At 45.3% G+C, this 51,929-nt stretch overlaps 1 protein-coding gene across 1 annotated transcript; it reads left to right on the top strand.

Annotated features, from left to right (window-relative positions):
* Nucleotides 1-455: 455 nt before the first annotated feature.
* On the top strand, nt 456-50,608 carry PIGA (phosphatidylinositol glycan anchor biosynthesis class A). The gene is made up of 6 exons (XM_069761047.1): nt 456-528; nt 21,017-21,764; nt 23,904-24,036; nt 37,185-37,317; nt 41,001-41,207; nt 45,379-50,608. Exons 2-6 carry the CDS (start codon nt 21,053-21,055, stop codon nt 45,634-45,636), a joined length of 1,443 nt encoding a protein of 480 aa, XP_069617148.1. The 5' UTR covers nt 456-528; nt 21,017-21,052; the 3' UTR covers nt 45,637-50,608.
* Nucleotides 50,609-51,929: the final 1,321 nt, after the last annotated feature.

Here is a 51,929-nt window from a genome sequence, read left to right as displayed (position 1 = left end):
GGACTTTTGGCAAGTACTGGCTGAATTCCTGGGAGGCCTGGGCACCCGATAATAGAGCTGGGCTGCTCCAGTTCTTCTCTATAGATAATAGACGATAGATAGAGATTGGGTAGATAGATACATGTAGCCTATAGATAAATGAGTAATACACAGATCTATAGATAGTAGCTATAGCAGACTGATGGATTGTGCAGTGCAGCAGCTTCCACACATCTCTCGCCTATGTATGACTGACTGACAGTCTGACACTAGCAAGCAGTGTAAAGCCTGTATATATAATGTGCAGACACAGAGCCTCGCCCCTTTTATATGCTCAGCCAATAGCATCTGACAAAGAAAGGAAACTACAGCCAATCATAGTCGAGACGGTGTACAGCCAATGAAATGCCTTGACACTTGGAAAGCCGTGTGTATTGTAGACTGTGATTGGCTCAGGTTTAGTGTGGGGCGGGTAACGAGGAAGCGCACGGTGCAGTTGTGGTTCGGTGCGGCTGAGGAGGAGGAGGACGCCGCTGTGCTGAGGAGCCGGTAAGGAAGCGCCGCTGTCGTTATAGGACGGAGACTGTGCGGTGAGAGGTGCAGTGCGGTGCACACTCTGACGTGCTGGAGGGGAGGCTGCCCCGTCTTCCATCTCTGCCTGTGGGTTATGCTGCCGGCGCTGATTCCTACTGATCTCTGACAGGAATATTCAGCTAGTGATAATGTGAGGGGAGATATCTAATTGGAGCAGTTTCCCATAGCAACCAATGGGATTGTAGTTGTTGGAAAATGAAAGCAGTCAGCTGATTGGTTGCTATGGGAAACTACCTATTTACCAGTAAATGTGCTCCCGCCTCCCGAGGTTCCGCCTGCGCGACGTCCTCGCCTCCCGAGGTTCCGCCTGCGCGACGTCCTCGCCTCCCGAGGTTCCGCCTGCGCGACGTCCTCGCCTCCCGAGGTTCCGCCTGCGCGACGTCCTCGCCTCCCGAGGTTCCGCCTGCGCGACGTCCTCGCCTCCCGAGGTTCCGCCTGCGCGACGTCCTCGCCTCCCGAGGTTCCGCCTGCGCGACGTCCTCGCCTCCCGAGGTTCCGCCTGCGCGACGTCCTCGCCTCCCGAGGTTCCGCCTGCGCGACGTCCTCGCCTCCCGAGGTTCCGCCTGCGCGACGTCCTCGCCTCCCGAGGTTCCGCCTGCGCGACGTCCTCGCCTCCCGAGGTTCCGCCTGCGCGACGTCCTCGCCTCCCGAGGTTCCGCCTGCGCGACGTCCTCGCCTCCCGAGGTTCCGCCTGCGCGACGTCCTCGCCTCCCGAGGTTCCGCCTGCGCGACGTCCTCGCCTCCCGAGGTTCCGCCTGCGCGACGTCCTCGCCTCCCGAGGTTCCGCCTGCGCGACGTCCTCGCCTCCCGAGGTTCCGCCTGCGCGACGTCCTCGCCTCCCGAGGTTCCGCCTGCGCGACGTCCTCGCCTCCCGAGGTTCCGCCTGCGCGACGTCCTCGCCTCCCGGTGTTCCGCCTGCGCGACGTCCTCGCCTCCCGAGGTTCCGCCTGCGCGACGTCCTCGCCTCCCGAGGTTCCGCCTGCGCGACGTCCTCGCCTCCCGAGGTTCCGCCTGCGCGACGTCCTCGCCTCCCGAGGTTCCGCCTGCGCGACGTCCTCGCCTCCCGAGGTTCCGCCTGCGCGACGTCCTCGCCTACCGATGTTCCGCCTGCGCGACGTCCTCGCCTCCCGATGTTCCGCCTGCGCGACGTCCTCGCCTCCCGAGGTTCCGCCTGCGCGACGTCCTCGCCTCCCGAGGTTCCGCCTGCGCGACGTCCTCGCCTCCCGAGGTTCCGCCTGCGCGACGGCCTCGCCTCCCGAGGTGCCGCTTGCGCGACGTCCTCGCCCCCGAGGTTCCGCCTGCGCGACGGCCTCGCCTCCCGAGGTGCCGCCTGTGCGATGTCCTGCCCACCTATGCATCAGACCCCAGCAGTGACGTACTGTATCGTTATTGTTGGTCACCCCGTGATGTTGGGAAATATAGTTGAAGGGGTTTTCTGTTTTCAGGAAAGTGGACCCCAGATGCTCTAAAACAGGGTTAGGGAATCCTTTTTTCTGCCAAGGGCCATTTGGATATTTATACCATCCTTCGGGGGCTGTACAAACTCTGCCCACAATGTACATCCTGACTTTGGCACTGGTGTCAGGATGTAATCTTGCATTGCATGCCCTTCACTGTTCAGTAGTGAACACTACATGTGTGTGCTAACAGAGCAAGAAGAAATTAATGAGCTTGTGGCAATCTAAATACAGCTCCTTGCCCAAGAATGCGGTCCCTGAGAATCTGCCCAGGGGCCTGATAAAAGGTCATCGAGGGCCGTAAATGGCCCTGGGGCCTGAGGTTCCCCACCCCTGCTCTAAAAGAACAAGCAGAGCAGGTAGTCACCCTCCCTAGATCCAGTGATGGCTCCTGCCTGCCACTGTTCATGTCTGTGTTTTGGCTGCAGTAGTGCCATCACATCGGCAGTTTATATAACCGCTGCAGCTAATCGCTGAGCGGCTGTGTGGTCCTTATTAATAGGTAGTCACCGACAAGGATGTGTGTGGGCAGTGGGAGTCATAGTGACATCATGTACGCTGCATGTGTCTGGTACACAGTGATCAAATCTTTTATTGAAAAGTTGACGGCAAAAGATTAACAATTAACAGAAAAACAAATCAATTATGTTCTGATACGACACAATTCTCTGCTGCTCAGAACTGGCAAATAAGGAAACTGCATTGTAAAAAAGAAGGGCACGTTACCTTTACAATTATCACAATGGCCACAATGCTGCCATGGTTTCCTGTATCTCTTACATTCTGGGAATAACCCTATGACTGCCACACTGTAGGCGAGCAGCTCCATATTCCCCACCAGTGCTTCCAGATCTGTTATATTACGACTAGATGGTGGCCCGATTCTAACGCATCGGGTATTCTAGAATATGCATGTCCACGTAGTATATTGTCCAGCCACGTAGTATATTGCCCATCGACGTCGTATACTGTCCAGCGACGTAGTATACAGCACAGAGCCACGTAGTATATTGCCCAGCCACGTAGTATATAGCACAGAGCCACGTAGTATATTGCACAGCGAGGTAGTATATTGTCCAGCCACAAAGTATATTGCACAGCGACGTAGTATATTGCCCAGCCTTGTAGTATACAGCACAGAGCCACGTAGGATATTGCCCAGTGACGTACTATATTACCGAGCCACGTATGTCACAGGTTTAAAAAAAATAAACATACTCACCTAACGATCCGAGGGCCCCTTGTAGTTGAACATACTCACCATTCTGGTCGCTGCTCCTCAGCGTCCCGTCTCTCCGCTTCCTGGGATCCAACGGCGCTGTGCAGATGGGCGCGCGGCTGGCGCCATCTTGCATTCCCAGGATGCTTTGCGAAATTACCCATATGACTTAGCGGTCTCACGAGACCGCTAGGTATTATGGGTAATTTCGCAAAGCAACGCTGGGAAAGGAAGATGGCGGCAGGCGCGAGCGGCTCAGCAGACAACGGAGGGTGAGTATTGCAGGTTTTTTGTTTTTGTACTATTTTTAACATTACTTTCTTTTACTATTGATGCCGCGTAGGCAGCATCAATACTAAAAGGTTGGGGACACACAGGGTTAATAGCGGCGGTAACGGAATGCGTTACCGCCGGCATTAACCCTGTGTTAGCGGTGACCGGAGGGGAATATGGAGCGGGCGCCGGGGACACTGACTGCGGGGAGTAAGCAGCGGAGCGCCGGGGACACTGACTGCGGGGAGCGGAGCGCCGCGGACACTGACTGCGGGGAGCGGAGCGCCGGGGACACTGACTGCAGGGAGCGGAGCGCCGGGGACACTGACTGCGGGGAACGGAGCGCCGGGGACACTGACTGCGGGGAGCGGGCGCCGGGCCACTGACTGCGGGGAGTATAGAGCGGCCATTTTCTTCCAGACTGTGCCCGTCACTGATTAGTCGTGGCTGTTTTGCGGCGACCAATCAGCGACTTGGATTTCCATGATAGACAGAGGCCACGACCAATGAATATCCGTGACAGAAAGACAGACAGACGGAAGTACCCCTTAGACAATTATGTATATAGATATAATATACTATACTATATGGTGGCCCGATTCTAACGCATCGGGTATTCTAGAATATGTATGTAGTTTATTTATGAAGATTTAAGAATAATGCAATGAATACACAGGATTTTCTGTGTAAAATAGCGACCAATCAGTGAAACAGTCTTTAAATCCCGCGCCAATATCGCCGATTGGTCGTGGCCAGCTGGGCGCGACCAATCAGCGAAGCGTGGTTCAATCCCGCCCCAATTCTCGGCCGGACTGCGCCTGTAGCTGATTGTTCGCGGGCGGGTGGCACTACCAATCAGCGACGCGGGATTTCCGTTACAGACAGAATTAGACGATTATATAGTAGATACAACAAATTGTCAACTTCGGCACTCAAAAATTATATTTATTATGATACAGTATATAGCAAAAAGTAAATCAGATCCAAGAGAATACAGATATAAATGTTTTCAACGTTTTGGCCTACTTATGGCCTTCCTCAGGAGTATTCTGTGTATGAAGAACATCAATAATATAAATAGATCAGATATTGTAAACATCACAAGGATCCATTAACATAAACATGTACATACGGTAAATGAGACAAAGGTATGATAACCAAATAGCATCAGTGCCAACAACAGGAATGTTCATGTTCAGTTTCATTCATAAGGTCTGTAAAACGGTATCCCATGAAAAACTTGGAAACTAGGAAAGTGACCGAAAAATAGAAGAAACGAGCTAACATACTGTTGTGAATTCTGTTGTTGGGCTCCCTCCTGTGGTCATGAATGGTACTTCGGCTGGTTCTGTCCATGGACTTCCTCTGGTGGGTGTTTCTGAGTTTCCTTCCTCAGGTGACGAGGTTAATTCGTTAGCTGGCTGCTCTATTTAACTCCACTTAGATCTTTGCTCCATGCCACCTGTCAATGTTCCAGTATTGGTCTAGTTCACTCCTGGATCGTTCTTGTGACCTGTCTTCCCAGCAGAAGCGAAGTTCCAGCTTGTATTTCTTTGGTTTGCTATTTTTCTGTCCAGCTCGCTATTTTTATTGTTGTCTTGCTTGCTGGAAGCTCTGGGACGCAGAGGGAGCGCCTCCGCACCGTGAGTCGGTGCGGAGGGTCTTTTTGCGCCCTCTGCGTGGTCTTTTTGTAGGTTTTTGTGCTGACTGCAAAGTAACCTTTCCTATCCTCGGTCTGTTCAGTAAGTCGGGCCTCACTTTGCTAAATCTATTTCATCTCTGTGTTTGACTTTCATCTTTACTCACAGTCATTATATGTGGGGGGCTGCCTTTTCCTTTGGGGAATTTCTCTGAGGCAAGGTAGGCTTTATTTTTCTATCTTCAGGGCTAGCTAGTTCCTTAGGCTGTGCCGAGTTGCATAGGGAGCGTTAGGCGCAATCCACGGCTATTTCTAGTGTGTCCTTTATTATCAGAAACTATCAGGTCATTCCGTGTGCTCTTAACCACCAGGTCCATTATTGTCCTGACCACCAGGTCACAACACATACACAGTGGTAATGGTATGTGCCCATAACAGACAGCAGTATAAGGTATCGAGTTATGAACATAAATGACAGCATGTATATATCTAGCAAAAAAACATTAAAAAAAAAAAAATAATTTCCTATTTTTGAGTGCTGAAGTTGACAATTTATTGGTATTTGTAGAGGTGACAGGTTTAGGATCTCACAGATGTCGTAAAACCACGAGTCCGCATGTTCACCTAATATACTAATGGGCTTAGTATGCATTGAGGTTAATCTTTCTTGCCTGAAGAGTTCCACGTGCCACTATGTAAGTGCAGGATCGCCTGCTGCCCACTCTGAGTAATTGGTACGTTTATTCATCTGCGTACTTGTGTGAAAAAAAACAAAACAAAACGCAGCTTCTGACAGTTCCAGCGAAGCGAATGGGAATTACAGAAATCTCATGCCCACTGTGCTTTTTTTTTTAATACCTTTATTACTGTTACATTAAGAAAAATGAGCGTCAACATACCAATTTCTCTTTTGCTAAACAAGTTTTATTTGAAAATGTGTCCCGTAGATTTGATCAAGATAAGGAAAATTTCCAAATGAAAATCGCGTATGCGTCTTTATAGCATTTAGACAGCAGAAACGCACTAAAAACGCATACAGGAAAGATATATATCTTGGTACCGTGTTAGCCAGTAGATAGAAAAATATTTAGAATTGACAGTCCTCAGTGGTTGATACCTTTTAATGGCTAACAGAAAAGATGGTAACAAATTGCAAGCTTTCGAGACTACACAGGTCCCTTCATCAAGCAAAGACTAAAAGAAATTCTAAAGAATCACATGTTTATGCACAACATAGCACAGAGAAAAAAAAACATGGATAAGACAGGTGACATGAAGCAGAATTACCATGAGTTATAAACAGTTATGTCCATAAATATTGGGCCATCTCTTAGATAAGGAATGTTTTATTGTCCTGTGATTAGGGTCTCTGTTGTGATGACCCTTCATAGTCTGAGGGGCAAGTTCCTTAGTTGATGTAAAAAGACATAAATCCGTGTGACACATTCATTCCTGCAGTAAGACTGTCAAAGGTCGTCATCAGTGTATATTCCCATACTCTTCTGTCTCTCTTAGATTTGAAGTAATTTCATGTCCATAATGTTATGATTTGGGAGACAAAAATGTATTGCCACAGGTAGATCCTTTCTTTTTTCTCTTATTGTGTGGCGGTGAGAATTCATTCTTGTTCTAAGCTTTTGCCCTGTCTCCCCCACATACAGACCCCCAGTTGGACATTTAGTACAAATCCACAACATCAAATGCTCATTGTGGGAACATATCCTTTATGGTACAGGCAACATCACTGTCAAGTGATTGGATGCAGTGGTCATACGCAGGCCCACCAGACGATAAAGAAAGGAAACTGGGTATCCGAGCTGCTCGGATTTTAAAATAATTTTTCAAGCTGGTGTTATAAAGTATTCTGTGTCATTCCATGGTAGCTTACGTTACAACACAATATAGTAACGAAAAAAAAAGAAGAAAAGATCATGTCCATAAAAATGGGAGCTCCCATTTTTATGGACATGATCTTTTCTTTCTTTTTTGGTTTCGTTGTAGCTTGTCAAGTCCAGGGTGAGCCCCAGTATATAATTACTTGGTTATACGCATTTAGTGGTGCCCTCCACCTTTCTCCATTTTATTAACACAATATAGTAACTTACATTACAAAGATGATGGTAACTTACCTTACAATAAGTTTAATCCATTTGATGGTGACTTACCATCAGCTTAGTAAAAAAAGTTACTATACTGTACGGTAACGTAAGTTGCTTTTAACTTGAGAGGTTAAAATATTTTTTTTTAAATTGCTGGGACTATGGCGTTTTAATACAATAAAAATAGTGCTTCACCCTGTTTACCAGAACAGAACATTTGGCAGTCTCATGAAGGACAATTGCCTTTCCTTTTTTTGTAACGTAAGTTACCAAGTAATAACACCGTATTTTGTATTTAATTTTATTGTTGAAAAATCAAACTGTGTTGAAATCTATTGAGAATAATTTAATGTACCATATGCATTCACTCCTTTTTGTGCCTGCCTTCAAAGAACAGTCTGTAGCCAGTTTTTGGCTTGTGAACATAACGTAAGTTACCATGGAATGACCCTTCTAATTTACTGAGATAATGACTTTTAGGTTTTTATTGGCTGTAAGCCATAATCATCAACATTAACAGAAATAAACATGTGAAATAGATCACGCTGTAATGTCTGTATATAATGAGTTTCACTTTTTGTATTGAAGAACTGAAATAAATTAACTTGATGATATTCTAATTTTGTGAGAAGCACTTGTATATGTCTTTAGATCATTTGATGAGGGAAAAAGATGGTAGGGCAACCTCTTTAAGTAACTTTGTTTAAAAGGGTGTTCCACCCATGCATGCATAAAAAGACAAAACAATACAAAAAACTACATATCTCCACCATTTCTCTATCCTGCTCTGTTCCTCTGTTGCCCACCGGTCTTCTCTCCATCTATTCCTTCATGGTTGGTACATGACTGCTGCAGCCAATCAGTTGCCAAGCAATTGGCTGCAGTTGTTAAATACTTACTCCATTGTCAGAGTAGGAAGTAAGAAGACTAGGAGGGAACTCTACTAGCAGGATGGTGTAGAGTCGAGGAATCCATAGATTAGAACAGTGAAGGAAATAATTATTTGATCCCTTGCTGATTTTGTAAGTTTGCCCACTGACAAAGACATGAACAGTCTATAATTTTAAGGGTAGGTTAATTTTAACATTGAGAGATAGAATATCAAAAATAAAATCCAGAAAATCACATTGTATAAATGATATAAATGTATTTGCATTTTACAGTGAGAAATAAGTATTTGATCCCCTACCAACCATTAAGAGTTCTGGCTCCTACAGACCAATTAGACCCTCCTAATCAACTCGTTACTTTCATTAAAGACAGCTGTCTTACATAGTTACCTTTATTAAAGACTCCAGTCCACAGACAATTAAGCAGTCAGACTCTAACCTCTACAACATGGGCAAGACCAAAGAGCTTTATAAGGATGTCGGGGACAAGATCGTAGACCTGCACAAAGCTGGAATCGGCTATAAAACCATAAGATGCTGGGTGAGAAGTAGCCAACTGTTGGTGCAATGGTAAGAAAATGGAAGAAATACAAATTGACTGTTAATCGACATCGATCTGAAGCACCATGCAAAATATTACTTCGTAGGGGAATCCTTGATCATGAGGAAGGTGAGAGATCAGCCTAAAACTACATGGGGAACTTGTTAATGATCTCAAGGCAGCTGGGACCACAGTCGCCAAGAAAACCATTGGTAACACATTACACAGTAAAGGTTTTAAACCTGCAGTGCCCACAAGGTCCCCAGATTTAAAATCCTGCAGTACCAGCAAGGTCCCCCTGCTCAAGGCACATCTGCAGGCCCATCTGAAGCTTGCCAATGAACACCTGGATGATTTTGTGAGTGATTGGAAGAAGGTGCTTTGGTCAGATGAGGCAAAATTTGAGGTCTTTAACTCACTCTCCTTGTTTGAAGGAAGAGAAATGCTGACCCAATGAACACTCTCCCCACTGTCAAGCATGGAGGTGGAAGCATTATGTTTTGGGTGTGTTTCTCTGCTAGGGGCACAGGACTTCTCCGCATCAATGGGAGAATGGATGGAGCCATGTACCGTAAAAATCCTGAGTGACAACCTCCTTCCCTCCGCCAGGACATTAAAAATGGGTCGTGGCTGGGTCTTCCAGCAAGACAATGATCCAAAACATACAGCCAAGGCAACAAAGCAGTGGCTCAAAAAGAAGCACATTAAGGTCATCGAGTGGCCTAGCCAGTCTCCAGACCTTAATCCCATAGAAAACTTATGGAGGGAGATGAAGCTCCGAATTGGCAAGCGACAGCCTCAAAATCTCAATGATTTAGAGATGATCTGCAAAGAGGAGTGGACAAAAATTCCTCCTGAAGTGCGCAAACCTCATCATCAACTACAAAAAAAAAATGTCTGCTGTGCTTGCCAACAACGGTTTTGCCACCAAGTATTAAGTCTTATTTGCCAGAGGGATCAAATACTTATTTCTCACTGCAAAATGCAAATAAATTTATATAATTTATACAATGTGATTTTTCTGGATTTTATTTTTGATATTCTGTCTTTCAATATTAACATTAACCTACCCTTAAAATTATAGACTGTTCATGTCTTTGTCAGTGAGAAAACTTACAAAATCAGCAAGGGATCAAATAATTTCCTTCACTGTATACACTTTTTTTTTTTGCATACTGGGGCCATATATAAAGCTAAGGAAAGAGCAGAAACACCCTTTATTGCTGATTTATAAGATAACATCCACACTGTTTCCATGAATCCAGTGTGCCATCACCAGCCTCTCCTTGATTTGCATTTTCCATCTATGTTTTGCAGCGTTAAATCCTACTTTAGCATGTAAGCTTCGGCGGCTTACTGTCACTCTGCCAATTCTGAAGATATGGTATTATATTCATAAACCTGTATGTCCAGGTTACACAAAGCTATAGATCAAGCTTAAAGGGAATTTGTCAGTCGGTTTCCACACCCTAAACCTGCACCTTTGCATTAATAGTGAGCAGAATCTGGTGGGGGTTTAACAACAACTTTCAATGTGCAAAATTTAGGGAGTAAATATTTTCTATAGTGATGGTGGAAATCAGCCTTTCATGATCTCTCATATAGTATCTCAAATATAACTGAAAGAGTTAGTGGAAATTGCAGAGCCACTAGCCAGAAACTTTGATTCTAGGCGAACAGGAGAAGTCCCAGAAGACTGGAGTAGGGCAAATGTTGTCCCTATCTTCAAGAAAGGAAAAAAGACGGAGCCATGAAATTACAGGTGAGCGAGTCTTACTTCTATACCAGGAAAGATCTTTCAACAAATTATTAAACATCATGTATGTAAGTACTTGGATAAGAATACAGTAGTTAGCCAGGGCCAGCATGAGTTTGTAGCAAACAAGTCATGCCAGACAAATCTAATTTCCTTCTGTGATGGAATCACTGACTGTGTGGATCAGGGAAATGCAGTAGATATACTATATCTCGACTTAAGCAAAGCATTTGATAAAGTATCTCATACTATCCTACAATTAGGTGGATTCATAATTGGCTCAGTGATTGTACTGAAAGAGTGGTAATATATGGTTGCACATCCAATTGGAAGAGTGTTCCAGGTGGGGTACCATAAGGCTCTGTCCTGGTCCCAGTGTTGTTCAACATTTTTATAAATGATCTAGATAAGGGAATTTAAGGTAAACTAATCAAATTTGCAGACAATGCAAAGCTAGGAGTTATAGCTAAGGGTACCGTCACACATAACGATATCGTTAACGATATCGTTGCTTTTTGTGACGTAGCAATGATATCGTTAACTAAATCGTTATGTGTGACAGCGACCAACGATCAGGCCCCTGCTGGGAGATCGTTGGTCGCTGGGGAAAGTCCAGCACTTTATTTTGTCGCTGGATCTCCCGCTGACATCGCTGAATCGGCGTGTGTGACGCCGATTCAGCGATTTCGTCACTGGTAACCAGGGTAAACATCAGGGCCGCGCTTAGTAACTCGATGTTTACCCTGGTTACCGTTGTAAATGTAAAAAAGCAAACACTACATACTTACATTCCCGGTGTCTGGTCATGTCCCTCACCTTCAGCTTCCCGCACTGACTGGTGAGCGCCGGCCAGCCGGAAAGCAGAGCACAGCGGTGACGTCACCGCTGTACTTTACGGCTGGCGCTCAGTCAGTGCTGGAAGCTGAAGGCGAGGGACCTGACCAGACACCGGGAATGTAAGTATGTAGTGTTTGTTTTTTTACATTTACAACGGTAACCAGGGTAAACATCGGGTTACTAAGCGCGGCCCTGCGCTTAGTAACCCGATGTTTACCCTGGTTACCCGGGGACTTCAGAATCGTTGGTCGCTGGAGAGCTGTCTGTGTGACAGCTCTCCAGCGACCAAACAGCGACGCTGCAGCGATCGACATCGTTGTCTGTATCGCTGCAGCGTCGCTTAGTGTGACGGTACCTTAACACTAGAGAAGACAGAGAAAGGATTCATAGGGATCTAGATAAACTTGAGCAATGGGCAGTGACCAGTAGAATGGTAATTAACAGGCAAAAATGCAAGATTCTATATCTGGACAAGAAAAGCATTAAGCTTCTTACTGGTAGCGGCATTTTTCGGAGGCCCATGACAGCACTACGAGAGAGGGGATCCGCCCTTAAGGAACAGGAAACCTACAGATACAAAAGGGCGGCACCTCTCCCATGCATCAGTTGTATTTCAGAGCCTGAGATGACTACCGCGGTTAGTGGTACACAAACATACATTATATACATTTGGAAACAAAAAATAATCTACTATATTGTAACCAGACACCATATGTGAGATTTACATACTACACTATTTACATATCAGGAAGTGCTACCCCCACGTGAATAGGGAGGGAACTAAGGGTGCTGTCATGGGCCTCCGAAAAATGCCGCTACCAGTAAGTAGCTTAATGCTTTATTCGGACTCCCATGACAGCACTACGAGAGATTTACAGAGATGTAAGCTACCTTAGGGAGGGACTATAGTCTGTAGCACCCTTAACCCAAAGGAAAGATCAGAGGAGGACCCCAAATCCAACCGATAGTGTTTAAAGAAAGTGGAAGGAGATGACCAAGTGGCCGCCTTACATATTTGCTCCACTGACACTCCAGATCTCTCTGCCCAGGATGACGCCATGGCCCGGGTGGAATGTGCCTTTAGATTCTGCGGAGCTGGCCCCCCACCTGCTGTGTAAGCTAGAGATATAGTTTCCCTAATCCATTTGGCTAGTGAATATTTTGACACTCTAAATCCTTTCCTTGGACCTTGGAATGAAAGAAACATTGCTCCATCTTTCTTCCAATTATCAGTAGCTGAGATATACTGAAGGAGAGATCTCCTAACGTCTAACATATGAAGCTCCTGCTCTTTAGGATTAGAGGGATTAGGAATAAAGGATGGCAAAACTATCTCCTGTGATCTATGGAAACGTGACGCTACCTTTGGCAGATATGCCGGGTCTGGTCTAAGGACTACTCTGTCTGATAAGATTTCTGTGTATGGAGGAGCTCTGGAAAGTGCCTGTATATCCCCTATCCTGCGAGCTGAGGTTATGGCGATCAGGAAGGCTGTCTTAAGTGTCAACATTTTGATTGAGGCCTCTTGCAGAGGTTCAAAGGGGGGTTTTGTTAGAGAGGACAGAACTAAATTTAAATCCCATGGAACTGTCCTATCCTTATATACCGGTCTAGATCTACTAACTGCCTTCATAAACCTCGCTATCCAATAATTGTTTGCTATATTGCATGAAAACAGGGCACCCAGAGCTGAGACCTGTACTCTAAGGGTACTAGTAGAGAGTTTTAACTCGAAACCCCTCTGTAGGAACTCTAAGATTTGTTGTATTGGTATCCCGTCTTGGATGTCAAATCTTGAACAAGACAAGAACTTCCTCCAAGTTCTAGAGTAGATTTTTGTAGTTACTTGCTTTCTACTCTTTAGGAGTGTCTCGACTAAATTTGGAGAGAAGCCTTTCCCCACTAATAGTGACCGTTCAAACTCCACGCCGTTAAATGGAGTGCTGCCACTTGTGGATGGGAGATCGGTCAATGAGAAAGCAGGTTCGGGATCTCTGGTAGTACCCAGGGAACCGATACAGACATTGTCTTGAGCCAGGCAAACCAGGTTCTTCTGGGCCAAAAGGGGGCGATAAGGATGACTTTCGCTCGATCCTCCCTGATTTTCCTCACCACTAGAGGTATCAGGTTCAGTGGTGGGAAAGCATAGGCCAGTGGAAAATCCCATTTTATCAGAAACGCGTCCACCGCCAAGGGATTTTCCCTGGGATTTAGCGAGCAAAAAAGTTTTACTTTTCTGTTGTTTCTGGTGGCGAACAGGTCTACCACTGGTTGACCCCATCTGCAGACGATCAGATTGAAAATGTCTTCGTTGAGAGACCACTCTCCTTGCCTTAACATGTTTCGGCTGAGGAAATCTGCTGCCACATTTTCCTTTCCTTTGATGTGGAGAGCCGTCAAAGATAGAAAATTGAGCTCTGCCATCTGGAACAATCGATCCGTGATTTGCATCAATGTCTCGGAACGAGTTCCCCCTTGCCGGTTTATGTAAGCGACTGCAACTCTGTTGTCCGACAGAATTCTGACGTGCTGGCCCTGCAGATATATGAGGAATTTTTTAACAGCCAATTCAACCGCCAACAACTCCCTCTGGTTGGATGAGAATGTTGTGAAGGGTTCCCATTGTCCCTGGACCACCATGTCCCCCATGTAGGCTCCCCACCCTGAAGAGCTGGCATCCGTGGTTATCACCCGGGACACATTTACTATCCAGGGGACCCCTGCTGATAAATTCTTTTTATCTGACCACCACCTAAGGGAATCTAGCGTGGTTGGCTCTAACGTTATTTTCCCATTTAACGCGCCTCCCAAGGCTCTGTCATGGAACAAGACCTCTCTTTGTAGGGATCTGGTGTGGAACTGAGCCCACTTAACTGCTGGAATGCAAGATGTGAGTGACCCAAGTAGGGACATTGCTTGCCTAAGTGTCATGGAAGGTGTATTAATTGCATTTAACACATAAATTTGAATTAGATCTATTTTTTCTATGGGGAGGAGACACTGTTGTCACTGAATCCAACATTAGACCCAGGAACTTTTGAATATTTAGGGGCTGTAACTTAGATTTTTCGAAGTTTATGATCCAACCCAGGTGTTCTAGCTTGGCTTTAGTAACCTCCCATTGTGACAGACAGTGATCTATCGAGTTCCCTACAATGAGGAAATCATCCAAGTAAGGAATTATAAGGACGTTTGATTCTCTTAAGTGTGCCATGACTTCAGCGATTATTTTAGTGAACACTCTAGGAGCAGAAGTTATCCCGAAGGGGAGTGCCCTGAACTGAAAATGTTGAATCCTACCCCCCATTAGTACTGCTACCCTTAGGTATCGTTGGAAATCAGCGTGAATGGGTACATGATAGTAGGCATCTTTCAAATCCACTACTACCATAAAACAATTGTTGAAAAGCATTTTTATTGTTGAATTGATGGACTCCATTTTGAAGGTATGTTTCACCAAAAACTTATTGAGACCCTTAAGGTTTATAATGGTCCTATAAGACATATCCGGCTTTTGAATTAGGAAAAGGGGAGAGTAGAACCCTTCCCTTGCCTGAGAATACGGCACTTCAATCAAAACATTTTTGGAGCAAAGAGTCCTCACTTCCTCTTCTAAGGCAAATTGTTCAGTGGGAGATGAGCGCCAGGGTGTTAACTGGAATTTGTCCCGTGGGGTATGGACAAACTCAAGTCTGAGACCATGGGAAACAGTGTCTTTTATCCAAACACTGTTCGTGATTTTTGACCACTCTGCCGAGAAATGCGACAGTCTCCCTCCCACCGGGATTGCCAGTCATTGGTCTTGTTTTTTGTTTTCCGTCGGGTTACGGCGAAACATGAGACCTGTGCCTCTTTTTCGCTTATCATCCCATCTGGAACGATCCCTACCCGGTGAGAAGGTCCGCCTTCCTCCCCGATTGAACCTTCTTTTGTTGAAGGGACGACGATATGGATTGAAAAGGTTAGGAAATTTTTTCTTATCATCTCCTGCCTTCTCCAGGAGTTCGTCCAGGGTAGGTCCGAATAGATACTCGCCCTTACAAGGGATAGCGCAGAGTTTTGTTTTTGCCTGCATATCCCCCGGCCAGCATTTCAACCATAGGGCTCTTCTCGCAGCATTAGAAAGACCTGCTGCCCTAGCCGCCAATTTAACAGAGTCAATTGAGGCATCCGATAAAAAAGCTGCCCCCTCCTGGATTACTGGTAACGCTGCAAGTATGGAATCTCTAGAGGCCCCCTGTTTTAATTTGGTTTCTAACTGGTCCAGCCAGACCATTATTGACCTTGCCGTGCAGGTTGAAGCCACCGCAGGTTTTAAGGAGCCGGCTGCCATCTCCCAGGTTCCTTTTAGGAAGGTATCCACTTTCCTATCCAGGGGGTCTTTAAGCGTACCCATATCCTCAAACGGGAGAGAGGATCGCTTTGCCACCTTGGCAATTGCCGCGTCCAGCTTTGGGGCCTTTTCCCAATTACCCACTGCTGGGTCATCAAAGGGATACCGACGCTTCTGCGCAGGTGGTAAGGAGCCTTTCCTCTCCGGTTTTCTCCACTCCCTGTTAAGTTCCTGTATCTTTTCATTCAGGGGAAAGACTCTGCGCTTCCTCTGTTCTAGGCCGCTGAACATCATTTGTTCCTTAGATAGCTGAGGCTTGGGTTCTGTTATACCCATTGTGCCTCTGACCGCTTTTATTAATTTGTCTATCCTCTCTATGGGTAAACAAAACCGGGCAGCGTCTTCCCCCGACGAGGAAGATGATGCTGCTGAATCATCCGATTCTTCACTCTTGTCTTTATCCACAGATGAATCAGATGCCCACTGAGTTCTCTGCTTAGAGCCTGACTGTGAAAGATCCTTAATGGATTGCTTGACCTCCCTTCTAACCATTTCCTTCAGACTGGCCACCATAGAAGAGGATTCTTCTGCCACCTACAGGGATAAGTAAGGTAGACTAGAGTGTAAGATCTACATGCTATATCCCCTCCCTACTTTCCAGGACCTCACCGTCTGCTGGATACAGGGGTCACATAGTTTTTTAGGGTGTGAGTCAGGCAAGGGGACCCCGCAGATGGCACACTCCCTATGCTTCGCCTTACTGACGCTTTTCTTTCCCTGCATAAAACATATGAGGGGAAACTAGTCACTAAGTGAACTTTCTCGAAGATCACTTACCAGAGGCTGCCCACACCCATAGAGATACCGAAGCACGAGGGGGATCTTTTTTGGCTGATGCTCCAGACCCCTGTCTGGAGGAGCTTCTGCGGCCAGATCCATCGCTCCTTTTCTCACGTTCCTTCTCCATAAGCTTCTGGGGTTCTTCATCCAGCAGCAGAGGCTGCTGATCCTGATCAGACTCCATCTGAAGCAGTTTGGAGACAACTGATGCATGGGAGAGGTGCCGCCCTTTTGTATCTGTAGGTTTCCTGTTCCTTAAGGGCGGATCCCCTCTCTCGTAGTGCTGTCATGGGAGTCCGAATAAAACAAAAATAACATACAGAATAGGAGGAATATAACTAAGCAACAGCACGTTAGAAAAAGACTTGGGTATACTTATAGATCACAGACTGCATATGAGTCAACAGTGTGTTGCAGCAGCAAAAAAGGCAAATGTAGTTCTAGGATGTACACTCCCTGACAGAAGTTATGTCGCTTATCTATGTTATGTATTTAAAAGCTTATAACCTGACGTTAAATTCATCCATTGGTTGTATAAATTATTCTTTTGAAAGCAGAAACGCTCCGAAATGTGGTTTAGGTTAAGAAAAAAAATTGGCATCAATGCAGAAATATTGATCAGTTAATGGACACAGAATGGTCAGATTTTGGCAAGACAAAAGTTTTGTCGCCTGGTCATATAATGCACCCAATCCTAGTTTACATCCTCACCTGTGCTCATTAAATTATCGGTTAATTAGCGTGTGTGTATAAAAAGAAACCCAGCACCCCAGACCTTCATTTGAACTGCAACTTGAGCTCTGACAACATGCCAAAAATCCACCCTGCGACCAAAGCCTTGATTATCAGGAGGCTGAAGACCAGATCCACTGCAGAGGTGGCTGGCACCTTTAATGTGTCTCAGCGTCAAGTACAAAGAATTAAAAAAAAGATTTGAAGAGACTGGAGATGTGTTTAACAAGCCCAGGTCCGGCAGACCCCACAAGACCACTGCTCACGAGGAACGTTTGTTGGTTAGAAAATCCAAAGCAAGCCCCTCTTCCACTGCAGCAGAGCTTCAACAGGCCTGGTCACCTCAAGTCCTTGTGTCAACTAGAACAGTTTGTAGGATTCTGTCTCGATTGCCTCCATGGTCAAATCGGTGCCCAGAAGCCAGCACTAAACAAAAGGCAAATAAAAAAAACATGTGGCATTTGTAAAGTCCTACAGCCTGCTACACAGATGGACCCTGGAAAAGTGTCAGAAGTTGGATTTCTCTGATGAATCTTCAGTAGAATTACACGACAGATGCCGCAAATACTGCAGGAGACTTACTGGAGCCTGTTTGGATCCAAAATACACCCAGAAAACATTTGGTGGTGGAAAGATCATGGTCTGGGGTTACATTCAGTATGGGTGTGTGCAAAACTCAAGGTGGAAGGCAATATCAATAGCCTAAAATATCAAGATGTATTAGCTACCTCTTATAATCCAAATCATAAAAGGGGTCAAATCCTGCAGCAGGATGGTGCTCCATCTCATACATCCATCTCTACAACAAAGTTCCTCCAGGCAAAAAAGATCAAGGTGGTCAAGGACTGGCCAGCCCAGTCACCAGACATGAACATCATTGAGCATGTTTGGGGTAGGATGAAAAAGGAAGCTTGGAAGACAAAAACCAAAGAATCTAGATGAACTCTCGGAGGCATGTAAGACTGCATTCTTTGCTATTCCTGATGACTTCATTAATAAATTGTATGAATCATTGTTGAACCGCATGGATGCAGTCCTTCAAGCTCATGGAAGTCACACAAAATAGTAAATATGACTCTAACAGCACCACAATGTCATTCATCAATGTTATGGAACATATATTTGTATTTTAAGTTAATTATTTGTTTGAATATCACATTACTTTCTGTTGGCGACAAAACTTTTGTCTTGCCAAAATCTGACCAATCTTTGTCGATTAACTGATCAATATTTCTGCATTGATGCCAATTTATTTTCTTATCCTAAACCACATTTCGGAGGGTTTCAGCTTTTAAGAGAATAATTTATACAACCAATGTACGAATTTAACGTCAGGTTATAGCTTTTATTTACATAACATGGATAAGCGACATAACTTCTGTCAGGGAGTGTATTAAGAGAAGCATAGAGTCTAGATCATGTGAAGTCATTATCCCCCTTTTTCCTCCTTGGTCGGGCCTCATCTGGAATACTGTGGCCCGTTCTGGGCAGCACATTTAAAAAAAGACATAAAAAAAAAAAAACTGGAGCAGGTTCAGAGAAGAGCTGCCAGGATGGTGAGCGGACTGAAAATGCTGTCCTACAAGGAACGGTTAAATTATCTGGGAATGTTTAGCTTGCAAAAGAGAAGGCTAAGAGGGGACTTAAAAACACAAAAAAGCACAGTAAAACCAAAAACACACTGTTGCAAAAAAATCACAGTGGACAGCAAGTGCTAGTAAAAAGATGGAAAAAACAGGGTATTTGGTCGATACGTTTTTTGCAAAAAATGTATATTAAGCCGCTCTACCAAACGTCAAGGTATACCCATATCAGAGCAGTCCTAACTAATGTATGTAATCCCTATCTGATGTATTTAAAACCTGGTCATATGTACAATACCTGTATGAGCAGGATTCAGAAAAGGAATGTCCATGTGGACACGCTGGACAGACCGGCTCCTGTGCGCACAGCTCAAAAAAAGAGGGGTGGAGGCCTCCCCAGTCTTGTGGACACAAGAAAACAATTATATGAAACCAGAACACGAGCTGCGCGCACAGTGAACAAGCCCGTAGAGACATGTTCACACCACCAAGAGACTTGAAAACACAAAAAAGCACAGTAAAACCAAAAACACACTGTTGCAAAAAAATCACAGTGGACAGCAAGTGCTAGTAAAAAGATGGAAAAAACAGGGTATTTGGTCGATACGTTTTTTGCAAAAAATGTATATTAAGCCGCTCTACCAAACGTCAAGGTATACCCATATCAGAGCAGTCCTAACTAATGTATGTAATCCCTATCTGATGTATTTAAAACCTGGTCATATGTTCAATACCTGTATGAGCAGGATTCAGAAAAGGAATGTCCATGTGGACACGCTGGACAGACCGGCTCCTGTGCGCACAGCTCAAAAAAAGAGGGGTGGAGGCCTCCCCAGTCTTGTGGACACAAGAAAACAATTATATGAAACCAGAACACGAGCTGCGCGCACAGTGAACAAGCCCGTAGAGACATGTTCACCCCACCAAGAGACTTGAAAACACAAAAAAGCACAGTAAAACCAAAAACACACTGTTGCAAAAAAATCACAGTGGACAGCAAGTGCTAGTAAAAAGATGGAAAAAACAGGGTATTTGGTCAATACGTTTTTTGCAAAAAATGTATATTAAGCCGCTCTACCAAACGTCAAGGTATACCCATATCAGAGCAGTCCTAACTAATGTATGTAATCCCTATCTGATGTATTTAAAACCTGGTCATATGTACAATACCTGTATGAGCAGGATTCAGAAAAGGAATGTCCATGTGGACACGCTGGACAGAACGGCTCCTGTGCGCACAGCTCAAAAAAAGAGGGGTGGAGGCCTCCCCAGTCTCGTGGACACAAGAAAACAATTATATGAAACCAGAACACGAGCTGCGCGCACAGTGAACAAGCCCGTAGAGACATGTTCACACCACCAAGAGACTTGAAAACACAAAAAAGCACAGTAAAACCAAAAACACACTGTTGCAAAAAAATCACAGTGGACAGCAAGTGCTAGTAAAAAGATGGAAAAAACAGGGTATTTGGTCGATACGTTTTTTGCAAAAAATGTATATTAAGCCGCTCTACCAAACGTCAAGGTATACCCATATCAGAGCAGTCCTAACTAATGTATGTAATCCCTATCTGATGTATTTAAAACCTGGTCATATGTACAATACCTGTATGAGCAGGATTCAGAAAAGGAATGTCCATGTGGACACGCTGGACAGAACGGCTCCTGTGCGCACAGCTCAAAAAAAGAGGGGTGGAGGCCTCCCCAGTCTTGTGGACACAAGAAAACAATTATATGAAACCAGAACACGATGGTGTGTGAACATGTCTCTACGGGCTTGTTCACTGTGCGCGCAGCTCGTGTTCTGGTTTCATATAAGAGGGGACTTAATAGCTGTCTACAAATATCTGAAGGGGGGATGTCACAGTGTAGAGGGATCATCCTTATTCTCAATTGCACATGTCAACACGAAAAGCATCAGAATGAAACTAAAAGGGAGAAGATACAGATTAGATATTAGAAAAACTTTTTGACAGTGAGTGTGATAAGTTACTGGAACAGGCTGCCACCATAGGTGGTGAGTTCTCCATCAATGGAAGTCTTCAAACAGAGGCTGGACAGACATCTGGCTGAGATGGTTTAGTGAATCCTGCATTGAGCAGGTGGTTGGACACGATGACCCTGGAGGTCCTTCCAACTCTAACATTCTATGATTCTATTTAATGTGCAATTTGTGTGTCTGGCGCAATAGTCTGGTGTTTTGCTCACTAGTCCTTGCTGATCTTTGTTTTGTTTGTCCTTTAGATCCACACAACATTCGGGGAACCTCCGGCTTGTACCATGGTTCACAGCAGAAAGGAAGAAAGCCAGGCCTGCTCCTACAGTAACTCCTCACAGCCTGCAGAGACTGCGCACGCACCCCGGAGGACTCACAGAATATGCATGGTGTCTGACTTTTTTTACCCAAATATGGGTGGGGTGGAAAGTCACATTTATCAGCTTTCTCAGTGCCTGATTGAAAGAGGACACAAGGTGATCATCGTCACCCACGCTTATGGGGACAGGAAAGGAATCCGCTACCTCACCAATGGGCTGAAGGTGTATTATTTACCTTTAAAAGTCATGTATAACCAGTCGACGGCCACCACGTTATTGCACAGCCTCCCTCTGCTCAGGTACATATTTGTAAGGGAACAGGTGTCTGTCGTCCACTCGCACAGCTCTTTTTCTGCGATGGCCCATGACGCCCTCTTTCACGCTAAGACGTTGGGACTCCATACGGTCTTCACAGACCATTCTCTGTTTGGGTTTGCAGATGTCAGCTCCGTTCTCACCAACAAACTTCTTACAGTGTCTCTGTGTGACACAAACCACATCATCTGCGTCTCCTACACCAGCAAGGAAAACACTGTCCTCCGAGCGGCCCTGGATCCCGAGATCGTGTCTGTGATTCCAAACGCTGTGGACCCCACAGACTTCACCCCGGACCGACAGAAAGAGAAAAGCGATAAGATCACCATTGTCGTGGTCAGCAGACTCGTCTACAGAAAAGGTAAACGAGCTGATCCTCAGATTTGTGCCTTATATCTGTACTTTCTTATGCAGAAGCCTTGTGAATAACATGCTACATATTCTGGCAGGTATTCTTTTTTTTTTTTTTAGCTTCAGAAATCTTATTCCTACCCATGGAATGCAGAATGTTTGCGAATTTCGTGAAGATTTTGCCTCACAATTAACCACAAAATCCATGTAAATTCATAAGATCTTATTACTTCAAGGGTGTTTTACCATCTTAAAATGTTATGGGAACATCTAGGGTCCTAAAGTTAGAAGCCCCGTCATTCCTGAGAATGAAGGGACTCGCAATCTTTTCAAGAAAATAGGGATTTAGTTGCAAAGAAAAGAAGCTGCACTTAAAGACGTATTACACCCTCAGTTGCACTTGTTTTCGTGACTCCCAGTCCAGCGGATAGGTGATGAGTGTTTCTGGCTGGAATTAAAGGGAACCTGTCACCATGTTTTCCTCATATAAACTATTGGCGCCACCTCATTTTCATCTTTTTTTTTTTTTTTACCGCATTCTGGAATTCTGTTGATAAGTCCCTAATCCAATCTGCGGAACCCAAAAAATAGCTTTTATTATATTTACTTGCAGTCTGATGAGCATCTCTGGTCTTAATCCGGCATCTCCTCTCTTCTTACAATCTCCGTCCTCCTTCCTTGCTTCATGTGGACGACGCTTCCGGTGCCATCCACACAGTGTCTCCCACCACACTTATGCCCAGGTGCACGTATCTGTCCTGCCGAGGGCAAGGCAAACTACTGTAGTGCGCATGTGCCTGGAAACGCCAAAGAGCGCTGATGACCTGGAAGGAAAGCCAGCTTATGCGCACTAAGGTAGTTTTCTCTGCCATCGGCAACGCTGATAGAAGTGCGCCTGCGCGATGGAGGACATTGTGTATGACGTAGGACGCAAAGCAGGGAAGGATAACGGCGATCATAAGAAGAAAGGAGGCGTCGGATCAAGACTAAAGACACCCATCAGACAGGACCGCACTGTCGGTAAGAATAATAAAAGCTATTTTATGGGATCTGCAGAGTGGATTGGGGACTTCTTTATAGCACTCCAGTATTCTGTAATAAAGGCCTTAATGGTGGCCATACTTTATATGTGGGAAAACCTGGTGACAGGTTCCCTTTAATAGTTAAACCAGTTTTCCTACTTCGATAATTGACTAGATTATGCCTTCACCTAGTGCTGGTTAGTAATCCTGCTGCTGGTGCTCCCATTCCTCAGTACTCAGGAGGCATTGGCGAAGCACTGTGACTCCTTTAGGGTTCACCTACAATTGATCATATATCTTCAGATTTTCTCAGCTCTGTCTGAATGAGGTTTAAAGGGTTTATTCACTACTAGGACCACCCCTTCTCGATCTGAATGTTTGCGCCCGTGAAAATAAAACCCCTCATACTCTCCTCCCATACCGATGCTGTACCCACTGTGATGGCACACGCGTTCCTAGATCTCTTGCGGTTGTTAGGACATGTGAGCCCTGCGGCCCGTCAGCGCTGTCCTCACTGTTCTCGACTCTGGACATATTGGTAATCAAGAGGTAGCGAGCGGCCGGACGCAGCTCTCACTTCATGCTAATTACATACACGTCTGAAGGCGGGGCCAGGGATGACAACGCTGATTGGGCGCATCATCGCATCATAACAACCTCATGACTGCCGACCCCACCGGTACGTCTCTGATATGGGAGGTGAGTATAGGGGTTTTTACTTTCACGGGGGGCAGATGTTCAGATCCAGGAGCCATTGATGATGTAAAAATCTTTAGATACATTTTTTTTAGAACTAAGTAATATAAATAATTAGTGTAAAGTTTTTTTTTCTTGAATGTTTGGTCTAGTCGGTCTTAAATTGAGATCAGGTTGGATTAGCTCTTTGGTATCATGCATTATGGTTGGTTATACACCCATTTCCTTTATCCTTTCCCATCCCTCTGCTGTACTTGATGGATATTTGTCTTTTTTCAACCATATTAAATATGTAACGAAGTGATTTCATGATTCTCTAATCGCTGTGGTCTCTCCCTCCATGAGCACGATGCTGAGCACCCTGCAGTCAGTGTTAGGTGTCATAGACTTTTCCCCACATGTAGTTGTGTATTCTCTCTTTGTTTTTTAAGGTGTAGATTTGCTCGGTGGCATCATTCCTGAAATGTGTGAGAAATATCCTGAAGTGCACTTTCTCATCGGAGGTGAAGGGCCCAAGAGAATTATTTTAGAAGAAGTAAGGGAACGATACCAGCTCCATGACAGGTAACGCAAACATCATCTTTAAAGTGGTTGTCTGGTTAACACAAGATGTCATGTATCCATAAGTGAGATTGCTAATTGCTGATCATCAGAACTGGAAATTTTTATCCTTCACGGTGAACTTTTACTCCCATCACAGACCCGAATGTCTGTTCTATTCATTCTCTACGTGGCTGTCGGCAGCCCCATAGGGAATGAATGGAGCAGCGGTCCATCATACGCTCCATTCTAGTGAGGATTAGAGCTCCCCTTCCTGTCCACTGGTCGGACCCCCAGCAATCAACGAGTTATTGGGCATCCTGTTGGATGGGTGATAATTTGTTTTAACCAGACAACCCTTTTAAGTTCTGTTAAAAAAACAAAAAAAAACAAACATGTTACTGTATTGTGTTTGAGTAAAAAAGAGGTCAGTCCCATGGTACAACAATAAAACTGTAAGGCCATGTTCACACCATCCTTTTTTTAATGCGGAACCGCCGCGATTTTCCCACTGCGGGTCCGCAGCTGTTTTCCATGCAGGGTACATTACAATGTACCCTATGGAAAACAGGAACTGCTGTGCCCACATTGCGGAAAATCCCAAAAAATGCCGCGCTGAATAGCTGCGGTAAAAAAGAAGTACCATGTCACTTCTTTTTGCGGAACTGCAGCGGTTCTGCACCCATTGACCTCCATTGTGAGGTCAAACCCGCAGTAAAACCCGCAGACGAAAAAAATATCTGCGGGTTTTCTGCGGTTTGTGGTGCAGAACCGCTGCAGTGTGGCTGCCCTCCCGTGCTCCAATCCCACCCCCCCATGCTCCGATGCCACCCCCTTGTGCTCCGATGCCACCCCCCGTGCTCCGACGCCCCCCCCCCGTGCCCTAATCTCCCCCCCTTATACTTACCGGGCCTCCCGGTGTCCGTCCGGCCATCTTCTCCCTGGGCGCCGCCATCTTCCAAAATGACCTCACAGTGATCAAAATAAAAAAAAGGTAAATGCCCCCCCCCCCCTTTATCACCCCCATAGGTAGTAACAATAATAAAATAAAAAGATTTTTTTTTTTTCCCCACTACAGTTAGAACTAGGGTTAGGGGTAGGGGTAGGGGTAGAGTTAGGGTATTTTCAGCCATTTTAACCCTAAAAAAACTTCCTAGAAAACACACAGAAACTGCACTAAAAACCGCATCAAAAAACGCATCAAAAAACGCACCAAAAAGCACCAAAAAACGCACCTGCGTTTTCTGCCAAGAGCTGCGGTTTTTAGTGCAGAAAAAACAGCAGGGAAATCAGGAACGTGTGAACATGGCCTAATAGTAACAATCAAGCTTTTCCCAACTCTTTTGAACTTTTTCTATTTTTTTTTTGTGGGTATGTGTGTGTTTTTTTTCCCCTACAGGTAGTAATATCTTCATCCACCCAATAGGCACTCCCAAGAGTATGTGGCCATAAGGGCCACCTACTGGATGGCTACAGAGTGTGTATTTTGGTGCCAACACCTTTAGAAAAAAAGCAGTGTTTTTGTTGAAAGGGAAACTTGTCCTAAAGGAGAGATAGGGAATCGTCAAGTTTTTCTAAATTGCATATTTTCTACAGTTAGAGCAGAATTAACTGTAGAGGCAGGGATCCTGATTCCAGCTATGTGTCACTCACTTGTCTGCTTAGTGTAGTTTTGATGATCTCTTGCTGCTAAAACAGTGATTTTTATCACTAGTTGACCTGCTGCCAGGTAGTCCTCCGTATTCACGAGGAACCCCCTGCACCTCACCACTGATTGGCAGCTTTCTGCCTATGCACAGTGTACACAGAAAGCTGCCAATCAGAGCTGTGGGCCGGGTTATAAAGAGGTCAGTATTCTGAAAACTGCTAGATCTGCAGCAGAGAAAAAAAGGGATTTTAGAAAAATGGCAGCAAGCAGCTCAGTAAGTGACACATCACTGGAATCAGGGTCTCTGCCCCTACATCATGGTGCTCTCAGATAGGGGAGCAAAACTCTGATGACGGGTTCTTTTTAATACATTTGATGCATCTTTTTAAAGTTTCCCAATGAAGCGATTGCCTGCTATGAGGGGGCTGATTTGCATGGCTTTTTTTTTTCTATCAACATTTTCTAACTTAAAACGTAATTAATTGGAGCCTCGCTCCACACCCCGTTCACTTTGAAAAGTCTCATTTTATGGGATTGACCATTATTTGCCACTTTATCATTAAACCAAACTTTTAGGCTATGTGCACACATTCAGGAATGTCTGCAGAATTTTCCTGAACAAAACCGGACTTTTTCTGCAGGAAATCCGCTCGCGTTTTTCTTCCGCGTTTTTTTTTGGGGGGGCGGAATTTTTTGCGTTTTTCCCGAGCAATAATATAGCGGCAAAAATGTGAAAAATCCACAAAATTAATGCACATGCTGCGCTTTTAACCACGATGCGTTTTTTTTTTTTGCAGAAAAAAAAAACGCTGCATGTGCGCAAAAATTGTGGAATGCATTAAAAATGATGGGAAGCTTATGTAAGCATTTTTTTAGTGTTTTTTTGTGCGGAACATGGCCGAAAAAACGCAAAATCGCAAGAAATTCTGAACGTGTGCACATAGCCTTAGTGTTTCTTTAAAAAAATTTAATTCGGTTACTGCTTTCACTCCAGCTATTACATGGTGTTCTGGAGGCCGTCTGCTCCATCCACGGTCTGGGTCCAGCAGATGGAGAATTGTGGAACATTGCGATCTGTTCTCCGTTCTTTATAGAAAGTCTGAGAAAAAAACAACATAATGCAAAACAGCTTTCAGAGCCGATCAGCCCGGAGGCAGGAGCGTATCACATGAATATCAGGCCTGCCTTCCTCTATTAGATGGAGCGATGCTCAACATTGCAGGAAAGTGCTACTTCTGTGTGTGTGTGACCCAATGTGCAGCCTTTATCCAAGTCCTAAAGTTAGAAAGGGCTCTGAAAATCTCCCAACACTCACGAGGAAACCTTGTATTATTGTCCTTTCATATGTGTATTGACAGCTGTATCAATGGATATAGGATCTTCTGCTTTATCTGTATGAACGGATAATAGGATCTTCTGCTTTATTTGTATGAATGGATATAGGATCTCTGCTTTATCTGTGTGAATGGATATAGGATCTTCTGCTTTATCTGTATGAACGGATAATAGGATCTTCTGCTTTATTTGTATGAATGGATATAGGATCTCTGCTTTATCTGTGTGAATGGATATAGGATCTTCTGCTTTATCTGTATGAATGGATATAGGATCTTCTGCTTTATCTGTATGAATGGATATAGGATCTTCTGCTTTCAGGAACCGCTGGGACATTTAGCAGATCTGACTTCAAGACTTTGTTTTCCAGTGACTGCACATCACAGAAATTTCATGCACGCTGCGAAAAATATCTGCAGAGTAAACTGACGAGATGCAGGATGGAGATCGGTCACTTTATGCTGCATTTGTCAGTGTGAGTTTCACTCTGCAGCGCAAAGTGTCAGATCTGCAGCTTCCGCAATCATTATTACGGCACGACTGGTAATAATAACACATCTAATTCCCAATTGACTTCCAGCCAGTGATACTTTGAAACAAAATGAGTGTTCATCTTGGACATACAGGACGTAGTCTTCATTTTATATCTTGTCCTTGTGATGTGTGATAGTGGGGACACGTGTGATGTGTGATAGTGGGGACACGTGTGATGTGTGATAGTGGGGACACGTGTGATGTGTGATAGTGGGGGCACGTGTGATGTGTGATAGTGGGGGCACGTGTGATGTGTAATAGTGGGGGCACGTGTGATGTGTGTTAGTGGGGGCACGTGTGATAGTGGGGGCACTGTTGTGAATTCTGCTCTTGGGCTCCCTCCGGTGGTAGTGCTGCTGTCTTTGGATCGCAGCATTTATCAGGTGTGTCCACTTTCAATTTGGACTGGGCTATTTAGTCTTGCTTGATCCTTTAGTCAGTGCCAGTTGTCCATTGTTTTTGGAGGATTCACATCCATACCTGGTCTCTCCTGTTTTGCTGTTCATTTCAACAAAGATAAGTTCTGGCTTTGTTTTTGCTGTCCACCTGCTGTGGACCTTATAGTTCAGTGCATTTTCATGTTTTGTCTTGTCCAGCTTTGTCTGTGAAGGATTTTTTGCAGCCAAGCTATGTCTCTGGAGATGCAGATATACCCTCCATGTCTTTAGTCAGATGTGGAGATTTGTATTTTCTGTGGTGGATATTTTCTAGTGTTTTAATACTGACCGCATAGTACTCTGTCCTATTCTTTCTTTTTAGCTAGAATGGCCTCCTATGCTAAATCCTGATTTCAGTCTGCGTATGTCATTTCCCTCTCCTCTCACAGTCAATATTTGTGGGGGGGCTGTCTATCCTTTGGGGATTTTCTCTGAGGCAAGATAGTTTTCCCTTTTCTATCTTTAGGGGAAGTTAGTTCTTAGGCTGTGTCGAGGGGTCTAGGGAGTGTTAGGTACGTCCCAAGGCTACTTCAAGTTGCGGTGCTAAGTTCAGGGTCTGCGGTCAGTACAGGTACCACCTTCTCCAGAGTACGTCTCATGCTGCTCCTAGGCCACCAGAGCATAACAGTACAACTGGCCAACAATGAGTTAAACGCATCTCAGAAGAAGGGAAGAAAAGTGCTGAGCCATTTTTTTTTCTGTAGTCTGTTTTGTCTTTCTTTCCCTCTTTTCCTCTGGGTGGCTCAGGAGTTCTGCGCTGGCATGGAGGTTCAGGAATTGGTTTCTCGTGTGGACCAGCTTGCTGCTAGAGTACAGGGTATTTCCGATTATATCGTTCAGACACCGGTTTTAGAGCCTAGAATTCCTACTCCTGATTTGTTTTTTGGGGACAGGTCCAAATTTTTGAGCTTTAAAAATAACTGTAAACTGTTTTTTGCTCTGAAACCCCGTTCTTCTGGTGATCCCATTCAGCAGGTTAAAATTGTTATTTCCCTGTTGCGTGGTGATCCTCGGGATTGGGCATTTTCCCTGGAATCTGGGAATCCTGCTTTGCTTAATGTAGACACCTTTTTTCAGGCACTAGGGTTATTGTATGATGAACCTAATTCAGTGGATCATGCAGAGAAGACCTTGTTGGCCCTGTGTCAGGGTCAAGAAGCGGCAGAATCGTATTGCCAGAAATTTAGTAAATGGTCTGTGTTGACTAAATGGAATGAGGATGCCTTGGCGGCAATTTTCAGAAAGGGTCTTTCTGAATCTGTTAAAGACGTTATGGTGGGGTTCCCCACGCCTGCTGGTCTGAGTGATTCTATGTCTCTGGCCATTCAGATTGATCGGCGCTTGCGCGAGCGCAGAGTTCTGCACACTGTGGCATTGTCCTCTGAGCGGAGCCCTGAGCCTATGCAATGTGATAGGATTTTGTCTAGAGCTGAACGTCAAAGATTCAGGCGTCAGAATAGGTTGTGTTTTTACTGCGGCGATTCTGCTCATGTTATTTCTGATTGCCCTAAGCGTACAAAGAGAATCGCTAGTTCTGTTACCATCAGTACTGTACAACCTAAATTTCTGTTATCTGTGACCTTGATCTGCTCATTATCGTCATTTTCTGTCATGGCATTTGTGGATTCAGGCGCCGCTCTGAACTTAATGGACTTAGAATTTGCCAAACATTGTGTTTTCCCCTTGCAGCCTTTGCAGAACCCTATTCCTTTAAGGGGGATTGATGCTACACCGTTGGCTATAAATTAACCTCAATTTTGGACACAGCTGACCATGTGCATGGCGCCAGCCCATCAGGAAGATTGTCGTTTTCTGGTGTTGCATAATTTGCATGATGATATTGTGCTGGGTTTTCCATGGTTACAGGTATATAATCCGGTGTTAGATTGGAAATCTATGTCTGTGACTAGTTGGGGTTGTCAGGGGGTTCATGGTCACGTTCCTTTGATGTCAATTTCCTCTTCCCCCTCTTCTGAAATTCCTGAGTTTTTGTCAGATTTCCAGGATGTATTCGATGAGCCTAAATCCAGTTCCCTTCCACCGCATAGGGACTGTGATTGTGCTATTGACTTGATTCCAGTTTGTAAGTTCCCTAAGGGCCGTCTTTTCAACCTGTCTGTGCCAGAACATGCCGCCATGCGGAGCTATATTAAGGAGTCTTTGGAGAAGGGGCATATTCGGCCATCTTCTTCACTATTGGGAGCAGGTTTTTTTTTGTTGCCAAGAAGGATGGCTCCTTGAGACCCTGTCTTGATTATCGCCACTTGAATAAGATCACGGTCAAATTTCAATACCCTTTGCCTTTGCTTACTGATTTGTTTGCTAGGATTAAGGGGGCTAGTTGGTTTACTAAGATTGACCTTTGAGGGGCATATAATCTTATTCGTATTAAGCAGGGTGACGAATGGAAAACTGCATTTAATACGCCCGAAGGCCATTTTGAATACCTTGTGATGCCATTCGGACTCTCTAATGCCCCATCTTGTGTTCCAGTCCTTCATGCATGATATCTTTCGGAGTTATCGTGATACATTCATGGTTGTATTTTTGGATGATATTTTGATTTTTTTCCGATGATTGGGAGTCTCATGTGAAACAGGTCAGGATGGTATTTCAGATCCTCCGTAATAATGCTTTATTTGTGAAGGGGTCGAAGTGCCTCTTTGGAGTGCAGAAGGTTTCTTTCTCTAGTCACCTTCCACGACGGCATACGGAGGTTGCCTCTTTGCCCTAATGGGGAACAGGAAATGGAGAGGTTAAAAGGCCCTCCCACCTCCCCCTCACCAGTGTCTTTCCTGTTCCCCATGGGACAGGAGAGGTTTACTACGTATGCAGTGGTGGCCGGTAACTACTGCTACAGGCTCTGCCTAAAATGTAACCGGGCAGCATGGGGTCGTATCTTACCTCCCCTCCGTTTTGCTGCTCCCGTCGCACCACGCTGCGGTGTCCTCGGGACCTGGTCCTAGCCTTCCCGCGCCCCCGTGAGGGCAAAGCAGGCTCGAGTATCCATCCGGAGTCCTCCTGGAGCTCTCCGGTTTCCTCCTCTCCACATGCCGCTGGCGACCCGGAAGTGATCGCGCGCGTCACTTCCGGTCCTTTCTGCGCTCCATGGAGGCACTTCCGCCGGCGGTGTCTCGTGCAGGACCGCGTCCTCCACCCTGGACCATGGAGGGGGGGAGGATTTTTCGAGTCGCTGGGGGCAGGGACATGCCGCAGTGCATAAAAACCTGCCAGAAGATGTCGCAGGTAAGACTATCCTGACATGGAGAGCAATACCTGCCCTGCGCTTGCAGAGCCCAGCGCTGCCCCTGCCACAGTAAGTGCTGCAGGGACAGGGGGTCCCTAGTTAGTAACTTGGGGGTATTATTAGTATGACTCTCTCTCCCCTCTCATTGCAGGGAGAAAAGTCTACCCCCAAAACTACTACTAAAAAGAAGTGTGCCATCTGTAACATTAAGCTGCCACCATTATGGGAGAAGAAACTCTGCAAGACCTGTACTGATAAGATTGTCAGGGCAGAGCAACCTTCTTTACTGGAAGAAATACGCTCTTTGGTCAAACAAGAGGTGCAATCCTCCCTAGCGGCCTTTACTCCCCCACCCCCTCCACCACACTCTCCAGCCAAAAAAAGGAAGATCCAGGAGGAGGATTCTGATTCTGAATCGGACCTCTCCTATGCCTCATCCTCGGGTCGACGGGAGGAACCAACGTCCCCTATATCTGCTGAAGCTAGAAAGTATCTTTTCTCTTCAGAATGGGTTGAGGATCTAGTAGCTGCCGTTCGCAGTACTATGGGGCTGGAGGAAGAGCCAGAGCCACAGTCCATACAGGACCAGATGTTTGGCGGTATATCTAAGGGTAAACGGGTGGGGTTCCCAATCCACTCAAATATTTCCGACATGATTGATCAAGAGTGGGAATCACCTGAAAAACGTCTCAGTACTCCATCCAAGATGAAGCATAGATTCCCCTTAGAAGGGGATTTGACCAAATGGGACATCCCTAAAGTTGATTCACAGGTGGCAAGAGTGGCTAAGAGAACGGCTCTTCCATTCGAAGACTCGTCTCAATTAAAAGACCCAATGGACAGAAAAATAGAAAGTCTGTTGAAAAAATCGTGGGAGACCTCCACGGTAGCTCTCAAGGCCAATATTGCTTCAACATGTGTGGCTAGAGCACTTTTCCGTTGGATAGGCGAACTGGAATCACACATATCCCAGGGTACCTCTAGAGCTGAATTATTGGAATCTCTACCCAGTCTCCTTAGAGCCACGGGTTTCCTAGCAGATTCTTCTATGGAGACCATCAGAATTGCTGCTAGGTCATTAGTACAGACTAATTCGGCTAGAAGGGCGCTTTGGTTGAAAATGTGGTCCGGTGATATCACCTCCAAAGCCAAATTATGCGCCATACCGTTTAAAGGTAACCATGTCTTCGGGCCTTCCCTGGATGACATCCTAGAAAAAGCTACCGACAAAAAGAAAGCCCTCCCAGAACATAAAACTCCCAAAAAGAAGTTTTTTCGTCCCTTTCAGGGCCAAACCTCTCAGAGAGGGAAAGGCAAAACTGGGAGGTGGAGTTACCCGAAGGGAGGCGGGAGAAACATCCCTATCCATCAGCAACAGCAGCAGCAGTCTCAACAGGAGAAGCGGTGACTTCGACCCGGTGGGGGGGAGACTCTCAGAATTTATATTCCAGTGGCAAAAAATCACCAATTGTTCCTGGGTCCTCAAAGTCATCAAAGAGGGTCTTCTAATAGAATTCATTTCCTCTCCCCCACGGGGTCTAAAAATTACCTCTCTTCCCTCCGTGAAAGACCAGTCCACTCTAGAGTCGGGTCTCAGGACCCTAAAAATGTCAAATGTGATATCCCAGGTTCCGGAATCAGAGAGGGATCGGGGTCACTACTCTCGTCTATTTCTGGTTCCCAAACCATCGGGCGAGTCCCGTATTATTATAAATCTGAAGGGCCTCAACCGGCATGTCAAATACAGAAAATTCAAGATGGAATCAGTGAAAAATGCGATTCCCTTGATAAGCCCACACTCCTACATGGCCACTATCGATTTGAAAGATGCTTACTTTCACATCCCCATTCATCAGAGACATCGCCAATATCTCAAGTTTGCAGTGCAGAAGGGACGTCTGATAGAGCACTATCAGTTCAACGTCCTTCCGTTTGGGATCTCCTCTGCTCCAAGAGTTTTTTCCAAAGTAATGGGGGAAGTAGTCTCCTTCATCCGGAGGCAAGGCGTCTGTATAGTGCCATACCTAGACGACCTTTTATTAGTGGCTCCCACCAAACAATCTCTGGAGTCTCATGTATCAAAGACGCTCGATATTCTGATATCTCTGGGATGGGTACCGAATTTAGAAAAATCTCACCTACGACCCTCCAAATGCAGGAAATTCCTGGGAGTTCTTCTGGACTCTGCAAGACAAATGTCCTTCCTCCCATTGGAACATCGTCTGACTCTACTATCAAAAGGCAAGATGTTCAGAGACACCAGATCTCCTACAATCAGAGAAGGCATGTATCTGCTAGGATCGATGACAGCTTGCATCCAATCGGTACCCTGGGCCCAAGCCCATTCCAGGATTCTTCAGGCACATATCCTACAGAATTGGAATGGTCAGCCCAGTTCTTTGAACAGGAGATTGTACACACCGGGCTGTGTCAAGGCCTCTCTGGCGTGGTGGATGACTCCGAAAAATTTACAAAAAGGAGTCAGTTGGTCTCAGATTCCTCTGACTACGGTCACAACAGATGCCAGCAAAAGAGGCTGGGGGGCCATGATAAATCACACCCCTTTCCAAGGGCTCTGGGATCAATCGACGAGCAGAAAATCATCCAACTACAGAGAGCTAAAAGCTGTAGAAGAAGCCCTTCTGATAGGGGGTCATCTTATCAAGGGACATCATGTCCGAATATATTCGGACAATGTGACCACGGTGGCTCACATCAGACATCAGGGAAGTTCAAAAAACAACAACCTGAAGAACATATCTGCCAGAATATGTTCCTGGGCAGAAAGACATCTGTTATCCCTGACGGCAGTTCACCTGAAAGGCTCATCCAACACTCAGGCGGATTATCTAAGCCGTCAAGACATACACCCAGGAGAATGGTGTCTGAGCAACCGAAGTTTCGAGATGCTGGTGAACAAATGGGGTCTTCCAGAAATCGACCTCTTTGCATCCCGGCAAAATGCGAAAGTCGAAGTCTTCTTCTCCCTAAACCCCAGAGACGGCTCCAGAGGAGTGGATGCATTGGCCCAGGAATGGAATTTTCGACTGGCCTATGCGTTTCCTCCAATTCCGATATTGGCAAAGGTCTTGCAGAAAATTCGGGAAGAACGAACACCAACTATATTGGTAGCCCCATTGTGGCCAAAGAGGAGTTGGTACAACCTGATAGTGGATTTACAGGTGGATGGGCCATTCCAGTTTCCGGTGGAGGAAGACCTTCTTTCTCAAGGACCAATACATCTCCTAGACGTCCACAAATGGAATCTGGCGGCATGGCTACTGAAGCCCAGGTGTTGAGAGCCAAAGGACTATCAGAAGCAGTGGTTTCCACACTTCAAAAATCAAGGAAGCCGGTAACCATTGCTATATATAATAAAATCTGGAAGAAATTCTCATCCTTTTGTCTTCCCGAAGTACCAGATCCCTTTAATCCGAATCTGTCACAAATTCTAGATTTTTTGCAAAAAGGCTTAGAATTAGGCCTCAGGCCGAGCACCCTAAAAGTTCAAGTTTCCGCACTCAGTTCAATATTTGACCAGGATCTGGCAAATCATCGCTGGATTAAGAGGTTCATGATATCAGCCTCTAGGATGAATCCTAAAAAACAAATAACAGTACCTTTATGGGACCTGAATCTGGTATTACAAGGACTTACAGGTGCACCCTTTGAACCATTATCCTCCTGCTCGCAGAAAAATCTGATTTATAAAACAATTTTCTAGTGGCCATTACCTCAGCAAGGAGGGTAGGAGAATTACAGGCTCTCTCAATGAGAGAACCATACTTGTCTATCCGAGATGACTCTATAATACTGCGCCTTGACCCTTCCTTTCTTCCAAAGGTCGTATCAGATTTCCACCGCTCTCAGGAAATCATTTTACCTTCTTTTTGCCAAAATCCAACAAATCCAAAAGAAGAAAAATTTTATACCCTGGATGTCAGACGCATTGTATTATTCTACCTAGAGCAAACCAGCTCTTACAGAATTGATCAGAATCTGTTTGTCCATCCATCAGGACAAAATAAAGGAAAGAAAGTAGCAAGAAGCACTATTGCCAACTGGATCAAGAGGGCAATAGCAGAGGCATATCTTGCTCAAGATAAAACCCCTCCAGTGGGAATCAAGGCTCATTCGACTAGATCAACCTCAGTCTCCTGGGCAGAAAGAGCAGGTGCATCAACAGAGCAAATCTGCAGGGCAGCCACATGGTCTTCGTTGCATACTTTCTCCAGACATTACAGACTTCGGAGAATTTCAGGCTGATAAACCTGATCGCTGTCCTGTGAGGAAACTGTTTGTTCCTGATAGATGGACTAGTGAAGTGATTTCTGAGGTTCATTGTTCTGTGTTGGCTGGCCATCCTGGGATTTTTGGTACCAGAGATTTGGTTGGTAGGTCCTTTTGGTGGCCTTCTTTGTCGCGGGATGTGCGTTCTTTTGTGCAGTCCTGTGGGATTTGTGCGCGGGCTAAGCCTTGCTGTTCCCGCGCTAGTGGGTTGCTTCTGCCTTTGCCTGTCCCTGAGAGACCTTGGACGCATCTTTCTATGGATTTTATTTCAGATCTTCCGGTTTCCCAGAGAATGTCGGTTATCTGGGTGGTTTGTGACCGGTTTTCTAAGATGCTTCATTTGGTACCTTTGCCTAAATTGCCTTCCTCTTCTGATTTGGTTCCGTTGTTTTTTCAGCATGTGGTTCGTTTGCATGGCATTCCGGAGAATATTGTGTCCGATAGAGGTTCCCAGTTTGTTTCTAGGTTTTGGCGGGCCTTTTGTGCTAGGCTGGGCATTGATTTGTCTTTTTCTTCCGCATTTCATCCTCAGACAAATGGCCAAACGCGAACTAATCAGACTTTGGAAACTTATTTGAGATGCTCTGTGTCTGCTGATCAGGATGATTGGGTGGCTTTCTTGCCATTGGCCGAGTTTGCCCTTAATAATCAGGCTAGTTCTGCTACCTTGGTTTCGCCTTTTTTTTTGTAATTTTGGTTTTCATCCTCGTTTTTCTCCAGGGCAGGTTGAGCCTTCTGACTGTCCTGGTGTGGATTCTGTGGTTGACAGGCTGCAGCAAATTTGGGCTCATGTGGTGGACAATCTGGTGTTGTCTCAGGAGGAGGCTCAGCGTTTTGCTAACCGTCGTCGGTGTGTTGGTTCCCGGCTTCAGGTTGGGGATTTGGTCTGGTTGTCTTCCCGTCATGTTCCTATGAAGTGCTGAGGCACGAAACGATCGTTGTCCGCTTTTTTCACATCCCTCCCTGCACTTTTTGTACCATGTCCGAATAAAGTATTGTGACCAGCATATACGGGTAAGTGCACTTCATTTTTTTCTTTTGTTGGACTTTTTTGTAAATGATCCTTTTGTTTTCCCCTTTTTTGTTTTTTTCCCTCTCCACACTCGCTAATGTGAGTGATTTTAAGGAGTGATGTGTGAGGGAGATATTTGTGTGGTCATAAATGAGGCATGGCTGCCGAGAAGTGTTGACCGGACAGTATAGGAGGCTTTTCTTTTAGATATTCTATTTTAATTATTGAAGAAATGTCAGATTTTATTGGAGCTTTACCTCATTGCTGGATTGTGGTTTTGCTTTCTTCACAATGTCTTTCCACTTTGAAAATCACCTCGGTAGTTCCACAGTAAATTTCAGAAAATAGCCTAAAACGTAATTACGCTTTCACATGATGGCCTTGCAACCCTCAGAAAAAGTTGACAGGTTACTGTGCCTTTGTTTCAGAAACTGTCCTGATTCTCCTGCTATAACTTGCCCTCCACTCGCTTTGAGTTTGAGTGGGCATTTTGTCAGCATTCTGTCTGCACTATATGTGCTGGAACTTCCTTTCTCATGTGCCCATGTTCCCTCGTCCAGTCGTCTTATTCTCAGATGGAGACTGATCTCTACCTGGTGTCTGACAGTTTGTGATCATGAATTGATTGGTAATATAAAGTCCTTTTTTTATTCCTTCATTGTTTTTCAGAGTCCGCCTCTTAGGAGCTCTTGAACATCACCAGGTGAGAAACGTCCTTGTGAAAGGAGAGATCTTCCTGAATACGTCCCTGACTGAGGCTTTCTGCATGGCCATTGTGGAGGCGGCGAGCTGTGGATTACAGGTATCATTATGGACGGTTTCACTATCTTAAATGCTCGTGTTTGTCATTATTAGCGCCGATCGCAAGGATTCGCGTTACCGTGGTCCAGCAGTCATGTCGGTCGTCTGTAGCTGCCGGATTAGGGCACTGAGAACCTTTTTCTCCCTGCGCCCTACGGATTAAACATCATGCGTGCGTCGTGCCCAACTATGATGACATCTCGGGGGTCTATTAATAAGAAGGTGCCATATATCCGGGATGCCGTATGTAGGAAGATGTTTTCTGGGCTGTGGTTTTAGCTCAGCTTTGGTCATCAGATGTTTTGAAGAGGCCTTGTAGTATTCCGATCTAATAGGAGGATGGAGCAGAGCAGAGATTGTGGACAATAACCATTAGTAATGTCTCGGTATGGTATAAGAAAGATCCATGATACACCAGCAGTTCTTCCCCAAAGATTTAACCTCTTAATTACTGCAACTACACTGTCTTAAAGGGAATATTAAAGGGACTTATGCCACCCAGTCTTGTTTCTACAGCTCATCAACAGATATATATGACAAAAAAACATGGTAAAGTATATAATCACTTATAAATTGATAACCATGTAGATGTAGGATTACTGTGGCCTATCATCAATTACTACATAGACACTGAAAAAACGATGATCAGAAGGCAATAATTCCATAATAAAAGCCAAAATTTTTATTAATACAAACACTTTTTTTTAAAAAACACATACTGCCAATCATTGGGGAAATAGAACCACCAACAAACATCACACCAACACCAGTGTTAACGCACAGCATCCAAGCATTAATTAGTTATAGGTAATAGTACCCGGCGATGTTATAATAAGACACCCTGGTACATTAACAAAGTACCGACAGATTCCTGCCCTATGTGCCACTCCATAGGCCAATAGCCATCCCTCCTAACACAAACCCCTATAAAGCCCACAAGAGGCCTATATAACAAGGGGGGACATAATAATTACCGTATAGGAGAGAAGTCGCCACTGCTGGACACCGTGAGTCTGCCCCGACGCGCGTTTCGGACTCCTTTTTCAAGGGGCCTATTGAGTGCAGTGATCCCTGTCATTTATAGTTCCGGGATGCAGCGTGGAACGCCGCAAACCGGATGTGAACTGTCCGCCCCGGAAGTGACGCGCCATGTTGCCCAGCTACCAGCGACGCCGGTCGGCGTCACAGAGCGAGCAGAGCAGGGGAAAACCCACCGCCCTGTCACCAGACGCCGAAAGACGGCAGGAGTGGCCGGGGGCGGGCAACACGCGCGTACAGGGGAAGGACATTGGGATCAAAAAGAAATCACGCTGCACCCATATATACTGTCATGATCGCAGACTATCAAACCAATTAGACCATTGCCGGGCTACTATAATAAGATGACAACACTGATAGGATGTTCTTAAAGACATAGCACCCATTCTAACCCGCTCTATTATTATATATAGATACACAACAATTAACATATACATAAACAGTAGGCACTTTGGGTGAAATTCCAGTCTCCAATAAAAGTCCATAGCTTGTTTTTCCATCATCATTGCATCAATTATTAGTATCCTTTTCATGCCACGGCAGTTTCCATTACGCTGGCAATCAACGTGAAACACGATACAACACACAAAAAAAAATATCTAAAAAATAATGATAAAAACAATGTTAAGAAACACATAGAGATGGTGAGATATACGTCGCTGACAGTCGACAGGTGATAGGCAAGGATTATAAGAATGAGGCGTAGCTGATATTTTCATTGAGTCCAGATGGATATATGGTACCCAAGGTCCATATCCACCTGGACTCCAACTGGGCCAGTCTTTTAGTCAGATTTCCTCCCCGAACACCAGCATCCAGCATATCAATGCCGCGGACCCTAAATAGGGCCCCATTACAGTCATGATGCTGTTTAAAATGACGGGGAATTGTTTTTAATGACTGTATATCATTCACAGTTGCTGCGGCCGCTATGCCCAACACGTGCTCTCTGACACGTTCTTTCAATTGCCTACTGGTCATACCAATATAGATTTTACGGCATGGGCATACTATCTAATAAATTACGTACCGACTTGTGCAAGTTATCCATTTTTTGATCTTAAAGGATCGGGAGCCATCCTGGCTCTCAAAATTATTACTCGTTTCGATATTCACACAAGCGACACAGCGGCCGCATGAGGAACATCCTTGTCGTCTCGGCATATGATCCAAGAAAGTGCCATGGGACTCGGTGGCATAGTGGCTAAATACCAAGTGATCGCGCAGGTTTTTCGATCTCCTAGCTGTTATAGCTGCCTTTGCTGGTAAAAATTTAGCAATCACTGGGTCTGCCCTCAAAATATGCCACGATTTATCCATAATGTTCCTCATGCGGGCAAACTGTGAATGATAATTCGTCACAAATCTGACCATGTTTTGATCTTTTTTTAAATCTTTGGGGCCGTGTAGTAAGGTGTTTCTTGACGCATGTTTCGCCCTATTAAAGGCTTTTTTAATCATGCGGTTACTATACTCCCGTTCTCGTAGACGTAATTTCAGATCTTCCGCCTGAATAGCAAACTCCTCATCAACCGAGCATAGTCTCCAGAGACGCAGAAATTGCCCAGTGGGAACCGATTGAATCATGTGTCCCGGGTGTGATGAGGACGCATGCAGCAGCATGTTGGTGGAGGTTGGCTTGCGGAAAATATTAGTTTGTACTTCTCCCTTTTCGTCCTTACGTAGCAATACATCCAAGAACTCAATGGTCCTCGGATTGTATTTATACGTAATATATATATTTAAGTCATTGTTATTCAAGGATGTCATAAATGTTTCAAGATCATCCTGTGACCCCTGCCAGATCAGTAGGATGTCATCGATGTACCGTGTCCAAGAAAGGACACGGCACATCGGCGGCGACTGATCTGGCAGGGAGAGGTCTCTCTCCCACAACCCCAGGAACAGGTTAGCATAAGCAGGGGCAAAAGAAGCCCCCATAGCTGTTCCCTGGAGCTGCAGGAAGAAAGACCCCTTAAAGACGAAAAAGTTATGGGTTAATGTAAACCTGAGAAGTTCAATAATCAGTTTCTGAATGTCCATAGGTAAGCTCGACATGCTTAGGAATAAACTGGTGGCCCTAATACCATCTTCATGCCTGATGCTCGTGTAGAGGGACTCAACGTCCCTTGTTTCTACAGCTGTAGCCTAAGCTCTATATGGATGTAGCATGTTATGTGAAGTTCGAGCGTCCAGTAACCTCTAAAATCCTGCAACTGGGATCGTACAGAACTCCAATCCAATAACCCCTCAGATGCGATGGCCAAGAGCAATTTCTGCATCTAAGCGGTTTCAGAAGGAGGGGCTCACTTGGTCCCTAATAGTGGCCTCCAGGTCTGCCATGTGCAGAAAATGATTAGGCTAAATGGCAGCATGTCTGAAAGTCCTATACACTGGTGTCATTGGATCAGTAATGATCCAAACTATTACATTCTTGCATGAGAAATGTGCTCCTCTCAGGAGAGAAGCTTCTGGCAAAACTACACCACCCGCCGCTCCTTATTCTTCTCCTCCACTTAAAGTAAGCTTACACTATTGGTCCAGCTTACGTGCTGAGGATGGCTTTGTTAGGCCGGCCCTGGTAAGCTGGCCATGCTGCCTCCCTATATATTATCCACTAATCTTGCCATCTTGTCCCTATTCCAGGTAGTGACCACTAGAGTGGGAGGAATCCCTGAAGTTCTGCCCGATAACTTCATTATCCTGCGTGAACCCTCTGTGAAGTCTTTGTGCTCTGGTCTAGAGAAGGCTATAGATAAGTTACGGACGGGAACGTTACCAAGCACCGAAACCATTCACAATGCCATTAAAACTTTTTATACATGGAGGAATGTGGCAGAGAGAACTGAAAAGGTACATATGGCAAAGTGTCTATTTTTGCATATAGTCTACTATTTATCTCGGTCACTTAATTTTTTTATTTTTTTAACAGGTAATGTGTCTTCAGAAAATAACTTGGTAAAATTCGGTTTTATTTTAAAATTATTTTTTTCTTTTTTTTTTTAGTCCAGATGGTGATATGTAAAATTGGGAAAGTCAAATTGATTTTCCCGTAGGCCGTATGTTAGACTTCCTGTTCTGTACAGTAGCCACAAGGACATGGACACCGATAAACTGGCTCTGACTTATGAGGGTCCGATTCATTAGGGTGCTTAGTTCAGAAATCTGGTGTCACCACCTTAATAAGTCACAATATTTTTGCACAATTAGTTGCACAAAAGTATTGTGACTTTTGCCAATTACACTCCAGTCCCGAACAGCTCTGCCTATTTGGGTGTAGCATGGACACACACACTTTTTAGAATAATTGCATCCATCCTGATTCTCTGTCAGATATTGCCAGGGACAGTGTTCAGTATCAGATTTTCCCATTTTACACCGCACTCACTGTAGCTAAAGCATTACATGGGCACCAGTGATCCTTCAGAGGGAGCGCCATTACTAACAGGCTCTCCATAGTGATCCTTCAGAGGGAGCGCCATTACTGACCAGCTCTCCATAGTGATCCTTCAGAGGGAGCGCCATTACTGACAAGCTCTCCATAGTGATCCTTCAGAGGGAGCGCCATTACTGACCAGCTCTCCATAGTGATCCTTCAGAGGGAGCGCCATTACTGACCAGCTCTCCATAGTGATCCTTCAGAGGGAGCACCATTACTGACAAGCTCTCCATAGTGATCCTTCAGAGGGAGCGCCATTACTGACAAGCTCTCTATAGTGATCCTTCAGAGGGAGCGCCATTACTGACCAGCTCTCCATAGTGATACTTCAGAGGAAGCGCCATTACTGACAGACTCTCCATTGTGATCCTTCAGAGGAAGGGTCATTACTGACAGGCTCTCCATAGTGATCCTTCAGTGGGAGCGCCATTACTGACAACCTCTCCATAGTGATCCTTCAGAGGGCGCGCCATTACTGACAAGCTCTCCATAGTGATCCTTCAGTGGGAGCGCCATTACTGACAACCTCTCCATAGTGATCTTTCAGTGGGAGTGCCATTAATGACAGGCTCTCCATTGTGATCCTTCGGGGGCAGCACAATTACTGACTTGTTCTCCATAGTGATCGTTCAGTGGTAGCGCCATTACTGACAGGCTCTCCATAGTGATCCTTCAGAGGGAGCGCCATTACTGACAACCTCTCCATAGTGATCCTTCAGAGGGAGCGCCATTACTGACAGGCTCTCCATAGTGATCCTTCAGTGGGAGCGCCATTACTGACAGGCTCTCCATAGTGATCCTTCAGAGGGAGCGCCATTACTGACAGGCTCTCCATAGTGATCCTTCAGAGGGAGCGCCATTACTGACCGGCTCTCCATAGTGATCCTTCAGAGGGAGCGCCATTACTGACAGGCTCTCCATAGTGATCCTTCAGAGTGAGCGCCATTACTGACAGGCTCTCCATAGTGATCCTTCAGAGGGAGCGCCATTACTGACAGGCTCTCCATTGTGATCCTTCAGAGGGAGCGCCATTACTGACAGGCTCTCCATAGTGATCCTTCAGAGGGAGCGCCATTACTGACAGGCTCTCCATTGTGACCCTTCAGTGGGAGCGCCATTACTGACCGGCTCTCCATAGTGATCCTTCAGAGGGAGCGCCATTACTGACCGGCTCTCCATAGTAATCCTTCCGAGGGAGCGCCATTACTGACAGGCTCTCCATTGTGATCTTTCAGAGGTAGCGCCATTACTGACCAGCTCTCCATAGTGATCCTTCAGAGGGAGCGCCATTACTGACAAGCTCTCCATAGTGATCCTTCAGAGGGAGCGCCATTACTGACCAGCTCTCCATAGTGATACTTCAGAGGAAGCGCCATTACTGACCAGCTCTCCATAGTGATCCTTCAGTGGGAGCGCCATTACTGACAACCTCTCCATAGTGATCTTTCAGTGGGAGCGCCATTACTGACAGGCTCTCCATTGTGATCCTTCGGGGGCAGCACAATTACTGACTTGTTCTCCATAGTGATCGTTCAGTGGTAGCGCCATTACTGACAGGCTCTCCATAGTGATCCTTCAGAGGGAGCGCCATTACTGACAACCTCTCCATAGTGATCCTTCAGAGGGAGCGCCATTACTGACAGGCTCTCCATAGTGATCCTTCAGTGGGAGCGCCATTACTGACAGGCTCTCCATAGTGATCCTTCAGAGGGAGCGCCATTACTGACAGGCTCTCCATAGTGATCCTTCAGTGGGAGCGCCATTACTGACAGGCTCTCCATAGTGATCCTTCAGAGGGAGCGCCATTACTGACAGGCTCTCCATAGTGATTGTTCAGAGGGAGCGCCATTACTGACCAGCTCTCCATAGTGATCCTTCAGAGGAAGCGCCATTACTGACCGGCTCTCCATTGTGATCCTTCAGAGGGAGCGCCATTACTGACAGGCTCTCCATTGTGATCCTTCAGAGGAAGCGCCATTACTGACCGGCTCTCCATTGTGATCCTTCAGAGGGAGCGCCATTACTGACAGGCTCTCCATTGTGATCCTTCAGAGGAAGCGCCATTACTGACCGGCTCTCCATTGTGATCCTTCAGAGGGAGCGCCATTACTGACAGGCTCTCCATTGTGATCCTTCAGAGGGAGCGCCATTACTGACAGGCTCTCCATAGTGATCCTTCAGAGTGAGCGCCATTACTGACCGGCTCTCCATAGTGATCCTTCAGAGGGAGCGCCATTACTGACAGGCTCTCCATAGTGATCCTTCAGAGTGAGCGCCATTACTGACCGGCTCTCCATTGTGATCCTTCAGAGGGAGCGCCATTACTGACAGGCTCTCCATAGTGATCCTTCAGAGGGAGCGCCATTACTGACAGGCTCTCCATAGTGATCCTTCAGAGTGAGCGCCATTACTGACCGGCTCTCCATAGTGATCCTTCAGAGGGAGCGCCATTACTGACAGGCTCTCCATAGTCATCCTTCAGAGTGAGTGCCATTACTGACAGGCTCTCCATAGTGATCCTTCAGAGTGAGTGCCATTACTGACAGGCTCTCCATAGTGATCCTTCAGAGTGAGCGCCATTACAGACAAGGCTCTCCATAGTGATCCTTCAGAGGGAGCACCGCCGCCATTACTGACCGGCTCTCCATAGTGATCCTTCAGAGGGAGCGCCATTACTGACAGGCTCTCCATAGTGATCCTTCAGAGGGAGCACCGCCGCCATTACTGACAGGCTCTCCATAGTGATCCTTCAGAGGGAGCGCCATTACTGACAGGCTCTCCATTGTGACTTAGAGGATGCACATGTGGCGATAGTTGTCCCATAAGCCCACCCTTTTAGTTTTGTTCATTCCAGTTAAAATAACCAACAAAATGGTACATTTTTTCAGGTATGTAGACTTTTTATTTAGGACTTTTGAGCTGTACTTACAGCCATATAGAGTATACTTGTAAAATTGTGAGAGTCCGTGTGCCAGCAATAAGGGACTGCTACAGATGGAAACCAATCCTGACCTCCTTATAGGACTAAAAGTTCAAAGGGCAGATATCATGTGGCTTTAAGAACATATAAGGAGTGGAGCATGTACCTGACTGTTATGGTTTATTTAGCAGTAATGAATGTGCACCTATACCTCAGTAGGTACTATCCACGGAATAGGTGGTAAGTGATGACTGGAGCTTCACCGCTGGATCCACCACTGATCATGTCCTTTGTCCTATGCAGTGTGATTGAATCGAGTTCCATGATGATACTTGACTGCTTCTGCCCCCAATTCATTGTCTATAGGACTGACTGATATTGCTGCGTGCCATACTGTATCTCCCTCTGTCTACCAGACACTGAATGGAGTGGTATCAGGCATGTGCGACCGAGCCGCTGCGGTCAATGCAGACTCCACGGAGAAGGAACTGGGGATAGAGCCTGCCCTTCTCATGATTGATGGGGTCTTCCTGTGAATTGGGGACAGATATATTTACAGGGGGCGTTTTCCCTGTCCTGTATGGGGTGTATCATGTATTGGGATGTGTTCCTTGTATGTACACTTCTTTATCAGCAGCTACACACGATTGTTCTTTTTTTCCTAGGTGTATGATCGCGTGGCTGCAGAGACGGTGTTACCAATGAATGAAAGGCTGGAGAGGCTGGTAAACCACTGTGGCGTTGTCACTGGCACAATATTTGCCCTCTTCGTAGTAGTTAGTTTCTTATTTCTAGTTTTCCTACGATGGACGACCCCGGACTACTTGATTGACATCGCCGTTGATGCTACAGGCCCTAAAGCAGCTTGGTCACAAAAACCTGTGCTAAAGAGAAAAGCGAAGACGTCAGCAGTGACATTGTGAAAAGCTCTGATGTTCTCGGGGAGCCTCCTGGGAGATGAGCGGGATTACTCTACTTTTATTATATGAATTGCAGCCTTTCGGCCTCTCAAGTATTTTTCTAAGAATCCATGCTGCCTCCAGTTTTGTAGTTAATGTTCATGTCATTTCCTCCATTGTGAACCTCCATGGCGGCTGTATGGTGGCTCCTTCCTGCTCCCGAATGTCTTACACATCATTTGCACTATTACATTGTATGGGGGGATTTATAAAGGGCTGTGTTCCAGAATTGTGGGGAAGAAAGCTAGAAATCTCCACACTCCTAGGGTACATTCACATTTGGTGTTGGCCAAAGATTCGTGACTCCAGCCGAACCCCTGAAAAGCAGGGTATGGACATAACTCTCGACAGAGCCATAGACGCCATTCTCTACTCGCTAGAATAAGGTGCGGCAAATATATTAACAAGTACATTTTGTGCCCGGCTTAAAGGGAATAGTTGTTTTTTTTTAAACCTTCAGTAGTTTGCCTCAAGCAGATTTGTGACAGATATTTTCCACACCCATAGATGTGAATCCAATTTACGGCGGAAATTAGTGCATGCTGTTTTTTTATTATTTATTTATTTTATTTTTTTTCAGATTTATTGTTAAGAGTTTTCCACTTTTTTTTTTTTTTTTTTTTTTAAATGATATTTGGGGCTAAAAATCATTTTTACAATTTGCGCTTGTTTAAAATTCTGCACCATTTGCCTTCTATAGCCTCCGTATAGCACAGGGTATTTCTAGCTGCAGAATGAGTTAACGGAGCATATGTCAGCCCGCTGTGATGGTCTGATGGGGAGCTGTAGCTCTTTTATCTGTCTTGTCCTCTTTGCTGATTTAATGACCACAGACCGCATTAAAATTGAATGTGCAGAAAAGCAAAAAAAACATTAAAAGCCAAATGGTGTTACATTTGTTACGAAAAACAATTGCAAAAATATATATATTTTTTTTAACCCCAAATACATGCACTTGAGTAAAAAAAAAAAAAAAAAGCCAAAGGTGGACAACCCCTTTAAAATCCATATTTCGGGATGCGTTCATACAGGCTCATTCATACATGTAGAAGTCTTAGATTACTGCCAGAAGGTCGTATTTTGGCAGGAGCCGTAAACACATCTCTGATTTGCAAAAATGTTCCCGATCTGCTTCTGACAATATCTTGTTCTTGGCGCCATATATTCTGACCGACCGCAGTGATGGGTTATGTAAGTAAGTGGCCCTCTTGTTGCACTGAATCACTTTGGCTGGAATGATAACCTTCATATTGGGCTTCTTGACAGATTACGGAGGTCTTAAGAGGGTCCAAGCGTCTTACACTCCTATTCCTTGCATTATGCCTGCAACCAAAAGTCTCTGTATAGTGTTACTATGTTGTAAAGTGCTGATCTTACTAGGGATCACTGAAGTGATGAAAGCCATGTTCCTACAAAAGGGTGTATACGAGCCGTATGTGTATTGTATTACTTTTTGCACTGTTTCAATCTTCATGAGATCTATTCTAGATGTTTAATAATCAGAATATATACATATTTATTGATAAATGACATCTACGTCTTTATTTAGCTACTGTTTTACAGTTACCAGACTACGGTAACATTAAAAATACTATATAGTTTACTAAAATAGGGTTTTATTAATATTGATGCACTGTAACACCGCAAAAGATATCTCTTATCATAGCTATGGTACTGTTATCTTGCTTTTTGCTTTTCTCTTTCATTTGCTTCTGGCAAATCCTCTGGTATTCTTCCTAGAATGCTATAAAAAAACTGAGTTGATTATGAGCATTCTCCTTGTTCGAAGTGTCCCTGCACAGTTAGACATTGTCTAATTCAGAGGTCTCAAACTCAGCCAAGGAAATGGGCCACATATAGAACAAATTTAAATATAAAGGAGTAGAAGATGACATTTTCAGTGATACAATTAGTTTTCTATATGAATTTTTGATCATCATTTTAATTTGGTTTTTTTTTGTGTGTTTTTTATTTGTTCTAATGGTGTTCATCATATGGGTTATGGTACAGGTCTTCATTCTGGTCCTCATCTTATAATATCCCATCCTGGTCCCATCTTGTGGCAAAGTCCCAGCTTGGTCCCCTTCTAGTAGTAATGTCCAATCCTGGTCCCTTTCTTGTAGTAATGTCCCTCCTTGTAGTAACGTCGCATCCTGGTCCCCATCTTGTAGTAACGTCCCATCCTGGTCCCCTTCTTGAAGTAACGCCCCATCCTGCTCCCCTTCTTGAAGTAACGTCCCATCCTGGTCTCCATCTTGTAGTAACGTCCCATCCTGGTCCCCATCTTGTAGTAACGTCCCATCCTGGTCCCCTTCTTGTAGTAACGTCCCATCCCTTCCTGGTCCCCATCTTGTAGTAATGTCCCATCCTGGTCCCCATCTTGTAGTAATGTCCCATCCTGGTCCCCTTCTATTAGTATTGTCTTATCCTGGTCCCCGCTTGTAGTAATGTGCCAATCCTGGTCCCCAGCTTGTGGCAATGTCCCATCCTGGTCCCCTTCTACTAGTATTGTCTTATCCTTCTCCCCCCTTGTAGTAACGTCCCATCCTGGTCCCCATCTTGTAGTAACGTCCCATCCTGGTCCCCTTCTATTAGTATTGTCCTATCCTGGTCCCCCCTTGTAGTAATGTGCCAATCCTGGTCCCATCTTGTGGCAATGTCCCAGCCTGGTCCCCTTGTAAGAGTAATGTCCTACCCTCGTCCCCATCTTGTAGTAATGTCCCATCCTGGACCCCGCTTGTAGTAATGTGCCAATCCTGGTCCCCAGCTTGTGGCAATGTCCCATCCTGGTCCCCTTCTACTAGTATTGTCTTATCCTTCTCCCCCCTTGTAGTAACGTCCCATCCTGGTCCCCATCTTGTAGTAACGTCCCATCCTGGTCCCCTTCTATTAGTATTGTCCTATCCTGGTCCCCCCTTGTAGTAATGTGCCAATCCTGGTCCCATCTTGTGGCAATGTCCCAGCCTGGTCCCCTTGTAAGAGTAATGTCCTACCCTCGTCCCCATCTTGTAGTAATGTCCCATCCTGGACCCCGCTTGTAGTAATGTGCCAATCCTGGTCCCATCTTGTGGCAATGTCCCATCCTGGTCACCTTCTACTAGTATTGTCTTATCCTCCTCCCCCCTTGTAGTAACGTCCCATCCTGGTCCCCATCTTGTAGTAACGTCGCATCCTGGTCCCCATCTTGTAGTAACGTCCCATCCTGGTCCCCTTCTTGAAGTAACGCCCTATCCTGGTCCCCTTCTTGAAGTAACGCCCTATCCTGGTCCCCTTCTTGAAGTAACATCCCATCCTGGTCCCCATCTATTAGTATTGTCCTATCCTGGTCCCCCCCTTGTAGTAATGTGCCAATCCTGGTCCCATCTTAGACTAATGTCCTACCCTGGTCCCCTCCTTGTAGTAATGTCCCATCCTGGTCCCCTTCTAAGAGTAAAGTCCTATCCTGGTCCGTCCTTGTAGTATTGTGCCAATGCTGGTCCCCTCCATGTAATAATGTCCCATCCTGGTCCCATCTTGTGGCAATGTCTCAGCCTGGTCCCCTTCTAATAGTAACGTCCCATCCTGGTCCCCTTCTATTAGTAATGTCCTATCCTGGTCCCCCTTTGTAGTTCTGTGCCAATCCTGGTCCCCATCTTGTAGTAACGTCCCATCTTGTAGCAATGTCCCAGCCTGGTCCCCTTCTAATAGTAACGTCCCATCCTGGTCCCCTTCTATTAGTAATGTCCTATCCTGGTCCCCCTTTGTAGTTATGTGCCAATCCTGGTCCCCATCTTGTAGCAATGTCCCAGCCTGGTCCCCTTCTAATAGTAATGTCTCAGCCTGGTCCCCTTCTATTAGTAATGTCCTATCCTGGTCCCCCTTTGTAGTTATGTGCCAATCCTGGTCCCCATCTTGTAGTAACGTCCCATCTTGTAGCAATGTCCCAGCCTGGTCTCCTTCTAATAGTAATGTCTCAGCCTGGTCCCCTTCTATTAGTAATGTCCAATCCTGGTCCCCCTTTGTAGTTATGTGCCAATCCTGGTCCCCATCTTGTAGTAACGTCCCATCTTGTAGCAATGTCGCAGCCTGGTCCCCTTCTAATAGTAATGTCTCAGCCTGGTTCCCTTCTATTAGTAATGTCCTATCCTGGTCCCCCTTTGTAGTTATGTGCCAATCCTGGTCCCCATCTTGTAGTAACGTCCCATCTTGTAGCAATGTCCCAGCCTGGTCCCCTTCTAATAGTAATGTCCCAGCCTGGTCCCCTTCCAATAGTAATGACCTATTCTGGTCCCTCCTTGTAGTAACGTGCCAATCCTGGTCTCCATCTTGTAGTAATGATCCCAACCTTGTCCCCTTCTTGTAACAGTGTCTTCCATTCTGCTGCTCATACATACAAAAAAAGGTCTCACTTAACCTCGCTCCCTTGGCTAACAGAGTCCTTGTTCTCCTCCACAGCCGAGGATCTAAGCAATGAGGTCATTTGCTGCCGCTCCAGGACGCCGAGGTCCGCTTCCGGCCTTGGATTAGCCAGTGGCTGGTACTGGTATTGAGGTTCAGAGACCTGGTTTCTGCGCTGCTATACATCTCATTTCAGTGTGCATCTGAGGACGCACATTCAGGTGAAAAGAAGTGCTGACGCCGGCGGGCTCCTGGCTCTCTGGGCATGTTTGTCTCAGAGGCTTGAGAGCCACACAATAGAGCCTCTGAAGCCGCATGCCTCCTGGTGGTTTAGACCTTGGTCTAGTCAGTGCTGACAGTGAAGCAGCCCGGATAAGGCAGCCTGTTGAAAAGTGGAACAGCACCCAGTTATCATTGCATTCCTACATTTCCAGAAGGAATAACAGAGGAACAGCACAGGCCGAGGCTACAGAATTATTTACTAAAACAGACATGTCAGGAGTAGTGATGAGCGAATATACTCGTTACACAAGATTTCCCGAGCACGCTCGGGGGTCCTCCGAGTATTTTTTAGTGCTCGGAGATTTAGTTTTTCTTGCCGCAGCTGAATGATTTACATCTGTTAGCCAGCATAAGTACATGTGGGGATTCCCTAACAACCGGGCAACCCCCACATGTACTTATGCTGGCTATCAGATGTAAATCATTCAGCTGCGGCAAGAAAAACTAAAACTCTGAGCACTAAAAAATACTCGGAGGACACCAGAGCGTGCTCGAGTAACGAGTATATTCGCTCATCACTAGGCAGGAGAGCTTTAACAGATCTAAGATTATGCTTTTTCTTTAAAAAAAAAAAAAAGTCTTTAATGATGAAACGACAGAAAAGTCCTAGTTAATTCTCAATAGTGTACATGACATTCTATAAAATAATACAGGCCAACAATAGAAACCACATTCCAGAATCACAAGGGGTTGATGATTCTGGACGCCTTTTGATACCATTGTTCTGTCTGAAGGCCTGTACTTTTTGGCAACTTAAATTATAGACACATGAGGGTTGATAAATTGCGACGTATGTTTTGCACTGGATTTCACTGCAGAAATTTGAAACAGAACATCCCCTTGTATCTGCAGTTAACCCCTTAATGACCGGAGCTTTTTTTCAGTTTTGCGGTTTGGTTTTTCGCTCCCCTCCTTCCCAGAGGCATAACTTTTTTATTTTTCCATCAATATGGCCATCTGAGGGCTTATTTTTTGTGGGATGAGTTGTACTTTTGAACGACACGATTGATTTTTACCATGTCGTGTACTAGAAAACGGGAAAAAAATCCAAGTGCAGTGAAATTGCTAACAAAAAAAGTGCAATCCCACACTTGCTTTTTGTTTGGCTTTTTTTGCTAGGTTCACTAAATGCTAAAACTAACCTGCCATTATGATTCTCCAGGTCATTACAGATTCAAAGACACCAAACATGTCTAGGTTTTTTTTTATCTAAGTGGTGGAAAAAAAAATTCCAGATTTTGCTAAAAAAAAAAAAAAGCGCAATTTTCCGATACCCATATCGTTTCCATTTTTCTTGATCTCTGGTTGGGTGAGGGCTTATTTTTTGCGTGCCGAGCTGACGGTTTTAATGATACCATTTTGGTGCAGATACCTTCTTTTGATCGCCCGTTATTGCATTTTAATGCAATGTTGCGGCAACCAAAAAAAACTAAATTCTGGCATTTATAATTTTTTTTCTTGCTGCACTGTTTAGCGATCAGGTTAATCCTTTTTTTTTAATATTGATAGATCGGGCGATTCTGAATGTGGCGATACTAAATATGTGTATGTTTTGATTTTTTTTTTTTTTTTTTTTTATTTTGAATGGGGCGAAAGGG

This window comes from Ranitomeya imitator, chromosome 3 (genome assembly GCF_032444005.1).
Source record: "Ranitomeya imitator isolate aRanImi1 chromosome 3, aRanImi1.pri, whole genome shotgun sequence".
NCBI lineage: Eukaryota > Metazoa > Chordata > Amphibia > Anura > Dendrobatidae > Ranitomeya > Ranitomeya imitator.
The sequence above is the reverse complement of the archived record's forward strand: the minus strand, read 5'-3'. Positions and strand labels throughout refer to the sequence as shown.

Bases quoted from the DNA above. Each gene is read 5' to 3' on its own strand.
- PIGA (XM_069761047.1), top strand. From the start codon at position 21,053: ATGGTTCACAGCAGAAAGGAAGAAAGCCAGGCCTGCTCCTACAGTAAC. The intron at 21,765-23,903 runs GTAAACGAGCTG...TTGTTTTTTAAG, and splicing joins CAGACTCGTCTACAGAAAAG to GTGTAGATTTGCTCGGTGGC. The intron at 24,037-37,184 runs GTAACGCAAACA...ATTGTTTTTCAG, and splicing joins CGATACCAGCTCCATGACAG to AGTCCGCCTCTTAGGAGCTC.